The following is a 72,089-nucleotide window of genomic DNA, read 5'->3' as shown; positions in this document are numbered from 1 at the left end:
AGAGGCCATTCACCTGCTCCCTCTGTGGGAATGGATTTACTCGGTTATCCAGTCTGCAGACACACCAGCGAGTTCACACTGGGGAGAGGCCGTTTACCTGCTTTCAGTGTGGGAAGGGATTCATTGATTCATCCGCCCTGCGGAAACATCAACGAATTCACACTGGGGAGATGCCATTCACCTGCTCTCAGTGTGGGAAGGTATTCACTCAGTTGTCCAGCCTGCAGTCACACCAGCGAGTCCACACTGGGGAGAAGCCGTTCACCTGCTCTCAGTGTGGGAAGGGATTCAGCCATTCATTCAACTTGCGGAAACACCAGCGAGTTCACACTGGGGAGAAACCATTCACCTGCTCTCAGTGTTGGCAGAGATTCCGTGCTTTATCCAGTCTGCAGAGACATCAGCGAATTCACACTGGGGAGAGGCCATTCAGCTGCTCTCAGTGTGGGAAGGGATTCACACAGTTATCCAGTCTGCAGAGACATCAGCGAGTTCACACTGGGGAGAGGCCGTTCACCTGCTCTTAGTGTGGGAAGGGATTACATAGAAACATAGAAAATAGGAGCAGGAAGGGACCATTTGGCCCTTTGCGCCTGCTCTGCCATTCATTATGATCATGGCTCATCATCCAACTCAATAGCCTAATCCTGCTTTCCCCTCCATATCCTTTGATCCCCTTCGCCCTCATATGAGATCTACCTTATATCCTCAGACTGCGACTTCTGGTTCTGTACACTCCCACCATTAGGAAAATCTTTCCTGCATCTAATAATAATAATAATCTTTTATTGTCACAAGTATAAAGTTAATGTGTAAAGCCCCTAGTCACCAAATTCTGGCGCGTATTAGGATCAGCTGGTACGGGAATTGAACCCGCGCTGCTGGTTTTCTTCTGTATCACAAACCAACTGTTTAGCCCACTGGGCTAAATCAGCCCGATCTACCCTGTCAAGTCCTATATTCAATATTATAGGGTTCTATGAGATCCCCCATTGTTCTGAACTCCAGCGAATTCAAACCTAACTGATTCATTCTCCCATATGTCAGTTGCACCATCCCAGGAATCAGTCTGGTAAACCTTCGCTGCACTCTCGCTAGAGCAAGAACATCCTTCCTCAGATAAGGAGACCAAAACTGCACACAATATTCCAGGTATGGTCGTGCCAAGATCCTGTATAATTGCAGCAAGATTCCCTGCTCCTGTACTTGAATCCACTCGCAATGAAGGCTGGCATAACATTTACCGCCTGCTGTAGCTGCATGCTTACCTTCAGCTACAAAAGAACAAAGGAAAGTACAGCATGGGATCAGGCCCTTCGGCCCTCCAAGCCTGCGCCGAACATGCTGCCCATCTAAAGTAAAATCTTCCACACTTCCGGGGTCCGCAACCCTCTATTCCCATCCTATTCATGTATTTGTCAAGATGCCCCTTAAACGTCACTATCGTCCCTGCTTCCACCACTTCCTCCGGCAGCGAGTTCCAGGCACCCACTACCCTCTGTATAAAACAGTTGCCTCGTACATCTCTAAACCTTGCCCCTCGCACCTTAAACTTATGCCCCCTAGTAATTGACCCCTCTACTCTGGGAAAAAGCCTCTGACTATCCACTCTCTCCATGCCCCTCATAATTTTGTAGATCTCTATCAGGTCGCCCCTCAACCTCCATGTACAAGGATACCCAGGTCTCGTTCCACATTCCCTTCTCCTAATCTATGGCCGTTCAGCTAATAGTCTGCCTTCTCGTTTTTGCAACCAAAGTGGATAACCTCAAATTTCTCCAAATTATACTGTATCTGCCATTCATTTGCCCACTCACTCAACTTGTCCCAATCATACTGAAGGAGCTCTGCATCCTCCTCACAGCTCACCCACCCACGCAATTTGGTGTCATCTGCAAATTTGGAGATATTGCATTTTGTTCCCTCATCTAAATCATTCATATATAGGGTGATGCAGTGGTTAGCACTGCTGCCTCACGGAGCTGAGGACCAGGGTTCAATCCTGGCCCCGGATCACTGTCTATGTGGAGACAAGTTCTGCCCATGTCTGTGTGGGTCTGACCCCCATAACCCAAAGATGCGCAGGGTAAGTAAACTGGCCAGGCTAAATTGCACCTTAATTGAAAAAAGAATTGGGTACTTTAAATTTGAAAAATAAATTCATTAATATATCTGGAATCCGAGCACCAATCTCTGCGGTACCCCACTAGCCGCTGCCTGCTAATTTGAAAAGGATCCATTAATTCTGACTCTTTGTTTCCTGTCTGCCAACCAGTTTTTCTATCCATCTCAATACACTACCCCTAATCCCATGTGCTTTAATTTTACACGCTAAGTACTGATGCGGGACTTTATCGAAAGCCATCTGAAAGTCCAAATATACCACATACGTTTTGAAAAATATTAAGGTGCATAAGTCCCAAGGGCCTGATGGGATCTACCCAAGAATACGGAAGGAGGCAAGAGAGGAAATTGCTGAGGCCTTGACAGAAATCTTTAAATCCTCACTGTCTTCAGGTGATGTCCCGGAGGATGGCAGAGTAGCCAATGTTGTTCCTTTTTTAAGAAGGGTAGCAAGGGAACTCCAGGCCGGTGAGCCTTACATCAGTGGTAGGGAAATTACTGGAGAGAATTCGAGACAGGATTTACTCCCATTTGGAAGCACATGGACGTATTAGTGAGAGGCAGCATGGTTTTGTGAAGGGGAGGTCGTGTCTGACTAGCTTGATAGAGTTTTTCGAAGAGGTCACAAAGATGGTTGATGCAGGTGGGGCAGTAGATGTTGTCCATATGGACTTCAGTAAGGCCTTTGACAAGGTCGCTCAAGGCAGACTGGTACAAAAGATGAAGTCACACGGGATCAGAGGTGAGCTGGCAAGATAGAGACAGAACTGGCCAAGTCAGAGAAGGCAGAGAGTAACAATGGAAGGGTGGTTTTCTGATTGGAGGGCTGTAACTAGTGGTGTTCTGCAGGGATCAGTGCTGGGACTTTTGCTGTACGTAGTAGAAATAAATGATTTGGAGGAAAATGTAACTGGTCTAATTAGTAAGTTTGCAGACGACACAAAGATTGGTGGAATTGCGTATAGCGATGAGGACTGTCAGAGGATACAGCAGGATTTAGATTGTTTGGAGACTTGGGAGGAGAGATGGCAGATGGAGTTTAATCCGGAAAAATGTGACGTAATGAATTTTGGAAGGTCTATTACAGGGAGGGAATATACAGTGAATGGTAGAACCCTCAAGAGTATTGACAGTCAGAGAGATCTAGGTCCACAGGTCACTGAAAGGGCCAACACAGGTGAAGAAAGTAGTCAAGAAGGCATACGGCATGCTTGCCTTCATTGGCCGGGGCATTGAGTGTAAAAATTGGCAAGTCATGTTGTAGCTCTATAGAACCTTAGTTGGCCACACTTGGAGTATAGTGTTCAATTCTGGTTGTCACACTACCAGAAGGATGTGGAGGCTTTAGAGAGGGTGCAGAAGAGATTTACTAGGATGTTGCCTGGTATGGAGTGCATTAGCTATGAGGAGAGGTTGAATAAACTTGGTTTGTTCTCATTGGAATGAGGTTGAGGGGTGACCTGATAGAGATCTACAAAATTATGAGGGGCATAAACAGAGTGGATAGTCAGAGACTTTTTCCCAGGGTAGAGGTGTCAATTATTAAGGAGCATAGGTCTTAGGTGTGAGGGGCAAGGTTTCGTGGAGATGTATGAAGCAAGTTTTTTACACAGAGGGTAGTGGGTGCCTGGAACTCGCTGCCGGAGGAGGTGGTGGAAGCAGGGATGGTAGTGATGTTTCAGGGGCATCTTGACAAATACATGAACAGGATGGGAATAGAGGGATACAGACCCAGGAAGTGTAGACAATTTTAGTTTTGACGGGCAGCATGGTCAGCGCAGGCTTGGAGGGCCGAAGGGCCTGTTCCTGTGCTGTACTTTTCTTTGTTCTTTGTATCCACTGGCTCTCCCTTGTCAACTCTACCAGTTATACCTGCGAAGAATTCCAGTAGATTTGTCAAGCACGATTTCCCCATCATAAGGAACCTACATTTGTCTTCACCAACCTTTTTCTCTTCACATTCCGATAGAAACTTTTACAATCAGCGTAATTTCCTCTTTTATGCCATTCCCAACATCACCACTGCAGTTTGGGGTCTGTGTACGATGCCCACTAATTTCTTTTGCCCCTTGGTGTTTCTCAGCTCCAACCATACAGATTCCACATTGTCAGAGCTAATATCCTTCCTCACTATTGCATTAATTTCCTCTTTAACCAGCACTGCCACTCCACTGCCTTTTCCTTTTTGTCTGTCCTTCCTAAATACTGAATATATTCAATTCCCATCCCTGGTCATCCTGCAGCCGTGTCTCCATAATCCCCATTATCTCACATCCGTTTACGTCTCTTTGCGTGATTCACTCGGTTATGCCGTCTACAGTCACACCAGGGAGTTCATACTGGGGAGAGGCCGTTCACCTGCTCTCAATGTGTGAAGGGATTTTGTAATTTATCGCACTTTCTGAGACACCAATAGGTTCACAACTTATTACAGGGATTGGATTCTGCTGTTATTGTTTCAGTTCTCAATTACATTCAGGACTGCAGTTTGTTCATTCTGTTGGTCAATGGGGATGGTCAGAGGGTTTCTTTCTGCTGGACTGGCCGGTCTCACGACTTTGCCTCCAGTGGGCTGATTCTCTCAGCCTTCTTGCGAATATCTGGTTTCGCATTTCACAAAGATCAAAGAGTGAAAGGGTGTTTGGAGGTTAGAAGATGTTTCATTACCATATCTGTTTGGAAACTTCAAAAATCATGCCACATTGCCATGAAGTTGGGCTATGGTGGTTACATGGTTGTTTGGTTTATTTTATCTTGGTGCTTCTCACAGAAGGAAACTATCCGGGTGTGAGGGGCAAGTTGTCTGAGGTGCCCTGGGAAACTACATTAAATAGTATGGTGGGAGACAGGCAATCACTAATATTTAAGGAATTATTACAGATTTACACGGGGATCGGTTCGCTCAGTTGGCTGGATGGCTGGTTCGCGCTGAGTGACACCAACAGCACAGGTTAAATTCCCATACTGGCTGAAGTTAGCCATGGTCTGTGTCAGTATTTATGCTCCACATGAGCTGCCACCCACCCCTCTACATCTCCCCCTATTAGCATTTCCTATTCTTTCTCCCTCGTGTGTATCTAGCTTTACGTCAATGGATTCATGCTGTTCATCTCAACCACTCGCTGAGTAAAGAGGTTTCTACTGAAATTCCAATTGGATTATTGAATTCCTTCACCCATCAGTCTTCTCTTTTCCAGAAAAAAGCAGCCCCAGCCTTTCCTGAGTGTTAAATGCTCTCAGATCTGTATATTATGAATCTTTGTTGCACCTTCTCCAGTGCCTCTATTTCCATTTTCTAAATGGAGATCACCAATGTTGACAGAGCTCCCAGTGTCGTCTAACCCTGGTTCTAAACAAGTTGAACATTTCCTCCGTGCTTTTCAATTCTATCCCTCTGGAATGCTAGCCTATATATGGGTCCCACACTTTAGGAAAGATGTGAAGTTCTTTGACAGGGTGTAGAGGGCATTAACAATAATAATCTTTATGGTCACTATAAAGATTACAGTGCAATGAAGTTACTGTGAAAATCCCCTCGTCGCCACACTCCGGCACCTGTTCAGGTACATCGAGGGAGAATTCAAAATGTCCAATTCACCTAACCTGCACATTTTTTGGGACTTGTGTTTTCTTGATAGAAACTGGAGCACCCGGAGGAAACCCACCCAGACACGGGTAGAATGTGCAGACTCTGCACAGTCAGTGACCCAAACCGGGAATCAAACCTGGGACCCTGGTGCTGTGAAGCATTAGTGCTAACCATTGTGATAGAATGACACCAGAGATGAGGGACTCCAGTTAGTTGGAGTGACTGGAGCAGCTGAATTTCTCTCCTGAGATCACAGCATCTGGAGGGTGGGGAATGGGGCCATTCAGCCCTTTGAGACTGTGTCGGCTCCCTGTGGAGGAAGCCAGTCTGTCCATTGCCCTGTTCTAGCCCCAAATCTGTGCAGGTTTATTTCTCTCAGTGCCTATCCAATTTCCGATTGAAATCCATCCGTCATCTCTGCATCTCCTACCCACATAGGCAGTAGGTTCCAGGTCATTACCACTCGCTTTACATGTACATAAGGCTCCTCGAGCACAGAGGAGTCTATTTGACCCATTTTCCCTATGCCAGCTCTCTGTACAGCGACCCATTTAATCCCAGAGTTCAACGATTTTGTTTTCTTATTCAGAATGAATCAAATAATCTTTTGGATGTGACAGTCCAATGAGATTCCAGTACCATTTATAGACAGTGTATGCTAAACCACAACAAATTGCTGTATTTTACTACAAATAATTGTGCATATAGTGCGTCTGGAGTTTCACAGAGTTTTCAAAATGGTGTCAATGTTGTGGTTATTACACAAAATTAAGACTCAATCTTTATTAATGATTCTGGTGAGGACACCAAGTGTAATGTATCCGAGTTTGCGAACAATTAGAACAAGTGTACAATTCTATAAAACCCCTCACTACCACTGGACCTCCTAAAGTGTTTTAAAGCCAATGGAGTACTTTTGAAATATATATTAACTGCTGTAATGTAGGAAACTGTAAGCACCAGGTGTGATCACATTTAGTTATAAAATTGTCTTTTTCATAGTGTATTCACTGTCATTTGTAACAAGGTCAAGGAAGCCCTTTTATACCTTTAACATGTGGCTTCCTGCAACCATTTCACCTTCTGTACCTTTTCCAAATTAACTATGCATTGATTTCATAGCAAAAAACAATAATTATAGTCATGATTATTCAGTAGTGAACATTGATTATCATAAGTGAATTGGTGTGTTTGGTAATTATATTGCAAAGACTAGATATTTATTTTTAAAAATAACACAATCAACCAAAATGTTTCCAGAAACTGCAGAGCTATCAGAATTTGTTTGAAAAAAATAAATTACTCGATAATTTTGAGAAGTTACGAGATGTGGTGATAAGCCTGTATATAATATTACATGTACTCAGCAGTGTGAACTCCCACCAGTAGGAGGCGTCCGGCATCAGTCAGGTGACATCCGGCTACCAGCAGAACTTTGTGAGGCGTGCACGAGGACAGTCGCACGTCAGTGTAGTTCCAAGAGTGTCCAATGTAACTGTGATAACTTGGTCTGTATAGCATTCTGATCATTACCTTACCACGTGTACATTAATAAATCATCATTCTGGCTAAGTCACCAGCAGTTCTGTAGAATCATTGCAAGACAAGATCACAGAATACAACACCAGACAACTTATTCTCGGCAGTGGTGTAATGGTATTGTTTAAAAAATGTTTTTTAAAGAGTACCCAATTAATTTTTTCCAATTAAGGGGCAATTTAGCGTGGCCAATCCACCTACCCTGCACATCTTTGGGTTGTGGGGACGAAACCCACGCAAACATGGGGAGAATGTGCAAACTCCACACAGACAGTGACCCAGAGGTGTGATCGAACCTGGGACCGCGGTGCCGTGAAGCAGCAATGCTAACCACTCAGCCACGGTGCTGCCCTGTATTGTTACTGGGCGAGTAATCCAGAGACCCAGGTTAATGCTCTGGGGATCTGGGATAGAATTTGCCTTTGACAGATGGTGAAATTGAAATTGATAAAAGTCTTGAATTAAAAATCTGATGATAACATTGTCAATTGTTGTAAAAACCCACCTGGTTCACTGATGTCCTTCAGGAAATCCGCTCTCCTTATGTGGCCTGGCCTACACGTGACTCCAGATCCACAGCAATGTTGTGATTGATTTGTAACTGCCCCAGGAAATAACCTCACAAGACACGCAGTTCAAAGGCAATTGGAATGAGCAGTAAATCATAGAATCATAGAATTTACAGTGCAGAAGGAGGCCATTTGTCCCATCGAGTCTGCACCGGCTCTTTGAAAGAGCACCCTACACAAGCCCACACCTCCACCCTATCCCCATAACCCAGTAGCCCCACCCAATGCTAAAGGCAATTTTGGACACTTAAGGGCAATTTAGCATGGCCAATCCACCTAACCTGCACATCTTTGGGCTGTGGGAGGAAACCGGACCACCCGGGGGGAACCCACGCACACACGGGGAGAATGTGCAGACTCCACACAGACAGTGACCCAAGCTGGGAATCAAACCTGGAACCCTGGAGCTGTGAAGCAATCGTGCTATCCACAATGCTACCCGGCCAGTGACGCCCACCTCCCATGAATGAATAATTTTTAAGAAGACTCATTGTTCAATCTGAAGACGAGTAAGAAACTGTCTCTTTGATTGGATTTGATTTATTGTCATGTGTACCGAGGTACAGTGAAAAGTATTGTTCTGTGTACAGTCCAGACAGATCGTTCCATACATGAAAAAACAAAGCGTGGATCTTGGCAGTTTGCTCAGTTCACAAAAGAATTTAATGGCTTTGTAAACGTAGATTAAATTTTAATTACCATCCAAAACATTTCTAACCGTAATGTGCACTCGTATAGACAGACACATACGATACTGTAACTGAATTAGAGGAAATGGCAGAGATTTAACTGAACCACTGTCTTGAATAATTCGGCCTTCATGATGGAGAAACAGGAAAAGCCACTCAGGGAGATGAGGAAATCCAGGCTCAGTGCGGATTTGCTGTCAGCCCTCCTTTCTTATACATGAACGGGATTTAGGCTGCAGAACGTTTCACACCAAAACACATAGGGGTCAAATATACACAACACATAATTCTCAATTCACTTCCATTTAACTATATTTGACTTTGTTCAAAGGCTGATTGTGGTCAATCTCAACAAAAATTCATGGGATTTGTATTACCCAGTGAAACGCTTTCTTTTCTTGGTCAGTCGTGTTTGCAATTCAATGGTGTATATTTCAGAGTTATTCAGAGTGAAGACCCGAGAGCTATTCAATTCAAAATGAAGTCATATATAACAAATAAATATACTGATGTTCAACATTGAATAATGAAACAAATATTGAGTAAAATTGGTGGAAATTTTCTGCAGGAAGATAAGAATGATGCATTAATGATTGAACAGAGAGCATTGTTCCATTAGATATTTGCTGAACAAATGCTAAAGTTCAACACAAGTTCCATAGCTTATGGTCTGACAAGTTGAGACATTTGATTTAAAGGAACAGCTGTCTTCATGTAATCAGTGACCTGGCCTCCCAGCCGAACCATTGAAAACTGCAGCAAGACTGTGCAGTTGAACGTTGCACAGGGCCACTGGGTACTGTGCTGCCAGCTGTTTCTGTAGATATGTTATCCCTTAGATGTTATCACATTCACCTAATGCACGAAAGGTGCCTGGTACGAAACTGGCAGGAGCATTAAATGCTTCTCATTTATGATGTGGAGATGATGGCATTGGACAGGGGTGGGCACAGTAAGAAGTCTTACAACGCCAGGTTAAAGTCCAACAGGTTTGTTTTGAATCACTAGCTTTCGGAGTGCAGCTCTTTCCTCGGGTGAATGAAGGGGTGGGTTCCACAAACACATATATGGGCAATGTCAATGATGCAAGATGATTCTTTGAATGTGAGTAATTAAGGCTTTACAGGTCCAGACGGTGCCTCTGGAGAGAGAGATAATCACAGATTAAAGAGGTGTGAATTGTCTCAAACCAAGACAGTTGGTAGGATTTTGCAAGCCCAGGCCAGATGGTAGGGGGTGAATGTAATGTGACATGAATCCAAGGTCCCGATGGAGGCCATACCCGTGTGCGGAACTTGGCCAGAAGTTACTGCTCGGCGATTCTGCGTTGCCGCGCGTCCTGAAATCTGCCTTGGAGAACGCTTACCTGAAGATCAGAGGCTGAATGCCCTTGACTGCTAAAGTGTTCCCCTCTGGAAGGGAACACTCCTGCCTGACGATTGTTGCGTGATGTCTGTTCATCCATTGTCGCAGCGTCTGCATGGTCTTGCCAATGTACCACACCTCGGGACATCCTTTCCTGCAGCGTATGAGGTAGACAACGTTGGCCGAGTCACACAAGTATGTACCGCGTACTGGTGGATTGTGTTCTTTTTTAAAAAAATGTTTTTATTCTCCATTTTCACATTTTCCTTCAAAATTTACACCCCATCCATAAACAGTAAACGGTAACAAATACAAAATCAATCCCCTTAACAATACCAACGATCCCATCCTCCCACCACCCCAAACGGCCCACCTGTCAATATATGCATCCAATAAAACAAACCCTCCCACGGTGGCAACAAAAAACAAAGGAGAAAAAGGAGTCCGGGACCGCCCATGGTCACCATTGACCTATAGAGTCCACTCCCCCTCCCCCCCCCCTCCCCCCATACACTCAACGCCATCCAACCTCTGAAAGAGGACCGTACATGATACCCAAGAGTTTCTCCTCTTCCCCCCCCCCCCCCCCCCCCCCCAGTCTCCAACTCCTCCCGTCCACTGCCTCTTGTAAAACTCCTCCCCCCAACATCGGTTCCTTCCCCCCAACTTTCCACCCCAGCTAGACCACTCGGACCCTGTTCTGCCAGGCTCCGATGGCCACAGCCCGTCCCCCCACCTCACTCCCGTTCACTGGCCGACTTAAACCAGCCAGCGTGGAGAGCCCCGCCCGGGTCCCTTTCCCCCTTGCCCGGCCCTAGGAAAGCCCAGAAATCCCCTTTAGCACACAAACCCCGCATATCCACCTACACCCCAAAGAGCCCTCATTTCGAGTGAAAGTCCCGTCACTTCCCTTGTCCAAATATATACAACATTGGCTCCTTTAGCCCCTACACCCGCACGCAGTGAAACAGAAAAAGAAGAAAATACAGTCAGTCATGAGGTCACATCGGCACGTGGCCATTTCTCAATTTCTCAGTTCTGCCACAGTCCTTCTGCCTTCGCAAACTCCTCCGCTGCTTCCGCCGTTCCAAAATAAAAGTCCCTGAGCTTGTAAGTCACCCTCAGCTTCGCTGGAAATACAATGCCGCAATACCTTGCTAATGTACAGTGCCCTCTTCACCCGGTTGAAGGCAGCCCGCCTCCTCGCTCCACCGTAAATTCCTGGTATACACGTATACCAGCTCCAGCCCACTGCACCACCAGCTTCTGCTTGGCCCAGCTCAGGACCTTTTCCTTCACACTGTACCTATGGAAGCACAGAGTCACTACCCTTGGCGGCTCACTCGCCATTGGTACAGGCCTCCACGACCGATGAGCCTGATCCAGTTCACATCGGGAGGGATCCTCCCCCTCCCCCGATAGTTTTGCCAGCATCTCGGCAAAATACGCAATCGGCCTCGGTCCTTCAACTCCTTCGGGCAGCCCCACAATCCTCAGATTCTGTCGCCTGGATCGGTTTCCCAGGTCTTCCATTTTTCCTCGCAGATCCTTGTTAATGTCCATCACCTTCCGCATCTCCTTCCCCATCGAGGCAAGTTGATCACCGTGCTGCAATAATGTCTCCTCCACTTCCGTCAGCGCCTCCCCTTGTTCACGCACCTCCGCCACTGCGCTCGCCACCGCTGTCATCACTGGGGAAATCGCCTCCTCCACCAGCACACTCAAAACCTCTCTCATCTCCTTCCTCATTGTCTCCATGTATCTTGTAAACTGCCTTTCGAATTCCGCAGCCATCACCTTAGTTATTTCTTCAGCCGTAAGCAATGCGGCCTCCACTGGTGCTCCAGCCTCCATTTTCCTTGATGACCCCACAGTGGCCTTTCCACTCCCCGACGGACCTTCAGCTGTTTTCTTTACGGACGATTTTTTGCTTACCCTCGACATTTTTCTTCACTGTGCCTTCACTGTTTCTTCCTGCTTTTGCCGCCTGCGTGGACCCTGGGACCGGGCTTAAAGCCCCGAAAATGCCGTTCCTGAACGGGAGCCCTCCATTGTGCGGCCGCCTCCCGCCCGCCGTCACCGGAAGTCGGTGGATTGTGTTCCACCTATGTGGTGGTACCTATGTCGATGATCTGGCACGTCATGCAGATTTTGCCATGGCAGGGTTGTGTGGTGTCGTGGTCGCTGTTCTTCTGAAGGCTGGGTCGTTTGCTGCAATCAATGGTCTGTTTGAGTTTGCGCAGTTATTTGAAGGAAAGTAGTGGGGGTGTGGGGATGGCCTTGGCAAAATGTTCGTCTTCATCGATGACGTGTTGAAGGCTGTGAAGAAAATGTAGTTTTTCTCCTCCGGGGAATTCATCAGGCGAATGAGGCTCCGGGAGTTTTTCCACAGACCCCAAGAGGCCTACACCGAACTCAATGAGACAACCTATGAACTGGAACAGCAGAGCGAGAGATCTGTGGGACTGGAAGATCCAGCCAGCAGGAAGGGCTGGAAAACCCCACCCATTGAAACAATCCGATCAGCTGATTCTGCTGCTCTTCTTCCATGAAACTACTCAGTAAAACTTCCGCGAAAGTCCTTTCTTGTCCAAATTCTGAACTCGCCTCTTTCCCCGTTAAATCCCACCATGCTCTCTCAGAGCTCATCTTGTCTGTGCGACTTACCCGTTGCTCCTTTGACCTGATTCTCACTATACTGTTCCACAATCATAGAATTTACAGTGCAGAAGCAGGCCATTCGGCCCATCGAGTCTGCACTTGCCCTTGGAAAGAGCACCCAACTCAAGTCCACACCTCCATCCTATCCCCGTAACCCAACATAACCCGTTTGGACACTAAGGGCAATTTAGTATGGCCTCTCCACATAACCTGCACATCTTTGGACTGTGGGAGAAAACCGGAGCACCCAGAGGAAACCCACGCAGACACGGGGAGAATGTGCAGACTCCGCACAGACAGTGACCCAAACCGGGAACCGAACCTGGGACCCTGGAGCTGTGAAGCAACTTGCTAACCTTGTGCTACCGTGCTGCCCCTGATTTATTGGATACAAGTTCAAATACAAGCCACAATGAAGCATCTGCCGTGGTTTGAACCTGCATTCTCAGAGAATTGTGCTGGGTCTCAGGATTACTCATCCAGTGACAATACCACTACACCATCACCTCCCCAGTCAAGCGCTTTGCAGAGCTCGTCCGGGATATGAACCCGGGACCTCTCGTATTTTGGAAACCCCGAAGCGAAAATCATACCCCACGGTTTCCATGGTATCTTCATGGAGTCAGTGTCTTTGTGTGTTTCCTCTTTAGATAATCAAGTGAAGCTTGGTCCTCACACAGAACACGTGTATGGTTTCTCCCCAGTGAATGGTGTGGTGTTTTTCCAGGCTGTAACTGGTTAAAGCTCTTTCCACAGTCAGTTCACTGGAACACACTCACTCGGGTGCGTGTGTGTCTCGGTACTTTTCCAGTCACACTGATGTTTGAAATATTTTCCCACAAACAGAACAAACATTTTTCATTCCACATTTATAGTCTGAGGATATTCAGGTCCTGATCAATTGAGTGACACTGTCGGATCTTAATGTGATATTTGGTTTGTGTTTCCTGTCTGAAAATCTTCTCCTAATGCCCTGGAAAAGGAGTTTACAAAGGTCACACTATCAGTACAGGATAGAAATTCAGAACAGTTAATTCCAGTTGGTGGGGAACATATTTTTCTCTCTTCTTTCCCCAAAGCTGTAAATCCCCGTTGCACACAATCTCCCTCCACCCTGGGCAGAAATCCAAATAAAGTATTCAAATCATTATTTCTGTCTCCTGTTACCAAATTTATAGAATTAGAGATAAGAATATGCTTTATAAGTCACTTCATCCATGACTTGTGACAGACATTAATCTGAATCACGCTGACTGAGCAGACATAATAACAGATGTTAAACTTGTGTCCAGAACTGACTGTGTGGAGATTTGATGAGCAATCACAAAGGTCGTTTCTCCAAACCTTCCAGGGTTTCCTTCGTTCTTCCTCTCCCTCTCGAACTAAGTTATACCGGATATCAGACTCAGGGCCCATTCTGGTTCTCTTGCTGCTGACTAAATAACTTCAATCAAATATGGAGAAGACTGAATCCACTGTTCGGTCCCTGCTCCAATCTCCATTCCTGACATACCGACTCTACCCCTCTCCCTCGCAACAGTCTGAGACTTAGCCAGTCTCTTTGTAAACTTGATTTCATACTTGATCCGATATGAGCTTCTGACCTCATAGAATTTACAGTGCAGAGGGAGGCCATTCGGCCTATCGAGTCTGCGCCTGGCTAAGCCCACACCTCCACCTATCCCCGTAACCCCCTAACCATTTTAGATACTAAGGCAATTTACCATTGTCACCTCCCGATTCGGCAATTCCATTACACACCTGGCTGCTCTCCCACATTCTGCCTCGGTAAACAAAGCCATCCAAAAGTCTGCTGCCTGTGCCTTAATTCACAGCAAGTTCCTTTCCCCTATGATCTCTGTGCTCCGAGACTTGCATTCGCTCCCAGTCAATTCTCACCCTTGTTTTCAAATCCCTCCATGGCCTCATCTCTCCCTGTGTCTGTCATCTCCTCCAGCCCCACAACCCCCCGAGATATCTACACTGATCCTGGACTCTTGCATTCCCCGCCCCCCCTCCCCGCCCCCGCCCCCGGATTCTAATTACTCCGCCATGGTTTTAAGTTCCCTCGGCCCCAAGCACTGAATTCCCTCCCGAAACCTCCCCGTCTCCACCTCACTTACCTCCTTGAAGACTCTTCAAAAGTCACCTCTTTAACCAAGTTTTTGGTCACCTGTCCTAATTTCTCCTTTTGTGTCTGGGTGTCTCACTTTGTTTTATAATGTTCCTGTGAGGTTGACTGGGATGATTTATGATGTTAAAGGTGTTATATAAATAGAAGTTGTTGTTGTTGACTGTAACCCTGACCTCCTGTTTTACAATATCCCATTGGTTTCACAACAAACTCTATCTCTGATGTTTTGCCCCCTGCGGGTTTGCAGCCTCAATAAAGACGGTGTGGTGTTGGGCGTTCTGACACACAGATGAGCCAACACGGTTGTATATGGTACAACGCTATTTTATTTAAACTTTCTATGTACAGTTTTGTCTTGATACTCTGCACGTGGGGATTCCCTGTTTGTGATCTTGTAACAGGTCTTGTCCGTGTCTTTGTCCCCAGACCTACTGTCCACTAGGTGTCGTGCTCGTGCTTTTATGTGGTTGCTGTCCTTGTGTGTGATTGGTTGTGGTGTTGTGTGCTCTGATTTGTCTGTTGGTGTGTCCATCATGATGTGTGTGTTTGAATATCATGACATCCCCCCTTTTTACAAAGATATGTGCCTACGTGGTAATAAATATGATCGCGTCGTGAGTGCATCTAAGAGTGTGTGTGTGTTGTGTACAGCATGTGCATATGACGTAACTATTTACATGGGGTGATGTCGGGTGCGTCATATGAACAAGGTTGTACCATAACAGAACATGAATGCGAACGAGAAAAAAAACTTGAACAGTGGTCCAGTCAGACGATATCTGGAACGATAAACAACAACAGGTTATCATATAAAATTGTGTAACTTGTTAGACATATGAAAGGTGTTATAAGTCCAGTCTAATGGGCTTGCGACGAGTTCGGGTTGACCGTCAGGGTGGCATACCACTCATCGGCTGGATTGATGGCATTGACCTTGTTGACATCGATGACGGAAATGCGGAAGGCATCCTGGTCATCTGCATCACTTAACTGGAAGTCTTGATGCGTGGGCTGGACGGTCCTGACTTGTCTGCGAGATTGTCGGGGATGTGCAGGATCCATGGGTTGAGCCGACCGACAGTGGGCAGCATAGTGGCCCATCTTGCCACATCTGAGGCACTGTCGGTTTTTAGCAGGACATTGCCCTTTTAAGTGTACAGCTCCACAATTGCCGCACGTCATGACGTCACGGCGTTCGTTGCGCCACTGCACATGCGCAGTGCGATCTTGCGGTGGGCGCGCCTGCACAGTGCGTCCCTCGATGTGGCCGTTATTTTTGGCGCGCACCAGCGCGGGAGACCGCGAAAAGCGCGGGAAGCGGCCGCTGTCGTCCGGGCCGTGGGTCGGGAAGTAATCGACGGCCTGGATGAGTTCGGCATCGTGGGCGGCCTGGCTTGCCGATTCGACGGCTGGGGACCCCCTCCGTGCCACCTCGGACGCCTGAAATCGGGCAAAACGGCAGGTTGCATTCTCGTGGAGGACACAGGCTTCCACAGCAGACGCTAAGGTGAGGCTTTTTATTTTAAGAAGCTGCTGGCGTAGGCCACTAGAGGCAATGCCAAAAACAATCTGGTCCCTGATCATGGACTCTGTGGTGCTGCCGTAACCGCAGGACTGCGCTAGAATTCGGAGGTGCGTCAAAAACGGTTGAAAAAGCTCCTCCTTACCTTGCAGGCGTTGCTGAAAGAGGTATCTTTCAAAACTTTCATTCACTTCAACCTTAAAGTGCTGGTCCAGTTTGAGGATGACCGTGTCATACTTGGATTGGTTATCGCCTTCTTCGAACACCAGTGAGTTGAAGACGTCGAGGGCGTGCTGACCTGCGTAGAAGAGGAGCATTGCAATCTTCGTTTCATCCGAGGCACTCTGTTTTTCGTTGGCTCGGATGTACAGGTCAAATCGCTGCCTGAAGAGCTTCCAATTGGTACCTAGGTTCCCCGCGACTTGCAACGGCTGCGGTTTGTCGGTGCGGTTCATGTCCAGAATGGCAGGTTAGTTGGCAGGTATCGATCCACTCCTGTACCATGTGGTGTTGGGCGTTCTGACACACAGATGAGCCAACACGGTTGTATATGGTACAACGCTATTTTATTTAAACTTTCTATGTACAGTTTTGTCTTGATACTCTGCACGTGGGGATTCCCTGTTTGTGATCTTGTAACAGGTCTTGTCCGTGTCTTTGTCCCCAGACCTACTGTCCACTAGGTGTCGTGCTCGTGCTTTTATGTGGTTGCTGTCCTTGTGTGTGATTGGTTGTGGTGTTGTGTGCTCTGATTTGTCTGTTGGTGTGTCCATCATGATGTGTGTGTTTGAATATCATGACAGACGGCAGCCGTTAACTCAGGCCTGTCACCGGGAGCAGGCCGCAGCTGTCCCCCCGCTCGATGCAAACCCGGGCCCGGAAACTTCTTATTGGAATTTGGAGTCTGCACCGGATTTCAGTGAAACCTCCCGGCCGAGTCCAGCATCGGCACTGCGCATGCTCCAGTTCACAAGGCTCAGAGAGTGATTGACGGCAGCTGTAAACCAATAGGAAGAGAGGGGTGGGTCTGGAGACCAAGTGGTTGCACCGGGTCCTCCAACCAATCGGAGTGAATGAGGGGCGGAGCTGAGCCCGGTCTACCACGTGATTTGGAGCATGCGCAGTACAAATGACAACTCCGGATTCAGGTGGTCGGGCGGAAATACTCAGCCGGTCAAATTCGGTCTGGTGAGTCATGAGGGAGGGATGGAGCCGCCGGATGGGTCGCGAGGCTTCATAAACACTCCGTGCAGCCCAAGCCCCGAATACGAAGCTACATACAGCAGTTGAACCGGCGAAAGCTGCTCGGGCTTTTCCCCGAGACAGGCCCGAGTGGCCGGGTGCATGCGCAGGGAGCGAGAGCCCCGGCTTTGCTCCGCCTCCCATTCACTCTGATTGGCTGGAGGGCCAGCTGCTCTTGTTCGATTCTCCAGCCCCGTCCCCTCTTCCTATTGGTCCGAAACCGCCGTCAATCAGTCCCCGTGCATTGTGAGCTGGAGCAAACCCTTCCCAATCATTGTCAGCTCCCTGGTTTGCAGCTGCGGAGCTTCTCCCTCCCTCCCGGGAACAGGCCCAGGTTAACGGGCACCATCCTGCTTCAGACACTGGAGGATGGTTCACATCAGAGGATGGCGGAGGGGGACAAGAAATAAGCGCTTCCACTTCGCACTCAAATCAATGAGGAGTCTGATCTCTGGCAAGGAAAGAAACCCTGGCAGGTGGGCGGGGAGGATTCACAAACACCTGTTGGAGGCCCCAAACCCCAATAAGATCCATTGGTTTTATTGTCAGTCTGCAGACAGGAGCTGGAGAACTGAACCCAGGCAGAGGAGACGGAGGGAGAAACAGAGTGGAGGAAAGAAATGGTGCAGATGGTGAGATGGGCAGCATGGTAGCATAGTGGTTCGCACAATTGCTTCACAGCTCCAGGGTCCCAGGTTCGAGTCACTGTGCGGAGTCTGCACGTTTTCGTGTGTGCGTGGGTTTCCTCTGGGTGCTCCGGTTTCCTCCCACAGTCCAAAGATGTGCAGGTTAGGTGGATTGGCCATGCTAAATTGCCCTTAGTGTCCAAAATTGCCCTTAATGTTGGGTGGGGTTATTGGATTATGGAGATCGGGTGGAGGTGTGGGTTTGGGTAGGGCACTCTTTCAAAGAACCGGTGTAGCCTCCATGGGAAAATCGACCGTGGATATCTGAGGAAATAAGGGAGAGTATCACATTGAAGGAAAAACCATACAAAGTGGCAAAGATTAGTGGGAGACTAGAGGACTGGGGAATCTTTAGGAGGCAACAGAAAGCTACTTAAAAAAGCTATAAAGAAGAGTAAGATAGATTATGAGAGTAAACTTGCTCAGAATATAAAAACAGACAGTAAAAGTTTCTACAAATATATAAAACAAAAAAAGAGTGGCTAAGGTAAATATTGGTCCTTTAGAGGATGAGGAGGGAGATTTCATAATGGGAGATGAGGAAATGGCTGAGGAACTGAACAGGTTTTTTGGGTCGGTATTCACAGTGGAAGACACAAATAACATGCCAGTGACTGATAGAAATGAGGCCATGACAGGTGAGGACCTTGAGAGGATTGTTATCACTAAGGAAGTAGTGATGGGCAAGCTAATGGGGCTAAAGGTAGACAAGTCTCCTGGCTCTGATGGAATGCATCCCAGAGTGCGAAAAGAGATGGATAAGGAAATTGCAAATGCACTAATAATTTACCAAAATTCACTAGACTCTGGGGTGGTCCCGGCGGAGTGGAAATTAGCAAACGTGACACCACTGTTTAAAAAAGGAGGTAGGCAGAAAGTGGGTAATTATAGGCCAGTGAGCTTAACTTCAGTAGTAGGGAAGATGCTGGAATCTATCATCAAGAACGAAAAAGGGAGGCATCTGGTTGAAAATTGTCCCATTGGGCATACGCAGCATGGGTTCATAAAGGGCAGGTCGTGCCTAACTAATTTAGTGGAATTTTTTGAGGACATTACCAGTGCAGTAGATAACAGGGAGCCAATCATAGAATCATAGAATTTACAGTGCAGAAGGAGGCCATTCGGCCCATCGAGTCTGCACCGGCTGTTGGAAAGAGCACCCTACCGAAGGCCAACACCTCCACCCTATCCCCACAACCCAGCAACCCCACCCAACACTAAGGGCCATTTATCATGGCCAATCCACCTAACCTGCACATCTTTGGACTGTGGGAGGAAACCGGAGCACCCGGAGGAAACCCACGCACACACGGGGAGGATGTGCAGACTCCGCACAGACAGTGACCCAAGCCGGAATCGAACCTGGGACCCTGGAGCTGTGAAGCAATTATGCTATCCACAATGCTACCGTGCTGCCCTGGATGTGGTATATCTGGATTTCCAGAAAGTCTTTGACAAGGTGCCACACAAAAGGATGCTGTATAAGATAAAGATGCATGGCATTAAGGGGAAAGTAGTAGCATGGATAAAGGATTAGTTAATTAATAGAAAGCACAGGAAAATGGGAATAGATAGATAGGTGTTTGATGGCCAGCACAGACACAATGGGCTGAAGAGCCTCTTCCTATGCTTTAAAACTCTATGACACTATGACAGAAAGCAGAGATTAGGCACAATGCGTCTTTTTGAGGTTGGCAAGATATATTGAGTGATGTGCCATAAGGATCAGTGCTGGGACCGCAACAGCCCAGGCAACATCATAGAGTTTTACAGCACAGAAAGAGGCCCCTTGGCCCATCATGTCTGAGAACAAATAGCGATTCACCAGGCCCAAGTGAACGGCCGCCATCTTTATGGGAGGCAACGATAATAATGTGCATGCAGAGCCGCCATCTTTATAGGGGGCAATGTGCAGCAGGGTGCACGTGTGGTGCTCCCTGTCAGCAGGAGAGAATATTGTGAATTTCTAACCCAGACGAACAGTGATGGATTCTGCATACTCCTTTTGCAGGGGGTTAGAAGGGGAGGATTTAAACACAGCAAACTCAAACCAAGAGAAATGTTTGTCTCTTCTGAGATAGGTCTTTTACTGGGTTGCAGCTTGGAGCTGAAGATTGAGATGGGGAGGCTCCAATTTCATTCTATCATGTGGCTGACCAGGAATCTCTCCCACTCCTGGCGTCTGCTGTTGGTGTCTGTTGGAAGGATTTACAGGCTGATGCTGTGAAGAAGAGTCATACAGACTCAAAATGTTAACTCTATTTTCACTCTCCACAGACGCTGCCAGACCTGCTGCGTTTTCCAGCATTCTCTATCTCTGTTTCAGATTCCAGCATCCACAGGACTTTACTTTTCTTGATACTCAATCCGTTTGGCCAAGTTTTAAATGCACTTTCCTTGGTCATCAACTCCTAGAGTGGGACTGGAATCCAGAGCTGGTTCAGAGTCAGGGTAATCTACCGCTGCACCATAACATCTCTGAAACACAATCGAGACTAATAAATCCTAAAGAAAAATAGGAAATAATCCTTTCTTCAGACAGTTGCTAAAATGTGGAGTTCACTAAGACTGGAAGTGGTTGACATAAATAACTGAGTTGCGTACACCAGGAAACTAAATGAGGAGCTGAGAGAAATGGGATCAGAATGCGAAGCTCTCGAGCTGAGATGAGGTCAGCAGAATGAGGAGAGTCTTGTGTGAAGCAGAAACTCTAGTACGGACCAGATGGGTCGAATGGCCAATTATGTATCATATATTCTTTGTAATTAATTGTAAATTATTTTACAGGGTAATAGAAGAGGAGGATTTGCAGTCCGGAGAATCAAACCAGTTCTCAGGTCTGACGGAGTCAATCGAATCATCGGGATCTGAAGGAATTTAATTGATGACTCAGCTGGAAATTGGTGAGAGTCCGTTCGCCTGCTCCGTGTGTGGGAAGGGACTGATACAGCTGTAAACATGCAGACACGACAGCAAGCTCGCAATAGTGAGAGTCCATTAACCTGCTCCTTGTGTGGGAGGTGATTGATACAGCTGTAAACATGCTGACACGACAGCGAGGTCGCAATAGTGAGAGTTGACCTGCTCCGTGTGTGAGAGGGGATTGATACAGCTGTAAACATGCAGACACGACAGCGAGCTTGCAATAGTGAGAGTCCGTTCACCTTGTGTGGGAGGGGATTGATACAGCTGTAAACATGTTGACACGACAGCGAGCTCGCAATAGCGAGAGTCCGTTCCCCTGCTCCGTGTGTGGGAAGAAATTCATGTGTTCATCCAACCTGCTGGCTCACCAACTCGATCATATTGATGAGGAGCCTCTTCAAAGCTCTGATTCTGAGGATGGCTCTGATACCTCCGAGGAACTGGTCCAATACCAGCGAGTTCACACTGATGCCAGACCATTCAGCTGCTCCCACTGTGGGGAGTTGTTCACTGATTCTGTGCATCTCATTGAGCACCAGCAAGTTCACAACAAGGACAGGCCATTCAGCAGCTCTCAGCATGGAAAGAGATTCACTCAGTCCTCCCACTACACTGAGCACCAGCTCATTTCCTCCGTTGGTGAGAGGAAGGGACCTTTTAAATGCTCAGTGTGTGAGAAGACCTTTAAAAGAAACTTTAATCTGCTGAGACACCAGCGCACTCACACTGGGGAGAGGCCGTTCCCCTGCTCTAGATGTGGGAAGAGATTTGCTCATTCATTCCACCTTCGGAGACACAAGCAAGTTCACACTGGGGAGAGACCATTCACCTGTTCCATGTGTGGGAAAGCCTACAGTCGCTCATCTGACCTCGTGATACACAAAAGGATTCACACTGGAGAGAGGCCATATGCCTGCTCCGAGTGTGGGAAGGGATTCACTCGTTTAGTCCACCTTTTGATGCACAAAACGGTTCACACTGGGGAGAGGCCATTCTCTTGCTCTGTGTGTGCGAAGAGATTTACTCAGTCAGCTGCCCTGCGCGCACACAAGCGAGTTCACACCGGGGAGAGGCCGTTCACCTGCTTTGTGTGTGGGAAGAGTTTCTCTTGTTTGTCCCAGGTTTTGATACATGAGTGAGTTCACACCGGGGAGAGGCGGTATCTTTGTCACGTATGTGGGAAGGGATTTACTAGTTTACACCACCTGCAGAGACACCAGCTTGTTCACACCGGGGAGAAGCCGTTTATCTGCTCCGTGTGTGGGAAGGCTTTCCCTGAGTTGTCCAGCCTCCGGAGACACAACCACATCCACACTGGGAAGAGGCCGTTCACCTGCTCTGTTTGTGGGAAGAGATTTATTCAGTCATTCGATCTGCTGAAACACCGGAGAGTTCACACCAGGAAGAAGCTGCTCACCTGCTCTGTGTGTGAGAAGAGATTTACTCAGTCATCCAACCTGCTGAGACACCAGAAACTTCACACGTTACCAGAAAAGTTGAATTCTGTTGTTCCTGTTGAGAATCACACCCAGGATTGAACCTTTTCTACTTTCTAACTCTAGATTATTTCAGTCTCAAACTTCCAGTTACTCTCATGGATAAGTCCCAGCTCCCCATACCTTCCAGAGTGCCTCTCCTGGCCTTGGAATCCAGGGAAGTATCACTAACATTCCCAGTGATCAATAAAACAAAACCCTGTCTGTTAATCACTTTCAGATACTGGACACATTGCCTGGACTGGAGATTTTCAGCTGTGACGAGAGGCTGGTTAGGTTGGGGTTGTTTTCCTTACAGCAGAGAAGGCTGTGCGACTGGGGGGGAAACTTTATTGAAGTGTCCAAAATTATGAGGGCCATAGGGTGGATAGAAAGAAACCTTTTCCCTTAATAGAGGAGTCAGTAACCACGAAGCAGATTTTTATGGTAAGGAGCAGGAGATTGAGGGGATTTGAGGCGAAATGTTTTCACACAGAGTGTGGTGGGAATCTGGAACTCACTGCCTGAAAGGCTGCTCGAGGCGGGAACCCTCACAACATTTAAGAAGCATTTACGTCAGCACTTAAAACGTCAGAACGTACAATACTATGGATCAAGTGCTGGAAAATGGGATTAGAATAATCGGTGCTTGATGGCCGGCACAGGCACGATGGGCCGAAGGGGCCTCTTTTAATAATCGTTTATTGTCACAAGTAGGCTTCAATTTGGTGTTGTAAGACTGACTGATGTCTCAGAGCATCTCCCAGAGAAATGGCAAATGGAGTTTAATCTGGACAAATGTCAGGTAATGCATTTTGGTAAGTCTAACATTGAGGGGACCGTAAATGGCAAAACTCTTAGGAATACAGAAAGTCAGAGAGATCTGGGCGTGCAGGTCCACAGATAGACCATAGAACAGTACAGCACAATACAGGCCCTTCAGCTCACGATGTTGTGCCGACCATTTATCCTAACCTTCACCCCTTCAATTTACTGCTGTCCATGTGCCTGTCTAAGAGTCGCTTAAATGTCCCTAATGGCTCTGACTCTACCACCTCTGCTGGCAGTGCATTCCACACACCCACCACTCTCTGTGCAAAGAACCTACTTCTGACATCTCCCCTATACCTTCCTCCAATCACCTTAAAATCTTTGAAGGTGGCAACACAAGTGGACAAGGTAGTCAAGAAAACATACATAACGCTTACCTTCATTGGATGGGGCATCGAGTTCACAGCCCAAAGGCAGAATTGCAGTGTAAAGTACATAAAATTCAGATTTGGATGAAGGAATCCAGCTAAAACAATGGAAATCTGAGACAATCCTGTGATAACAACAGTTAATAAATTAATCAGGTGACAGGGAAATGGTGGATGGGATATTAAAAGAAGGAATATTAAATTAAAATTATATTACAATTGGAGTTTGTACATTCTCCCTGTGTTTGCATGGGTCTCACCCCCACAACCCAAAGATGCTCAAGGTAGGTGGATTGGCAATGCAAAATTGCCCCTTAATTGGAAAAAATGAATTGGGTACTCTAAATTTTAAAAAAGAAAATTATATTACAGTTACAGACCTATACATCATTCCTATATTACAGGCTCAGAAATAGATTTACATTTATTGTCACATGTACCGAGGTACAGTGAAAATTATTGTTCTGCATACAGTCCAGTCAGATCGTCCATACATGAAAAACGTAGGGCATACAATAGATACAATGTAAATACACAGACATCGGGTGAACCGTATGGAGTATGGTGCTACACCAGAGAAGATGTGTGAAGAGATGAGTTCAGTCTGTAAGAGGGTCGCTTAGGAGTCTGGCAGCAGCGGGTAAGAAGCTGTTTATGAATCTGTTGGTGCGTGATCTCAAACTTTTGTATCTTCTGCCTGATGGAAGAGAGAATATCCCGGATGGGAGGGGTCTTTGATTATGATAATCTTTTATTGTCACAAGTATGAACTTACTGTGAAAAGCCCCTATGCTGCCCACTTTCCCAAGGCAGCGGGAGGTGTAGACAGAGTCAGTGGGTGGGAGGCAGGTTCACGTGACGTCCTGGACTGTGTTCACGTCTCTCTCTAGTTAAAATCACTCCAGTGCAGATGGAGGCCATTCAGCCCATCGAGTTTGCACCGACACTCTGGAATAACACTCAACCCAAGCCCACTCCCCTTCTCTATCTTAATAACTCCTAACCTAAGCATCTTTTCTGGAAACTGAGGGACAATTGAGCATGGTTAATCCACCTATGAAGCAACGGTCTTGGGCCGATCAGTTACCATACCAAGCTGTGATGCAGCAGAAAGCTTTCTATGGTGCATCTGTAAAAATTGGCAAGAGTCAATGTGGACATACCAAATGTCCTTAGTTTCCTGTGGAACATACGAAGTACATTTAAAACTAATTATTTAAGTATTTCACTGAGGACCAGGAACTATGTAAGGATTTGACTCTGTTTTATTGCAGAGCTATTAATAAAATCAGTAAAAGACAATCTGTTGTTGGGAGTTTGATTCTCTGGTGTCTGAAACCACAAGATTCAATGTTTAGAGGCAACAAGATGAACAAGGAAACACATCAAGGCGCAAAACTCCAGCTGGATATTCACAGGAGAAAGTCTGTTATCAAACACCTCGAATGAATGAAATGAAAATCACTTATTGTCACAAGTAGGCTTCAAATGAAGTTACTGTGAAAAGCCCCTAGTCGCCACATTCTGGCACCTGTTCGGGGAGGCTGTTGCGGGAATCGAACCGTGTTGCTGGCCTGCCTTGGTCTGCTTTCAAAGCCAGCAATTTAGCCCTGTGCTAAGATCCCAGTTGTAAGAAACTCAAATCATTTGTAAATATCTTTCAAATGCTGACAGGTTGCAGCTGTCAGTTTCCATCACATTGATGCCAATGAAAGGTGAGAAAATGGTTATTCTGGAACTAAAAAACACGAGTTATATCACAGCTAGACCACTGAGTACAGTTCTGGTCACTACATTACAGGAAGAATGTGATTGTACTGGAGTGAGTAAGAACAAAGAACAAAGAAATGTACAGCACAGGAACAGGCCCTTCGGCCCTCCAAGCCCGCGCCGACCATGCTGCCCGACTAAACTACAATCTTCTACACTTCCTGGGTCCGTATCCTTCTATTCCCATCCTATTCATGTATTTGTCAAGATTCCCCTTAAATGTCCCTATCGTCCCTGATTCCACCACCTCCTCCGGTAGCGAGTTTGAGGCACCCACTACCCTCTGCGTGAAAAACTTGCCTCGTACATCTACTCTAAACCTTGCCCCTCTCACCTTAAACCTATGCCCCCTAGTAATTGACCCCTCTACCCTGGGGAAAAGCCTCTGACTATCCACTCTGTCTATGCCCCTCATAATTTTGTATACCTCTATCAGGTCTCCCCTCAACCTCCTTCATTCCAGTGAGAACAAACCAAGTTTATTCAACCGCTCCTCATAGCTAATGCCCTCCATACCAGGCAACATTCTGGTAAATCTCTTCTGCACCCTCTCTAAAGCCTCCACATCCTTCTGGTAGTGTGGCGACCAGAATTGAACACTATACTCCAAGTGTGGCCTAACTAAGGTTCTATATAGCTGCAACATGACTTGCCAATTCTTATACTCAATGCCCCGGCCAATGAAGGCAAGCATGCCGTATGCCTTCTTGACTACCTTCTTCACCTGTGTTGCCCCTTTCAATGACCTGTGGACCTGTACTCCTAGATCTCTTTGACTTTCAATACTCTTGAGGGTTCTACCATTCACTGTATATTCCCTACCTGCGTTAGTCCTTCCAAAATGCATTACCTCACATTTGTCCGGATTAAACTCCATCTGCCATCTCCCCGCCCAAGTCTCCAGACTATCTAAATCCTGCTGTATCCTCCGACAGTCCTCATCGCTATCCGCAATTCCACCAACCTTTGTGTCGTCTGCAAACTTACGAATCAGACCAGTTACATTTTCCTCCAAATCATTTATATATACTACAAAGAGCAAAGGTCCCAGCACTGATCCCTGTGGAACACCACTGGTCACAGCCCTCCAATGAGAAAAGCATCCTTCCATTGCTACTCTCTGCCTTCTATGGCCGAGCCAGTTCTGTATCCACCTTACCAGCTCACCCCTGATCCCGTGTGACTTCACCTTTTGTACTAGTCTACCATGAGGGACCTTGTCAAAGGCCTTACTGAAGTCCATATAGACAACATCCACTGCCCTGCCTGCATCAATCATCTTAGTGACCTCCTCGAAAAACTCTTATCAAGTTAGTGAGACATGACCTCCCCTTCACAAAACCGTGCTGCTTCTCACTAATACGTCCATTGCTTCCAAATGGGAGTAGATCCTGTCTCGAAGAATTCTCCCCAGCAATTTCCCTACCACTGAAGTAAGGCTCACCGGCCTGTAGTTCCCGGGATTATCCTTGCTACCCTTCTTAAACAGTGGAACAACATTGGCTATTCTCCAGTCCTCCGGGACATCCCCTGAAGACAGCGAGGATCCAAAGATTTCTGTCAAGGCCTCAGCAATTTCCTCTCCAGCCTCCTTCAGTATTCTGGGGTAGATCCCATCAGGCCCTGGGGACTTATCTACCTTAATATTTTTTAAGACACCCAACACCTCGTCTTTTTGGATCACAATGTGACCCAGGCTATCTACACCCCCTTCTCCAGACTCAACATCTACCAATTCCTTCTCTTTGGTGAATACCGATGCAAAGTATTCATTTAGTACCTCGCCCATTTCCTCTGGCTCCACACATAGATTCCCTTGCCTATCCTTCAGTGGGCCAACCCTATCCCTGGCTACCCTCTTGCTTTTTACGTATGTGTAAAAAGCCTTGGGATTTTCCTTAACCCTATTTGCCAATGACTTTTCGTGACCCCTTCTAGCCCTCCTGACTCCTTGCTTAAGTTCCTTCCTACTTTCCTTATATTCCACGCAGGCTTCGTCTGTTCTCAGCCTTTTAGCCCTGACAAATGGCTCCTTTTTCTTTTTGACGTGGCCTACAATATCACTCGTCATCCAAGGTTCCCGAAAATTGCCGTATTTATCCTTCTTCCTCACAGGAACATGCCGGTCCTGTATTCCTTTCAACTGCCACTTGAAAGCCTCCCACATGTCAGATGTTGATTTGCCCTCAAACATCCGCCCCCAATCTATGTTCTTCAGTTCCCGCCTAATATTGTTATAATTAGCCTTCCCCCAATTTAGCACATTCATCCTAGGACCACTCCTATCCTTGTCCACCAGTACTTTAAAACTTACTGAATTGTGGTCACTGTTACCGAAATGCTCCCCTACTGAAACATCTACCATCTGGCCGGGCTCATTCCCCAATACCAGGTCCAGTACCGCCCCTTCCCTAGTTGGACTGTCTACATATTGTTTTAAGAAGCCCTCCTGGATGCTCCTTACAAACTCCGCCCCGTCTAAGCCCCTGGCACTAAGTGAGTCCCAGTCAATATTGGGGAAGTTGAAGTCTCCCATCACCACAACCCTGTTGTTTTTACTCTTTTCCAAAATCTGTCTACCTATCTGCTCCTCTATCTCCCGCTGGCTATTGGGAGGCCTGTAGTATAACCCCAACATTGTGACTGCACCCTTCTTATTCCTGATCTCTACCCATATAGCCTCACTGCCCTCTGAGGTGTCCTCTCGCAGTACAGCTGTGATATATGCTCCCGAACCAGTAGCGCAACTCCGCCTCCCCTTTTACATCCCCCTCTCTCCCGCCTGAAACATCTAAATCCTGGAAATTTTAGCTGCCAATCCTGCCCTTCCCTCAACCAGGTCTCTGTAATGGCAACAACATCATAGTTCCAAGTACTAATCCAAGCTCTAAGTTCATCTGCCTTATCCGTAATACTTCTTGCATTAAAACATATGCACTTCAGGCCACCAGACCCGCTGTGTTCAGCAACTTCTCCCTGTCTGCTCTGCCTCAGAGCCACACTGTCCCTATTCCCTAGTTCTCCCTCAATGCTCTCACCTTCTGACCTATTGCTCCCTTGCCCACCCCCCTGCCATATCTGGTGGTACGGAAGAGATTTATCTGGATGTTTCCAGGATTGGGGAATGTTAACTGAGGAAAGATTGGATTGACTGGGATTGTTTTCTGTGGAACAGAGGAGGCTGAGTGGGCATTTAATTGAGGTGCATAAAATTATGAGGGTCCCAGATATAATGGATCAGCTGGCAGAAGGACCTATTTCATTAACAGACAGCTCAGTAACCTGGGGGCAGAGATTTAAGTTATCTATTGGAAGGATTAGAGGGGAATTGAGGATTTTCTTCACCCAGGGGTGTGGTGGGGATCTGGAACTCTGAATGAAAGGGAGGTAGAGACAGAAACCCTCATCACATTTAAAGACACCCTGATGTGGAGTTTCTGTGACCTGCAGGCTACAGACCAAGAAGTGGAAAGTGGGATTAGACTGGATAAGGAATTTTCAGCCAACACAGACACAATGGGCTGAATGACCTCTGTGCTGTAAATGTCTAGGATTCTGTGATGACAAGTGATCCTCGGGTTTTTATCCAAGACAGACCTCGGCGCAATCAGTTCCGCCAAGTGTTGATGTGATGGATTAAGCGGTCAGGTACCAGGAGCAGTGATTAAAATGGAAATATCAGTAAATCCTGATATAGTTTATCTGTATATGGTTCCATTTTAATAACTTCTCCTGAATGTGACCGTCACCCAGGATTTGATTTATTTATAATAATAATCTTTATTGTCACAAGTCGGCTTCCATGAGGTTACTGTGAAAAGCCCCTAATCCGCCACATTCCGGGCCTGTTCGGGTACACTGAGGGAGAATGCAGAATGTCCGCATTACCTAACAGCACGTCTTTCGGGGCTTGTGGAGGAAACCGGAGCACCCGGAGGAAACCCACACAGACACAGGGAGAATATGAAGACACTGCACAGACAGTGACCCAAGCCAGGCGCTGTGAAGCAACAATGCTTGCTACCGCGCTGCCCACACTGCTGGCCTTGCACTGCATCATATGAAAATTGTCAATACATCTGGTTCAAAACAGAAGTTCAGGTCTTAATGTCTTATTTGATTTCACTTTGCTGTGTTTAAATCCTCTCCTTGTAACCCCCTGTAAAAGGAGTTTCCAGAATCCATCACTGTCAGTCCTGCTGAGTGGACAGGGCTCACCGCGCATGCGCCCTGCTGCACACTGTCCCCTATGAGGATGCTGGTGGTTAACTGGGGAAAGGCTCTGCAGGAAAACCTTCCCGCTCGGTGCAAACCCGGGAGCGGTAATTTCTTGTTTTAGCTTTGAGGCCTCCACTGGGTCTTTGTGAAGCCTCCCCTCCCACCCACTGCATCTAACGCTGCCTCTGCTTATCCGCCTCCTTCACGCCTGAATGAATGAAATGAAAATCGCTTATTGTCACAAGTAGACTTCAATGAAGTTACTGTGAAAAGCCCCTAGTTGCCACATTCCGGCGCCTGTTCGGGGAGGCTGTTACGGGAAGATGAGACAAACAAGTGTCTGTCCCTGGACATGAGCCGCACTGCGCATGCGCCACATCACAATGCTCGGGGAGTGATTGACAGCAGCTCCGGACCAATAGAAAGAGGGGGAGGACTGAGCGGGAGAGGCCGGTTCGCCAACCATTCGGAGTGAATGAGGGGCGGCCCTGATTGTGGATCTCCCTCATTGGCTGAGATTCTGGATCATTTTTTCTTCCCATTGGCCACGTGGGTGTGGTTTCCAGATTCTCATTTCCTACCTGAGAATTGTTGACCAACTGGAAGACGTGGGAGGACCGGGCGGACTCTGGTCCTCCCGCCAATCAGACTGCAGGTTTTGTGTGATTGAAGATTGAGCTTCACACAGACTGAAACTGCTTCCTGAGTCAAACTTGAATAATTTCTTTCCACTTCAGTGGACGCTTTTAGAGTCCATTGAGCCTTCTACAGAACTGTCACAACAAGGAACAACAAACGTTAACTCTGTTTCACTTGCCACAGATGTGGCATGGTGGCGCAGTGGTTAGCACTGCTGCATCGCACAGTGGTTAGCACTGCCGCACTAGCGACCTGGGTTCAATTCCAGCCTGGTGTAACTGTGGAGTTTGCACATTCTCCCCATGTCTGCGTGGGTTCCCTCCGGATGCTCCAGTTTTCTCCCACCATCCAAAGATATACAGGTTTGGTGGATTGGCCAAGCTAAATTGCCCCTTAGTGACCAACGGTGAAGTTGGATTAGGGGGAGAGGGCGGGGGAGGTGCGCCTGGGTGGGGTGCTCTTTTGTCGGGTTGGTGCAAACTCGATGGGACGATTCCTCCTTCTGCACTGTAGGGATTCTGTGATGCTGCCAGATCTGTTAAGTTAATCTCCCATTTTCTGTTTAGTTAATCTCCCATTTTCTGTTTTTACTCTCCATAACACACCATTTTAATCCACTAATTATATTTATTGAACCACTGTACCATCGCTACCAGGAGCAGCGTGTTGATGTTTCAGCTATTCTGACCTTGGGTGACTGTGTGGAGTTTGCACATTCTCCCCGTGCCTGTGTGGGTTCCTTCTGGGTGCTCTAGTTTTCTCCCACCGTCCAAAGATGTGCAGGTTAGGTGGATTGACCATGCTAAGTTGCCCTTAGTGTCCAAAAAAAGGATCGGTGGGGTTACTGGATTATGGGGATAGGGTGGAGGCATGGGTTTGAGTGGGGTGCTCTTTCCAAGGGCTAGTGCAGGCTTGATGGGCCGAATAATCTCCTTTTGCACTGTTAGTTGTATCATTCAGTCGAATTTTCTATCTCACATTCTCTTCCGATTGCTCTGTCTGGTGGTAATGCCGTGACGGTAGCACAGTGGTTAGCACTGTTGCTTCACAGTACCTGGGTCCCCAGTTCAATTCCGATTTGGGTTACTGTCTATGCAGAGTCTGCACATTCTCCCCATGTCTGCGCGGGTTACCTCCCAGAACTCCTGAAAGACGAGCTTGTCAGGTGAATTGGACATTCTGAATTCTCCCTCTTGTGGACCCACTCAGGCGCCAGAATATGGCGACTAGGAGATTTTCACAGGAACTTCATTGTAGTGCTAATGTAAGCCTACTTGTGACAATAATAAAGATTATTATGTGTGTGGGTATTTTAAGGAGCAGGTAGAATTTCCTTGGTTCTAACTGTTGTCCCCTCATATATTCCATCTGTTTTTGGTTAACGTGTCTGGAGTCTGAGTTCTTCCAGCCCATCTCCAAATCTCCTTCCTGTCTCGGGTAGATGGGTCGAGGTAGCTTGGTGTTGTGATTAGTGTTGTTCTATTGTCTGTCTGTCTCCAGCAGGTATAGTTGTCTATCGATAACGACTGTGCTGCTACCCTTGTCTTCTGGTCTTATGAACATATCCGTGTTGCATCCAAGCTCCCAGATTGTCTGTCTTTCTCTCCGGGTAAGATTCTGTTTGTCTCTTGTATTTCACTGTGACAGGGCAGATGATTGAAGGGATTCATAGAATCATAGAATTTACAGTGCAGAAGGAGGCCATTCAGCCCATCAAGTCTGCAACACCCCGAGAAAGAGCAGCATACCCAAGCCCAAACTTCCACCCTATTTCCGTAACCCAGTTAACCCTACCCCACCTTTTTGGACACTAAGGGAAATTTAACATGGCCAATCCACCTGACCTGCACATTTTTGGACTGTGGGAGGAAACTCAAGCAGACACTGGGAGAACGTGCTGACTCCACACGGTGACCCAAGTCAGGAATCTAACCTGAGCCCCTGGAGCGGTGAAGCAACTGTGCTAACCACTGTGCTGTCCTTGGGAGGTCTGGAATAGATGGGCAATGATTTGGGAGGTGACAACACGTTCAAAAAGTTGAGGAGAGGGAGGTTGAAGATGGGGCAAAAATTTGTAAGGATGGCAGGATCAAGGGTTTGTTTTATTGAGGAGGGGGTGATGATGGCAGATTTGAAGGACAGAGGGACAGTACTTGAAGAGAGAGAAATGTTGACAATATCCATGGACACAGGGTAGTTTGCTGATCAGTAGCTCAGTGGGAATAGGGTCGATGGAGCAGGAGCTGGGTCTCATGGACAAGATGAGCTCTGAGGGGGCACGAGGGGAGAGGGGAGAGAAACTAGAGAAAGATGTGGGTTCAGGGCTCGGGAAAGGATGACATTTAGAGACAGTTTGGTCCGGTGGGCTCGTGGAAGGGAGGGAAGCAGCAGAGGCAGCTGATCGGATTTACTCAATCTCAGTCACAAAGAAACTCCACAAGCTCCTCACACTTCTTGTTGGAGGTGAGGATGGAAGAGACAGGGGAGAGCGAGAGTACTTCAAAAGGATCTAACCTGTGTCAGAGATATTAAAAAGTTTCAACACACTGCGTATTTCACACAAATCTGATTTATTAGACTTTTAGCAGAATTTTGGCCCCTGTAAATGGGCTGGAGTTTGTTATCAGCAGAAAGAGACCCAAATGAACATGGTTCAGTCCTGAATGTGAGTAACAGCAAAATCCAATCACTATGGTTACTTGTGGCCTCGTTGGTGTCTCAGCAGGTGGGATGAAGTGGTGAATCCCTTCCCACACTTGGAGCATGCGAATGGCTTCTCCCCAGTGTGAATTCGCTGGTGCTTCCGCAGGTCGGATGACTGAGTGAATCCCTTCCCACACTGGGCGCAGGTGAATGGTCTCTCCCCAGTGTGAATTCGCTGATGTACAGTGAGGTAAGATGAGTGTCTGAACCCAGTCCCGCAGTGAGAGCACCTGAACGGTCTCTCCTCAGTGTGAACACGTTGATGGCTCATCAGATCCCCAGAACGTTTATAGCACTTCCCGCAGTCTGGACATTGAAACAGTCTCTCATCAGTGTGAACTTGCTGGTGTCTCAGCAGGTCGGATAACTGAGTGAATCCCTTGCCACACTCGGAGCACGTGAATGGTCTCTCCCCAGTGTGAACGCGTCGATGAGTTTCCAGCTGGGATGGGGAAGTGAATCCTTTGCCACAGTCTGCACATTTCCACGGTTTCCCTTCAGTGTGACTGCATTTGTGGCTTCGGAGGCCTGATGATCGACTGAATCCTCGTCCACACACACAACACGTGTCCGGTTTCTCCCCACTTTGAACGATGCTTTTTCCTTCCATGTTCAAAATCTGCTGATATTCAGGATATGATATATTGAGGGCTCTGTCAGATCCTGATGTGATGCTTGGTGTGAGTTTCCCGATTTTGAAGCTTCCCCTTCGAACACCCTGTGAAACTGATTGAAAACAGAAAATAGGGAGTGAGAGAGAAGCCACAAAAATACAAAGGCAGGTTGTGAAATTGAGCTGAATTATTCTGGTCATTTGTGGGGCCGGCACTGGGAAGAAGTGACCATGAAAACTGCCGGATTGTCACAAAAACCCAACTGGCGTCTTTGGGAGGAGAGAGAAAGAGGTGAAGAGGGATTTTGTATATCTACAAGACATATTAAGAGAGTAGTTGGCAAAGCAAATTCGATCTTGAGCTTCATAAACAGTAATATTGATACTGAAACTATGCTTCTGGTGGCACAGTGATTAGCACTGCTGCCTCACAGCGCCAGGGACCCGGGTTCAATTCCGGCCTTGGTGACTGTCTGTGTGGAGTTTGCACTTTCTTCCCGTGTCTGTGTGTGTTTCCACCCGGTTTCCTCCAACAGTCCAAAGAAGAGCAGGTTAGGTGGATTGGCCTTGATAAATTGCCCCTTAGTGTCCAGGGATGTGCAGGTTCGGTGGGGCTATGGGGTTACAGGGACAGGGTTGGGGTGTGGGCCTAGGCAGGGTGCCCTTTCAGAGAATCAGTGCAGATGTGATGGGCCGAATGGCCTCCTTCTGCTCTGTAGGATCAGCCCCACATTGGGTGGATCTACGGGTTAGTATGGAGAGAGGGCAGCGTCCATTATGGAGGTTGGATGTGGGACTATTCGCAGATGAGGAAGTCTGTGGGCGGGTGAGCAAGTCCATCCAGAACGATCTGGAAATAAATGATACAGGGGAAGTCTCGGCAGCAGCGGTGTGGGAAGCTCTGAAGGCAGTGGTTAGAGGGAATTCATTTTGATACAGGCCCATAGAGAAAAGGTGGAACGAGCAGAGAGGGATAAGTTGGTTAGGGAGATACTCCAGGTGGATAAGATTTATGCGGAAGCCCCGGATGGGGGGTTATTGAAGGAGCGGCGGAGGTTACAGATGGAGTTTGGGCTGTTATCTACAGGGAAACCGGTGGAACAACTGAGAAAGGCAAGGGGAGCGGTGTATGAGTTTGGGGAAAAGGCCAACAGAATGTTAGCGCACCAGCTGAGGAAAAGGGAGGCGGCCAGGGAGATAGGGAGAGTAAAGAACAGAGGTGGGAATGTGGCCCTGGACCCAGTGGCGGTGAATGAGGTGTTTAAGGACTTTTATAGCAAGTTTATACGAGTCAGAACCCCGGCTGGGGTGGAGGGGATGAGGCAGTTCTTGGGTCAGTTGAGGTTCCCGAGGGTTGATGAGGATCTGGTGGAAGGGCTGGGAGCCCCAATTGAAATTGAGGACATAATGGAGGGGCTGGAGGTCATGCAGTCGGGCAAGGCCTGAGGGCCTGACGGCTACCCGGTGGAATTCTACATGAAGTTCTCGGAGATATTGGGCCCACTGCTGGTGAGGGCATTTAATGAGGCAAGGGAGAGGGGAGTCCTTCCCCCAACAATGTCGCAGGCCTCGATCACATTGATTCTGAAACGGGAGAAGGACCCTGAGCTATGCGGGTCATACAGACCAATCTCTCTATTGAATGTGGACGCCAACCTGCTGGCTAAGATATTGGCCACAAGGATAGAAGACTGTGTCCCGGGGGTGGTAGGGGAAGACCAGACGGGATTTGTAACGGGCTAGGTACTCACGGCTAATGTTAGAAGGCTCTTAAACGTTATCATGATGCCCTCAGAGGGAGAAGGCCTTTGATCGGGTGGAGTGGAATTGTGGGAGGAACCTGGAGCACCCGGAGGAAACCGCGCAGACACGGAGAAGGTGCAGACTCCGCACAGACAGTGACCCAAGCTGGGAATCGAACTTGGGTCCCTGGCGCTGTGAGCAATAGTCCTAACCACTGCGCTACCGAGCTATCATGGACTCAATGAGCCGAATGCCCTTTTTTGTGTCAGCTGACTCTAACTTTTTTGTGTAATCTCACCTTGCAATTTAACCCTAGAGGTTCAGATATCACTCAGGTAAATCTGTGCTACACTCCCTCCGAGGCCATTCTATCCTTTCTCGGGTTTGTTGCCCAGAACTGAACACAGTTCTCCAGGTTTGGTCTAACCAGGGTTTGTGAATCTTGGGGCTTTTCCAGTCACATTGAGACCTGAAATCTTCCCTCACAGACAGAACAGACAAACCTTTTACCTTCCACACCCAGATGCTGCTGATATTCAGGTTCTGGTGAATCGAGTGACTCTGTCAGATGTGACGTTTGGTTTGCGTTTCCCGTCTGTTAAACCTCCACTTCCAGTATCCTGTAAATTTACAGAAACCTCACTGTCAGTTTAGGATAGAAATTCACAACATTCTCTCCTCGCCAACTTTGATTAAATGTATTTCTGGAGGTTTGATCACATGACCTGCCCCCATCTTCCAGCCATTAATCGGTCAACACATCTATCCTTGTGACACACTGCCGTCCTCGGCCATTTGGAAGCAAAAGGACTCAAGAAATCTTTTTTACTGTCCTAATGATTTCCCAGACATGAATCTCATCAAGGTAGAAGGTAAAATTTGAATTCATTGAAAGTATACTGATGACCATGAAACCATTGCTGATTGTTGTAAAGACCCATCTGGTTCACTCATGTCCTTCAGTGAAGGAAATCTTCTATCCTTACCTGGTCTGGCCTACATGTGATTCCAGATCCAGTCAGCTGGTTGACTCTTAAAATTCTCTCTGAGATATACTCAGTTCAAGGGCAATTAGGGATGGGTCAAATTGGGTCAAATAGTTTGAGCTTTTAAAGTTGGAGTGTTCACCGGTGGGAAAACTGAGGAAATCCCTTTGCACACGTGAAGTGTGAGAGTGATCTCCCTCTGAACTGCACATTAGATTAACTAATGACTAACTCATATTTATTCTCTTCCAATGGAAACATCTTCCACTTGTCGATCATGTCAAACCTTTTTATAATCTTAAAGGATCAGGCCATCCTTCATTCCTTTTTCCAGAGAAAAGGTTTACACCCTGTCCAATCCCTCTTGCCGGGTATAACCTGCCAGTTCAGGCATAATTTAAATATCTTTTCCTGCATCTTCTCCAGTTCTCGATCCATTTTACAATATAGAGACTTTAACTAATCTGAGCAGCAAACTCACAATTGCCCCCAAATGCCTGTATGTTGCAGTATTTTAATAATTTTACTATTAGCTGAATATAAGATGGGACAGAAGAAGCAGATCCAACGAGTCTGTAACACTGTAGAGCATCTGCAAACTTGCCTCTTCCCCTTACTGCTAAACAGTTGACTTTTTCCACTCTTAACCTGTCAGTTATGGCATTAAGAATAATGTGTCAGAGAAAGACTGGATTTCAGCTCGGTGACACTAGGCCAGACTAAATTAGTACACAGGATTGTTGAGCTAATGTATCCATATCATAAAATGGTTCTGGAAGGACTGGGGAAGATACAGGGAAAGTGTACCAGAATGATGCCTGAACGAGGTTACAGCCAGCAAGAAATGCAGAGGCTCGATGAGCCATATGGTTTCCACCCCCTTCCATTTCTTGTGTTATGAACATCACTGTAAATCATTTCCATGCAGACACAACAGATGCAACAACCACCAGTTAATCGCCATCCTTCCCATAATCCAGGATTCCAAACACACTTTCCAGGTGACAGTGATTTACTTGTATTTCTTGCTATCCAGTATTGTGTATTCACTGCTCACGATTTGGTCTCCCCTACACTGAGGAGATTAAATCTGGATTGGTGACTGTGGAACATCACCATTCAGTCAGCAAGCATAATCCTGAGCTTCTGACCATTTAATATTTTAATTCCCTGCCCCATTCGCACTCTGTCCTCGGCCTCCTGCACTGCTCCAATAAAGCTCAAAGGAAACTCGAGGAACAGAACCTCATCCTTGATCAGGCAATTTCTGACCTTCCAGACACAACATTCATTTCAGTAATTTCAGATTATAATCATCACACCTATATTTTTAGACAGTTGGTGCTGGTAACGGTTCTGCTGTTGCCATTTATACCTCACCTGGACCTGTCTTTTATTTCTTCTCTTGTCCTAATAGTTTATTTACTTATCTCATTGTCTCCCAGTTTTGTCTTGCACCATTATCCCCCTTGTCAGTTAATCACTTCAGCCTCACATCCTCCCAAACTGCCCCCTCTGAAATGGCCCAGCAAGCCACTCAGTTCAAGGGCAATTAGGGGTGGGCAGCAAATGACGGCTCAGCCAGCGACACCCACATCCGAAGAACAAATAAAGGAAAGTCGGCAGTTACAAAGGCAAATGCAATGTTCGCATTCATTTCAAGAGAGCTACAATACAAGATGAAGTGGGATGAGAAACATATCAGCCATGATCGAACGGCAGAGCAAACTCGAAAACTCGATGGGCTGATAGGCCTAATTCTGCTTCTCTATCTATTTTTTTAATGAGGGGATTCTCATAGAAACATTTGTTAAAAAATTGTTGGAAGCCATCCCAGACCTGGATACAGATCAATTGATTCTTGGAGGAGACTTCAATTGTGTTCTGGATCCTAAATGGACTGATCCAAGCTGATTCAACCACAACAAAAACATGAAAAAGGAATGAAACCTGACGGACCACCTGGCATCGACCCAGGCACCAGAAACGACAACAGCAAACCCAGCAAAAGTTTTTTAAAAACTGTTCCCATCAGTAGATTGTAAAAGGATTACGGGACACAGATTTAAGATTGTGAACAAGATCTACAGGGGAGATAGGAGGTAGACATTTTATACAGTGAGCGATAATGATATGGAACTCAATGCTTACACACAATGGTCGATAATCTCTGGGTCCTGATAACTCGAATGGTGCTGTCAGAATTTGATGTGAGGGTTAGTTGTGAGTTTCCTGCCTGCGTATCCCTTTCTAAGCCCCTGTGAAAGAAGTTTACAAAGGCATCACTGTCAGTCCAGAAATGAAATTCAGGAAAGATAAACATTTCTCCTGGTTTGAGTTTGCTGTGTGTAAATCCTCCCCTACTAATCCCTTGTAAAAGGAGTTTCCAAAATTAATCACTATCAGTCCAGGATATACATTCACTACATTCTCCCCTCCTGCTCCCTGGTCCAGGATGACCGCTTATGCCCCCCGTTGCACACTGACCCTCTTGTCATCAGCAGTCCCTCAATTTGAGGGTAACTTCTACTCAGGGTTGTGAATTTCTACTAGGGGTCTTCATGTGGCTGAACAGAGCCGCAGAGCTTTGGACACATAGGACAGGATGTCTAATAAGACAGTGAAATCCGGAGAGCAGGATTTGCTTCCTTTTCCTTCCATTTCTGCCGCCACTTTGCATCATCAATAAGACATTGGGACTCAAAGACTAATCCAGTTTGATGGACAGGTTGTCTCCATTCTGAACAATGGGAACAAGCTCCTCCCACTCATTGAAACATCGCCCCCGACAAAGATGACAAACGCGCATGCGCCCTGATGCACATCCAATAAAAATGGCGGCCGTTAAACCGAGCATAACATGAGAAGCTGCAGCCCCGTTCGTTTCGAACTGGATCCCGGAAGCTCTTTTCCGAGGATTGCAGTTTGCAACAGCTTTACACAATGTTTCCGCCCACTCCCGCGATCTCTCGCTCCCTCCATATTGTTCAACGCCCCTTACCAATTTTGGATCTGAAGACGCAGCACTTCTCCGTCGCCATTACCCACACTGCGCATGCTTCAATAACAGCGGGCCCCGCCCCTCATTCACTCCTATTGGTTGGAGGACCAGCTGCTCCCGTCGTCCTGCAATCCCGCCCCCCTCTTCCTATTGGTTCGGAGCTGCCGTCAATTACCCGGGCATTGTGACGGCTCCAGAAGGTGAGTGTGGCCACAAGCTCAGGCTGTCTTGCTGATTGTCCAATAATAACAGTGAGAGTCTCAGTGGGACAATCAGACAATAATAGTGGAGATGGGGCCCAGAGGAGAAACAGCAAAGGATTCACTCACTTTGAGACTGACAAACACAGTGTCTGTTCCCATAATAAGAGTCAGGCTGCAGTGTGTGAGTGAATATATCATTGGATCCAATGTAGAATCATGAATCCCTACAGTGCAGAAGGAGGCCATTCGGTCCATCGAATCTGCACCGACCCTATGAAATATCACCCGACCTGGGCCAATCTAGGGCGGCATGGTAGCACAGTGGGTAGCACTGTTGCTTCCCAGATCCAGGGTCCTAGATAATAACTCTGTCACTGTTATTATTAGACAATAACCTGCCTGAAATGAAAATTGCTTATTGTCACAAGCAGGCTTCAAATGAAGTTACTGTGAAAAGCCCCTAGTCGCCACATTCCGGCGCCTGTTCGGGGAGGCTGGTACGGGAATGCCTGTTAACAGTAACAGGCCTGTTACTGTTATTATTACACAATAACCTGCCTGTCATTCCAATTCTGGTGTGTGTTACTCTGTCACTGTTATCATTATACAATAATAGGAGGGCAAGATGCAAGGTAGCAATGATAATTTGATGTTTCTGTGTTATAGTCAGTGTCACTCGGAGGTGTGTGATAAAATAGGAATGGAAACATCATGACGTGCACGTGTGGCTGACTCCACTTGATTCAGAGCTGTTCTACCCAAGGTGAGAGCAATGAGGACATGGGGAACTCCAGAGATTTCTGGTATCTGAGGTGCATCAGTCGAGGAACTGAAATCATTCTAGTGGTTCTCGATTTACACAGTCACATAGGAAATATATATGACAGCTAAAACCAAAGTTTCAATCTTCTCTTTGAGACACATTGTGATTGAAAAGATCAAATGTTAAAACATCAGGAAAGGAAAATTCGGACTGTCGCAAAGGGCATCATTGCTACCTTAGAGCACCATGGACCCTGGTTCAATTCTGGCCTTGGGTGACTGTGTGTGTGGAGTTTGCACTTTCTCCCAGTGTCTGCATGGGTTTCCGACCACCATTCAAAGATTTGCAGCTTAGCTGGATTGGCCATGAGCAATTTCCCCTTAGTGTCCAAAAATGTGTTGGTTAGGTGGGGTTACAGGGATAGGGTGGGGGATTGGGCCTCGGTATAGTGCAAACTCAATGGGCCGAATGGCCTCCTTTTGCACTGTAGAGATTCTATGAGTGAACTGTTGAATTCATCTGATTCACCAGAACACTGCCAATTCACCCTCTACAAGTGTAACTGCCTTTGAAAGTTACTGTAAATCTGCTTCCAGCAGCCTGTCAGTGTGAATTCCAGATCATATAACATCACTGTGTAAAAACAATTTTCCTCATCACCCCCTTGGGTTCTGTTGTCAAATATCTTAAATTTCTGTGTCATCTGGTTACAAACCCTCCTGCTCTTGGGAAACAGTTTCTTCCCATCGACACTATCACAAATCCTTCCTCATTTTAAACACCTCTATTAAATCTCCCCTTCACTTTCCCTGATCTCAGAGGGCCAATCCCGGTTTCTCCTGACGGAGTCACAGGGACTTGAAACGTTAACTCTGTTTCTCTCAGTACCGATGCTGCCATAACTGCTGAGTTTTTCCACCATTTACTGGTTTTCTCCTTCTTTCTTTCTTTAATCAATGACAATCCCTTCATGAAATTCAACACCTCTATTAAATTGGAACATACACACACGAAGAGAGACATACAGAGGAAAGGAGAGGCAGAAGAACTGTGAGAAAAACTGAGATTTTAAACAACAGAAAGATGAGGTGGCGAGAAATAAAAGTTGAGAAATAGAGGAAACAAGTAACACCGAAAGAATTATATAAAATATAAGGGAGAAAGTGATCAGTTTCCAGCTACAGAGAGCAGAGGGAACTCAGTGACTGATTCACAGACGCAGCCGCTGCTGTCTGGGAATGGAGACTCTGAACAGAAATAACCGGCTCATTTGTAAATGTCACCACAATGTGATCTGTGTGACTCTGCCCTGACTCGGTGGACAGATAAAGGCCGCACTGACAGATGTTCTCACCAGATTGTGGTCCTTGTATTTATTTTCTGCTCAGAAGTGAGATGTGCGGTTTGGAACCAGCAGCAGAGAAACAGGAAGTTGTGTTACCTGAGAATGAAACAGCAGGCATCAGTTTCATGTTGTCACCATGAACAGTCTTCCTGCCTGTGAGGGTGACCTCACTCTAACAGCATCAAGAACACCCACACAGATTGCTGCCGGTCTCAGCATTACATTCACCTCCATTCCCATTTTAAACATCAAAATATGAGGTTATTTAGATTTTTTACATATTCACTGAGATGGACTGAGGATTATAACTGGGAGAATTAAGGGCACATTATACAAAATTAAATTTTCCCCGAAGTGGGTTATTAGAAAATAGGAGTTTTAAAGTTAGTCAGGGCCAATCAGTGAGAGAAAGAAAGTGGGAAATAGAGAGAGAAAGGATTGAGTCTCCATAAATGAGATGTTGGAGGAGAGGTTCAGTGTGTTTGGCGCTTCTTCAGAGAGAGAAATTAAGTTTAGGCGCTCTGTGAAATAGAAAGGTTAAAGGAGTGAGTGTCTGAGAGAAAGATAGAGAGAGGTGGGAGGTATGTGAAATGAGTGTGTGAGAGAGCGGAGAGAGGTTAGGTGAGAATCTGAGAGAGAAGAGAATGAGAGACAGGAAAGCAGGTTCACATACCCGAGGATCACTGAGAATGATCAGAATAAGGAGACTACCCAGAAAACGGCCAATAGGAATCTTCAGCTGAACACATCACTTATTCTTAAAGGGACAGTCGGGGCTCTGACACTGTTCAGCTCCCAGTTAAAGGGGCAGACACAGCTTCGCCCTTTTCTCTTTTGTGTTTCTGATTGTTAAAGGCTGGTAGGGGTGAGGTTTATTTAAAAGGACAGAATGTGGGAAGCACACATCAATAAAATTGGGAATTCTTGGACACACACTGGAGCTCCTTCTTTATCCAGGAATGAAACTATTGTCTAATTGTCCCAGCAGTTAACAGCTGCTATTTTAACGCAGACTTCAACCAATCTATGTTAAGTAGGTTTCTATTCAATTAATTCATTGTGACTGTCACACAAACACATTTTCAGTCTGGAACCAGCTGCTTTACATTCAATCAGGAACATTAGTTTTACACCAATCTCAGATTTGACAGCACGTTTCCAGCATTCACCATTGTTCTTCCTGACTCTAAACACAGTTGTAAAGGAGCTTCTGTTCCGTGTCTAGGAGCTCTGAGATATGGAAGAGAGCGGCTGGGACACATTTCTTCGACGCCTCAGGATTAACCCACACGGGTACTTTGCTGTCAGTGAAGAGACCAAAGTGTTGTTTGTCCCTCTCAGTGTGACCCTGAAAGACTGCGTCCAGGCTGAAGTTCTGTTCCTGACGTATGATCCTCCCCCAGATTGTCCTTTCTGAGCTGCAGGCAGGTGATGTTCAACATTCAGGTGGGAAAGACAAAAATCTGCAACAACGTTTCAAACACATTTATTCAGAATAATAAACCTCATCAGCAGATTAAGACTGTCAGAGTGAACATTATTCAGTCCTGTACATGATTAACAGCATCAATAAGGGGATAATCTAAACCTTGTGGTTGCTTGTGAACTCGCTGGTGTGTTAACAGGTGGGATGAGTGAGTGAACCCCTTTCCACAGACATTATAGTTGAATGGCCGCTCTCCAGTGTGAACTCTCTGGTGTGTCAGCAGGTTGGATGACTGACTGAATCCCTTCCCACACATGGAGCAGGTGAATGGCCTCTCCCCAGTGTGAACTCGCTGGTGATTCAATAGGTTGGATGAACGAGTGAATCCCTTCCCACACACTGAGCAAGTGAACGGCCTCTCCTCACTGTGAACCTGCTAATGTGTCAGAAGGTTGTATGAACGTGAATCCCTTCCCACATTCAGAGCAGGTGAACGGTCTATCCCCTGTATAAAGTTGCTGGTGTATCAGAAGGTTGGATGAATTAATGAATCCTTTCCCACAGTCAGAGCAGGTGAATGGTCTCTCCCCAGTGTGAGCATATTGGTGTGTTAGTAAATCCTTTTTGTTTTTAAAGCTCTTCTCATAGTCAGGACAGTTAAAATGTTTGTTATCAGAGTGAACAAGTTGATGTGTCTGCAGGTGGGATGACTGAATGAATCCTTTCCCACACAAGGAGCAGGAGAACGGTCTCTCCCCAGTGTGAATACGTTAATGTGTCAGCAGATCCTTATTACATTTAAAACTCTTCTCACAGTCAGGACATGTAAACGGTCTCTTATCAGTGTGAACAAGCTGATGAGTAACAATGTGGGATGACCGAGTGAATCCCTTCCCACACACAGGGCAGGTGAATGGCCTCTCCTCAGTGTGAAGTCGCTGGGGTGTCATAAGGTTGTATGAATGGGTGAATCCCTTCCCACAAATGGAGCAGATGAACGGTCTCTCCCCGGTGTGACTGCGATGATGAACTTCCAGTTGTGATGGTAACTGAATCCCTTCCCACAGTCCGCACATTTCCACAGTTTCTCCATGGTGAGGGGTCTTTATGTCTCTCCCGGTTGAAGCTTTGTCCACACACAAATAAGCGTTTAATTTCTCCCAGCAGTGAATGATGTGATACTTTTTTTGAGGCTGTGTAACTGGTTAAAACTGTCTCCATAGTCAGTGGACTGGAAAACTCTCATTGGGGGTGGGTCTCGGGTGCTTTTGCAGTCACACAGCTGAAACAGAACAAACACATCTCCTTCCAAATTCAAAGACTGAAGATATTGAGCTCTGAATGAATTGAGTGATTTCGATATGATATTTGGTTTGAGTTTTCTGTTGGCCAATTCTCCACTTCCAATATCCTGTAAAAGGAGTTTAGAAAAGACATCACTGTCAGTCCAGGATAGAAATTCTGAACAGACAATTCTAGTTTCTCTGGAACATTTTTCCCTCTCTTGTTCCCCCAAAGCTGTCAATCCCCGTCCCACACACTCTCTCTCCTCCCTGGGCTGAAATCCAAACCCATCTCACCATTTCTTTCCTCCACTCCCAGTTTTCTCGCTCCCTCCCCTCTGCCTGGGTTCAGTTCTCCAGCTCCTGTCTGCAGACTGACAATAAAACCAATGGGTCTTATTGGGGGGTTTGGGTTCTCCCCATTGTCCCCGCTCGCGGCGGCTCTCATTCAACCTCTAGGAGCCGCACTCACTCTCACTGCGGCTGCGCTCAGCCCGGAGCAGCACCGCGCATGCTTCGCACAGAGGCGACTTCCGGGGGCGGGACATTCTGACGCCTGCGCGTTCTGGCTCCTGTTCCGCGCCCGACATTCCGGGTAGCTTTATCCACCATTATTCCATTCCGTTCCTCAGGGTGATAATTTGGTTCCAGCACTTTTGATACAGGTCGGTGTTTGTACGGAATGGGGCGGCCGCATCGGTGTTTTTCTCTCTGACCGGCCCCTGTTAACGGCTGTCATCTGTTTCGGGGGGCGATATGCAGCAGGGCGCCTGCGCGGCCGCCATTTTTCTCAGGTCCATCAGGGCGCATGTGCGGCCGTCCTGGACCCGGAAGCCGGAAGAGAGAATGTTGTGAATTTCTCTCCTGGACTGAGAGTAAAATTCCTTTGGAAAGAGGAGGATTTGCCACCGGGAATCTGAAACCAAACATCACATCATCCTCTGACTGAGTTACTCGAATCATCTGGACCTGAATATCATTGGGAGGTAAAATGGTTTGTCTGTTCTGTCTGAGGACAAAGATTTCAGATATCAGAGTGACTGGGAAACTTTTAATGACCATTCCAGGTTAGATTTGAGACTAAATACACCGATCACATTGGGGAAGTTAAATAATTTGCTGTTGTACTCTTTTGTATGCAGGTAAATTTTAAAATGACCGCATTAGCATACTTGGCAGCTAAACTGGGGCAAACTGCTGACCTTGTTAGTAGTGAGAGATGCTATCCCGGATTTTATTAAAGTTTGTTGTTCCTGTTGCATTTCATTCAGTTCATCGTGGCTACAGAGTAGGTATTCAGCCTAATATCAGTTTCCAGATTGTGGCCTGTAGCTTTTTAAGTTACATAAATTCAAATGTCTATCTGAATACTTTTAAATGTTTTGATGGTTTCTGCCATCATTTCAGGCAGCATGTCACAGATCCTCACCACCCTCTAAACCTCCTAGTCCTTCCCTAAATCTCTGCCCCCTTTTATCTATCCCTCAACCAAAGGCAATAGGACATTCCTATCCAATCTATTTCGATCCCTCAGAATTTAAAAAATATATAAATTTGAGTTTTAAAAAAATATAAATGTATATATTTTTCCAATTAAGGGGCAATTTAATTTGGCCAAGCCACCTATCCTGCACATATTTGGACTGTGGGGGTGAAACCCATACAGACGATGGGAGAATCTGCAAACTCCTTACAGACTGACCCGGGGCCAGGATCGAACCCGGGTCCCCAGCATGCAGGCACACAGCCACTGTGCCACCATGATCCCCCAGAATTTTATACATTTAGAATAATCTTTATTATTGTCACACGCATGCTTACATTCACACTGCAATGAAGTGACTGTGAAAATCACCTAGTAACTCTCTGGCACTTATTCGGGTACACAGAGGGAGAATTCAGAATGTCCAATTCACCTGACAAGCACGTCTTTCGGGATTTGTGGGAGGAAACCCATACAGACACTGGAGAATGCAAACTCCACACAGACAGTGTCCCAAGTGGGAATTGAATCCTGGGACCCTGGTGCTGTGAAGCAACAGTGCTAACCACTGTGCTACTGTGCCACCCATAAAACAGTTCAGCTCAATGTTCTCAGATTAAAGAAGCTGAAGCGCCCAGAGTGGGTCTTGAACCCACTGCCCTGGGATTAAGACTCCCATGCTCTACCGACTGAGCTAGCCAGGCTGCTTTTCAAAATTTCATTTTGGTCTCCCTTCAGCCTTTTTTGTTCCAAAGAAAACCGCCCCAGTTTATCCAAACTTTCCTCTGAGCAAACATTTTCAATTTCTGGCTGATGTTCGTAAATCCCCTCTGTACTGCCTTCAGTCCAAAGATGTGCAGGCTAAGTGGATTGGCCATGATATATTGCCCTTAGTGTCCAAAATTGCCTTAGTGTTGGGTGGGGTTACTGGGTTGTGGGGATAGGGTGGAGGTGTTGACCTTGGGTGGGGTGTTCTTTCCAAGAGCCGGTGCAGACTCGATGGGCCGAATGGCCTCCTTCTGCACTGTAAGTTCTATGATCTGTGATCATTGGCCGCGGCATTGAGTATAAGAATTGGCAAGTCATGTTTCAGCTGTATAGAACATTAGTTAGGCCACACTTGGAGAAAAGTGTTCAATTCTGGCCGCCACACTACCAGAAGGATGTGGAGGCTTTAGAGAGGGTGCAGAAGAGATTTACCAGGATGTTGTTTGGTGTGGAGTGCATTAGCTATGAGGAGCGGTTGAATAAACTAGATTTGTTCTCGTTGGAACGACGGAGGTTGAGGGGCGACCTGATAGAGTTCTACAAAATTATGAAGGGCATAGACAGAGTAGATAGTCAGAGGCTTTTCCCCAGGGTAGAGAGGTCAATTACTAGGGGACATAGGTTTAAGGTGCGAGGGGCAAGGTTTAGAGGAGATGTACTGTACAGGCAAGTTTTTTACACAGAGTGTAGTGGGTGCCTGGAACTCACTGCCGGAGGAGGTGGTGGAAGCAGGGACGATAGTGATATTTAAGGGGCATCTTGACAAATACATGAATAGGATGGGAAGAGAGGGATACGGACCCAGGAAGTGTAGAAGGTTTTAGTTTAGACGGGCAGCATGGTCGGCACAGGCTTGGAGGGCCGAAGGGCCTGTTCCTGTGCCATAGTTTTCTTTGTTCTACTCTCTAGAGTGCAATCTTCCTGTACACACGAATCTAGCTCTGGCCTAACTAGTCCTGTCCTGCCATTTATCATGTAATCCTTTGCCTTGTTTTCCCTCCAGCTTTCTTCCTCACTATCAAGTGTTTAATCATTTTTGTGTCACAGGTAATCTTCTTATTCATGTTCCTGCATTTATTTTCAAATCCGTGATGTAACCAGGAGTGAAGGGCCCAGTACTGATTCCTTTGAAACCGGCACTGGAAACAGCACTTTGATATTTTCCATTCTTTATGGGATGTGAGTGTCACGGGCAAACCAGCTTGGTTTCTCATTCCTAAATGTACTTAAACTGAGTGGCTTGCTAGGCAATTCGGAATTAACCACATTTCAGTGAGTTGGCCAGATCAGGTAATTCCGGTGCAGACTCATTGGGCCGAATGATCTCCTTCTGCACTGTAGATTCTATGATTAATTCCGACCTTGGGTCACTGTCTGTGTTGAGTTTGTACGTTCTTCCTGTGTCTGCGTAGATTTCCTCCAGGTGCTCTGGTTTCCTCCCACAGTCCACAGATATGCAGGTTAGATGGATTGGCTGTGTTAAATTGTCGCTGGGAGGGGTTGTGGGGATAGGGTGGGGAATTCGCCATAGTAGGATACTCTTTCATAGAATTTACAGTGCAGAAGGAGGCCATTCGGCCCATCGGGTCTGCACCGGCTCTTGGAAAGAGCACCCTACCCAAGGTCAACACCTCCACCCTATCCCCATAACCCAGTAACCCCACCCAACACTAAGGCCAATTTATCATGGCCAATCCACCTAACCTGCACATCTTTGGACTGGGAGGAAACCGGAGCACCCGGAGGAAACCCACGCACACATGGGGAGGATGTGCAGACTCCGCACAGACAGTGACCCAAGCCGGGAATCGAACCTGGGACCCTGGAGCTGTGAAGCAATTGTGCTATCTACAAGGCTACCGTGCTGCCCTTTCAGAGGATTGCTGCAGATCCGATGGGCCGAATGACCTCCTGCACTGAGGGGACCTCCTGCACTGAGGGGATTCTATGATCCTACATTGGATCCAATGATGTGTTCACTCACACAATGGAGCCTGACTCTTATTATGGGAACAGACACTGTGTTTGTTGCTCTCAAAGTGAGTGAATCCTTTGCTGTTTCTCCTCTGGGCCCCATCTCCACTATTATTGTCTGATTGTCCCACTGACACTCTCACTGTTATTATTGGACAATCAGCGAGTCAGCCTGAGCCTGTGGCCGCTCTCACCATCTGGAACCGTCACAATGCCCGGGTGATCGACGGTAGCTCCAGACCAATAGAACATAGAATATTACAGTGCAGTACAGGCCCTTCGGCCCTTGGTGTTGCGCCAACCTGTGAAACCACTCTAAAGCTCTACACTATTCCCTTATCGTCCAAATGTCTATCCAATGACCATTTGAATGCCCTTAATGTTGGCGAGTCCACTACTGTTGCAGGCAGGGCATTCCACGCCCTTACTACTCTCTGAGTAAAGAACCTACCTCTGACATCTGTCCTATATCTCCCCTCAATTTAAAGCTATGTCCCCTCATGCGAGACATCACCATCCGAGGAAAATAGGAAGAGGAGGGGCGGGTCTGGAGGACCGACCGGGAGCGGCTGGTCCTCCAACTAATCGGAATGAATGAGGGGGGGTGGGGGCAGACTTTGATTGAAGCATGCGCAGTGTGGGTGATGGCGGAGCAGAAGGGCGTCTTTTTCAAATGCGAAATTGGTAAGAAGCGTTTAACAATATGGAGGGAGCGAGAGATCGCGGGAGTGGGCGGAAACGTTGTGTAAAGCTGTTGTAAGCCGCAAACCTCGGAAATGTTGACGGGACCCCGTTTGTACCGAGCGGGGCTGCAGCTCCTCATGCTCGGGTTAACGGCCGCCATCTTTATTGGATGTGCGTCAGGGCGCATGCGCGTTTGTGATCTTTGTCGGGGCGATGATTCAATGAGTGGGAGGAGCTTGTTCCCCATTGTTCAGAATGGAGACAACTTGTCCATCAAACTGGATTAGTCTTTGAGTCCCAATGTCTTATTGACGATGCAAAGCGGTGGCAGAGATGGAAAGAAAAGGAAGAAAACCTGCTCTCCAGATTTCACTGTCTCATTTCACTGTCTGCGTGGGTTTCCGCCGGGTGCTCTGGTTTCCTCCCACAGTCCAAAGATGTGCAGGTTCGGTGGACTGGCCATGCTAAATTGCCCTTCGTGTCGAAAGGGCAATGGGGTGACTGGGTTGGTGGGATAGGTTGGAAGTGTGGCTTGAAATGGGGTGCTCTTTCCAAGGGCCGTGCAGACTCGATGGGCTGAATGGCCTCCTTCTGCACTGTAAATACAAGATTCATTGGACATCCTGTCCCATGTGTCCAAAGCTCTGCGGCTCTGTTCAGTCACATGAAGACCCAGGGCAGAAACATCCAACCCTGAGTAGACGTCGCCCTCAAATCAGGGGACTGCTGATGACAAGAGGGTCAGTGTGCAACCGGCGGGGGGGGGGGGGGGGGTGGCCATGAGCGGTCATCCTGGACCAGGGAGCAGGAGGGGAGAAGAGAATGTTCTGAATTTCTATCCTGGACTGACTGTGATTAATTTTGGGAACTCATTTAAAGGGGATTAGTCGGGGAGGATTTACACACAGCAAACTCAATTTTATCTTTCCTGAATTTTATTTCCAGACTGACAAAGAGAACAAAGAAAAATTATAGCACAGGAACAGGCCCTTCGGCCCTCCAAGCCTGTGCCGATCCAGATCCTCTATCTAAAATTGTGGCCTATTTTCTCAGGATCTGTATCCCTCTGCTCCCTGCCCTTGTATGTATCTGTCTAGATACATCTTAAATGACGCTATCGTGCCCGCCTCTTCCACCTCTGCGGGCAATGCGTTCCAGGCACCCACCACCCTCTGCGTAAAGAACTTTCCACGCATATCTCCCTTAAACTTTTCCCCTCTCACCTTGAACTCGAAAGAACAAAGCAAGTGAACGCAGTGATGCCTTTGTAAACTTCTTTCACGGGGGCTGAGAAAGGGATTCGCAGACAGGAAACTCACAACCGATCCTCACATCAAATTCTGACAGCACCATTCGAGTTATCAGGACCTAGAGATTATCGACCTTTGTGTGTAAGCATTGAGTTCAGATCATTACCACTCACTGTGTAAAATTTCTTCCTCATATCTCCCCTGTCGGTCTTGCTCACAATCCTAAATATGTGTCCCATAATCCTTTCACAATCTGCTAATGAACAGCTTTTCTTTATCTTTTGCTGGATTTGCCATTGTCATTTCCGGTGCCTGGGTCGCTGCCGGGTGATCCGTCCGGTTTCATTCCTTTTTCCTGTTTTTGTAGCGGTTGAATGGGCTTGGACCAGTCCATTTTAGGATCCAGTACGCAATTGATGTTTGCTCCAAGAATCAATTGTTGTGTATCCAGATCTGGGATGGATCCCAACAATTGTTTTACAAATGACACATCGTCCCAGTTAGGGGCTTAGCCATTCACCAGCACCACCAATATACCCGCCAATGACCCACTGACCACCACGTATCTCCCATTAGTGTCCGCAAAGATCTTAAGTGACCAAAAGAGGGACCTGTTTATCGTTTAGAATTGCACCACCTCAGGGGCAGCACGGTGGTGCAGTGGTTAGCACTGCTGCGTCACAGCGCCGAGGTCCCAGGTTTGATCCTGGCCCTGGGTCACTGCCTGTGTGGAGTTTGCACATTCTGCTCGTGTTTGCGTGGGTTCTGCCCCACAACCCAAAGATGTGCAGGGTAGGTGAATTGGCCACGCTAAATTGCCCCTTAATTTGTAAAAATGAATTGGGTATTCTAAATTTTTTTTTTTTTTAATTGCAGCACCTCGAAACCTTTGTCAAAGCCCGAGTGAAACACTTGGCTCACCCCTCCGCAGTCTGGTCTGATCTCTAACCCGCAAGTGAGTCTCCTGCAAGAACACCACACCAGCATTTAGATTCTTTAGGTGAGTGAAAACCCGCCACCTCTTCACTGGTCCACCCAATCCCCTTACGTTCCAGGTGACCAGCTGAATCAGAGGTCTGCCCCCACCCCCTCCATCACGGAATCTGCCATGAGGGACTATCCAGTAAATCTTCAAAATGTACAGGCCAAGAGTCCACCCAAGATGGCCGCCATATATGCACCCATACACTCAGAGTAAAACAAAAACAGTTCTTTAGTCATCAGTTAGCTCACCCGTCTCCCTCCCCACCCCCTATATATCCACATTGTGCTTCATAAAGAAAATCTCCCTTCACTCCGAACAGAAAAACGATTTTATCAGAAAATATGAAATCTATGCAGAGGATATCACAACACCCATCCCACCCCACAGGAAATGTAGATATTGTCCAATACAGATAACTGGACCCCAGTCCTTGCTTTACAATGTTCGCCTCCTCCATAGTCTCGAAATGGAAGTCTTTGGACTCATTTGTCACCCGCAGCTTTGCCGGGTATACCACCCCGAATCAAACTCCTTTCTTACACAGAGCAGCCTGAACCTTATTAAAGGCCGCTCACCAGCTCGGCTCCCACATCTTGGTACATCCTCACTGGGATAACTGAGTGAATCCCTTCCTACACTCAGAACAGGTGAATGGTTTGTCGCCGGTGTGACTACGGTGATGAGTCCCCAGCTCACATGGGGATCTGAATCCCTTCCCACAGTCCCCACATTTCCATGATTTCCGGATGCTGCTGGTCTCCTTGTCGCTTTCCACGTTTGTGTTTTGTCCCCATAGAGAGCATGTGTACGGTCTCTCCCCGCTCTGAATGGTGTGATGTTTTTTCAGACTGTGTAACTGGTTAAAGCTCTTTCCACAGTCAGTTCACTGGAACACTCTCACACGAGTCGTCTGTGTATTGGTATTTTTTCAGTCACACTGATCTTGAAAATCTTTCCTACAGACAAACATTTCTTCTTCCACGTTCACAGGCCAATGATATGCTGGTCCTGATGAATGGAGTGACTGTTAAATCCTGATGTGAAGTTTGATTTGAGTTTCCATCTGTAAATCCTCCCCTTGTAATATTCTGTAAAAGGAGTTTACAAAAGTCATCACCATGGGCAGGCACGGTGGCTCAGTGGTTAGCCGAGGACCCGGTCCTGGGTCACTGTCCATATGGAGTTTGCACATTCTCCCCGTGTCTGCGTGGATCTGGCCCTCACAATCCAAAAAGATGTGCAGGGTAGGTGAATTGGCCACGCTAAAATTACTCCTTGATTGGGAAAAAAAGAATTGGTACTCGAAATTTATTTATTTTTGTAATTAAAACAAACAAAAGCCATCACTGTCAGTCCAGGATAGAAATTCTGAAGAAACAATTCTAGTTTCTCTGGAACATTTTTTCCTCTCTTGTTCCCCCAAAGCTGTAAATCCCCGTCCCACACACTCTCCCTCCTCCCTGGGCTGAAATCCAATCCCATCTCAGCATCAGCACCATTTCTTTCCTCCACTCCCAGTTTTCTCCCTCCCTCTCCTCTGCCTGGGTTCAGTTCTCCAGCTCCTGTCTGCAGACTGACAATAAAATCAATGGGTCTTATTGGGGGTTTGGGGCCTCCAGCGGGTGTTTGTGAATCCTCATTTGAGCCCATCCTGGAACCATGCTAAATTGCACCTTTAATTGGGGAAAAAAAATACATGAAGGTTCAAGGCTCCACAAATGTTTCCAACTCCTCCCACCCATCTCCTCAACAGGTTGGCGCATTTATTTGTCTGACTAAAAGAATGGTTTCTGGTGGCACAGCGATTAGCACTGCTGGCTTACGGCGCCGAGGACCTGGGTTTGATCTCGGCCTCGGGTCACTGTCCGTGTGGAGTTCGCACATTCTCCCTGTGTCTACATGGGTATCACCTCCACAACCCAAAGATGTGCAGGATCGGTGGAGTGGCCACGCTAAATTGCACCTGAATTGGAAAAACAATAATTGGTTACTCTAAATTTCAAAAAATGATTGTCTCTTTCCTCAGGTTCACAATTAAAGGGGTGGGTTCCCCAGGAGATGGCTGACATTTCAGGGCAATTAAATTAATAATGTAATGTAAACATTCACCTGACGAAGGAGCAGTGCTCCGAAAGCTAGTGATTCAAAACAAACCTGTTGGACTTTAACCTGGTGTTGTAAGACTTCTTACTGTGCTCACCCCAGTCCAACGCCGGCATCTCCACATTATGGCTACCATTGACACCGCAGACTGCCGGCTCAAAGTGGAGAGGATCTCCAGGAAGATCGCGCAAAAAGAAGATTCACCTGAGGAAGGAGCAGCGCTCCGAAAGCTAGTGATTCGAAAAAAACCTGTTGGACTTTAACCTGGTGTTGTAAGACTTCTTACTGTGCTCACCCCAGTCCAACGCCGGCATCTCCACATCAAATTAATAATGGACAGAGATATGTCTCGTGTTGTTACATGGAACAAATTAAATATATTATTTACCGTTCTGGAATAAGGTGAATGTATTATTATTTCTCGTGTTGTAATATAAGACTGTAGCTACGTTATAGATTTCCAGTCATCTCTTCCCTCAGAGGGTTGTTAGTCTTTGGATTTCTCTTCCACAGGGACCAGTTGTATCTGGGGGTCATTGAATATACTGAAGCACAAGTTGGACAAATATTTTATTGACAATGGAGTTAAGGGTTATGGGGAACAGGTAGGAAAGTAGAGTGAAAGCTGAGATGAGGGGGGATCTCTTAACTCGAGGATGTGGTGAAGCTTTGGAATTCTCTACCCCAGAGGAATGTGGAGCCTCAGTCATCAGGTATGTTCAAGACAAATATTGATAGGTTTCTAGATATTGAAGATATTAAGAGATATGGGGACCATGTGGGAAAATGGTGCTGAGGTAGATCGGCCAAGGATCTCATTGAATAGTTGAGCTGACTCAGTGGGCTGAATGGCCTACTCTTGCTCCTATTATAATCTCTGCATCCTGGTCAGGAAGCAGTGAGCTGAGCTTGGATCTGTCAATCAACATGAATCAGTACCTTCAGGAGAATTGGGAGGGTGAATATTAGATACAGCAGAGTGAGAATGGAGGGAGATTGTGTGGGATGGAGATTTACAGCTTTTGGAGAACGAGAGAGGAAATAATGTTCCATAGGAACTAGAATTGTCTGTTCTGAATTTCTATCCTGTACTAACTGATGGCTTTTGTAAATTGTTTTTAAAGGATATTGGAAGAGGAGAAATTATAGACAGAAATCTCAAATGTCACACCTTGATATGACAAACTCACTCGATTCCTTCTGATCTGAATATCATCGGGCTCTGAATATCATCGGGCTCTGAATATCATCGGGCTCTGAATATCATCGGGCTCTGAATATCTTCAGGCTCTGAATATCATCGGCAAGAAGGAGAAATGTTTGTCCAATCGGTTGGCTTCAGATGAATTTAAACAGGAGTGTGACTGGAAAAGCACCGAGACCCACACAACACACACCCGGGTGAGAGTGTTCCAGTGAACTGACTGTGAAAAGAGCTTCAACTATTACACAGCCTGAAAAAACATCACACCATTCACAGTGAGGAGAGACAGTGCACATGTTCTGTGTGTAGACACGGCTTCCACTGATTTTCCAATCTGGAGAGACAAGAGGAGACTCAAAACATGGAGAAACTGTGGAAATGTGGGGACTGTGGAAAGGGATACAGAGTCCCATCTGAGCTGGAGATTCATCGACGCAGTCACACTGGGGAGAGGCCGTTCACCTGCTCCCAGTGTGGGAAGGGATTCACTCAGTTATCCAGCCTGCAGACACACCAGCGAGTTCACACTGGGGAGAAGCCATTCACCTGCTCTCGGTGTGGGAAGAGATTCATTGATTCATCCACCCTGCGGAGACACCAGCGGGTTCACACTGGGGAGAGGCCATTCACCTGCTCTCAGTGTGGGAAGGGATTCTGTGATTTGTCCAGTCTGCCGAGACATCAGCGAGTTCACACTGGGGAGAAGCCATTCACCTGCTCCCTCTGTGGAAAGGGATCCACACAGTCCAATCTGGAGAGACAAGAGGAGACCCAAAACATGGAGAAACCGTGGAAATGTGGGGAATGTGGGAAGGGATACAGATTCCCATCGGAGCTGGAGATTCATCGACAAAGTCACACTGGGGAGAGGCCGTTCACCTGCTCTCAGTGTGGGAAGGGATTTACTCAGTTATCCACCCTGCAGAATCACCAGCGAGTTCACACTGGGGAGAGGCCATTCACCTGCTCTCAGTGTGGGAACGGATTCACTCAGTTATCCAGCCTGCAGGCTCACCAGCGAGTTCACACTGGGGAGAAGCCATTCACCTGCTCTCAGTGTGGGAAGAGATTCATTGATTCATCCAACCTGCAGAGACACCAGCGAATTCACACTGGGGAGAGACCGTTCACCTGCTCTCAGTGTGGGAAGGGATTCCGTGATTTATCCAACCTGCGGATCCATCAGCGAGTTCACACTGGTGAGCGCCCGTTCATCTGCTCTCAGTGTGGGGAGGGATTCACTCAGTCATCCAGCCTGCAGACACACCAGCGAGTTCACACTGGGGAGAAGCCATTCACCTGCTCTCAGTGTGGGCAGAGATTCCGAGCTTCATCCAGCCTGCGGAGCCATCTGCGAGTTCACACTGGGGTCAAGCTGTTCACCTGCTTTCAGTGTGGGAACGGATTCAGTGATTTATCCAGTCTCCAGACACACCAGCGAGTTCACACTGGGGAGAGGCCATTCTCCTGCTCTTAGTGTGGGAAGGGATTACAGAGAAACGTAGAAAATAGGAGCAGGATGAGAGCATTTGGCCCTTCGCGCCTGCTCTGCCATTCATTATGATCATGGCTTATCATCCAACTCCATAGCCTAATCCCGCTTTCCCCTCCGTATCCTTTGATCCCCTTCGCCCTGAGTGCTATATCTAACTGCTTCTTGAAAACATACAATGTATTGGCCTCAACTATATCCTGTGGTAACAAATTCCACAGGCTCCCCACTCTCTGGTCAAATAGATTTCTCCTCATCTCCGCCTAAATGGTCTACCCGTTATCCACAGACTCCGACCTCTGGTTCTGTACAATCCCACAATCAGGAAAATCTTTCCTGCATCTACCCTGTCAAGTCCTGTTAGAATATTATAGGTTTCTCTGAGATCCCCACCATTCTTCTGAACTCCAGCGAATACAATCCTAACTGATTCGATCTCTCATACGTCAGTCCCACCATCCCAGGAATCAGTCTGGTAAACCATCGCTGAGCTCCCTCTAGAGCAAGAACATCCTTCCTCAGATAAGGAGACCAAAACTGCACACAATGTTCCAAGTACAGCCTCACCAGGGCCCTGTATAGAACAAAGAACAATACAGCCGAGGAACAGGCCCTTCGGCCCTCCAAACCTGCGGTGGTCACGTGTCCTATCTAGACCAACCACATGTATCATATACCCTGTCTGCTCATGTACCTATCCAGATCAGTCTTAAAGGTCTCTAACATATCTGCCTCAACCACCTCACTTGGCAGTGCATTCCAGGCCACCACCCTTTGTGTAACAAAACTTCCCCCGCACAGTACCTATCAGAGGGAGTAAAATTAAAGTGAAGCGGGATCTGGAATTTGTATTCAGAAAATATTCACAAGGTGGATGCAGGTGAACAGAGAGCTGGAGAATCTTTAAAGTCAGTGCATGAACTTCTGTTTGAAGCAGATGTATTTATGACATGCCAATAATTTAGAATTGTGAAAGATGGTCTGCATGTGGGGAGGATGAATCTATGTTGATCGTTACAACATTTTAGTCGAAAGGTTTTACATTTATACTTAGTGGCAGCTCAAGTATTTGTGCTGCTGATTCAGATCATTCTCGTAGCTTCAGTATGTTGTCAGCGGTATGTAATCAAGAAATTAGCAGCTTATAGTTATGAAATAACTAAGTTAACTAGAAATCAGTTCTCAGAAGTCAATCACCTTCTCACGTTGGGAGATTTGTAATAAATAATCGATAACATATTAAGAAATCGACCAAATATTCTAGGAATAGCTCATTTCCTCTCTCATTTCCATAGCAGCTGCTGGGTGTTCTGATCTGTTCTCTCTGCCCAGGCTGTGTCTTGAGCACAAATCCTGAAACTAGATGTTTTGAACTCTGATACAATTACATCTCTATTGCATCTCTATACTCCTACATAAACCATTTGTCTGTGTAAAGGTGAAAACAGGCTCTCAAGAGGAAAATAAAGTCACTTTGGGCAAATAAGAAATTTTGCAATGATCCATACTGGCTTCAGCTCAGCACCCACCCCCGTTGAAGTAGTAAATAACTTATTCACACCAAAGAATTGAGACAAGTCAATTTATTGGCAAATGCTTTTGGGAGACAGCCAGGCACTCCGCAGTGCTCGTGGTCACCTTCTCAATTATACAACGGCAATTAGCCTCTTTTATACATGTACACTTGGTTAGTTCCTAATTAGCTTGGGGGGGGGGTTACATACACTACCAATTAGGCCCCGCTAGCAACAATTAGTTTCCAATCACATTCCTCTGAGACGATCCGTTAACTATCGTGCACATCTCCTGGTCCACAATTACAAGGATAATAGGTGTCTCAATAGTTACCGGTCAGTTTGTCAGTTACAGAATGACTCAGCAATTAATCGGAACGTGGCAGATGTCAGTAGGTGACTGAGAGAATGACTCACCAGTAACCGTATACTTAACAGGTCAGTGCAGAATTAGATTGCCGTGGTAAGTAAGCTAGTATAGAATGACTCAGCAGTCCACACTATTGCAGGCATAAGCTAATAATTAAACATAATAAAATAGAGAGATTCCTAATGAATAAATGAATAACCTCTAATATAAATTTCCCTTAACAATCCCTCCTTTTGGTCAAGAATTGTGTTAACAATTCCTCAGACCAACACTATTCCGGTTGCTGTCTTGTTTGCATTTCTTATATAAACACATCATCATATTTGTCACCCCCTTTTTCCGCGTCGTCTTCGCCGTCTTGGTCGGTGGTGTACATGAACGGGATGTCTTCTTGGTGATGTCTACTGGCATCATCCGAACCATAGCCATCTTACAACATAGATTAAGGCATCCAATGATTATACAGCATACAATTATAATAACGACAAGTATTATCAATCCATGCATCAGGTAGGACCCCCATGGCCGAGCTATGAGAGCTGGCTCTGAGCTGACCCTGTATTTTTGGGGTTTATATCCCCCTTCTAATTGTACTGACTAACATATATCCCTGATCTTTGTCATTTGTGTGTTCATGTCGCGATTTTAAATTATGCTCCGAAATCAATTATAAATTTATCCATATCTTAGACCAGTGCCGATAGACCCTTTTTCGTTCTTCCCTCCAGTCCAATCACCGTGAACCATAGCTGTTGCTGTACAGGAAGGTAACACAATGGCTATATCCATATGTCCCACTACCTCTAAAGCATTTTACTTCCTTGGGGTAGCAGCACCGTAGAAGCTTCCTCATGTCCCTTAGAAACAGCACACAACTCAGTCCATCGGTAACCGAAAGGATCTTTGTCCATCACTGGCTGTCTAGTGTCCCATTTTCCATCATCCAAATTGCTTTCCGTTTCTCATTCGAATGGTAAATTATGATATCATGTACTATCCACTGATTCCCTTGCATACACATAGGACAAGGTACGTATTCACATGCAATTCTCGTTTGCTTTTATGGAGACAACTGTCTGTTCCCAGCAATCCTAAACACAGTATCAATTTTATCAGATCCATCCTTATTACTTTAAATAAAAAATGTCCCAAAGTCTATACCGGCCGCGCGCTACTGTCCGCGTTCCCGTTCAGCTTGCTTGGAGGTCAGAGAGGAGAGGGTCTGTAAGCCAAGCAAATCACATATATTCAAATATTGGTTTCAATTGTCGCCTGCGTGCGTCTTGAGTTAAGTCCAATGTTTCCAGACCCCTTTCCCTCTCATGTCTGTACATGCACAAGTATCGCCACTAATTATAACTTGGTATGGCCCGTTCCATTTAGGGGCAAAATCGGGTTTTGCAGATAACGTTTTCACCATTAGACTCCCAGCAACACGGATGTCAGGAAGTGTCTCAAGTTCTCTCTGTGTGTCTCATTGTTCCTGACTGTCCTTTACTGATTTACGCATCTCTTTATGTTGGGCGCACAGCTCCAGTACATAACATCTGATTCTATCTTTCAGCGGACCTACATCGGCCCCACCAGTGATAATGTTCTCTGGTAGTTGCATCGCCCACCCAGTCATTAATTCATACGGGGTCAAACCAGTTGTCCGGGTTGTTGTAGCCCTTAATTTCATCAGGATTATGGGTAACACCTCAGTCCATGTTAGTCCCGACACCTGAATAGCTTTTGCCAAAGCATTTTTAAGGGTTCAGTTCATTCGTTCTACCATTCCAGAGCTTTGTGGATGGTAGGGGATGTGGAATTTTTGTTTTATACCCATGAGTTGGCACACTGTTTTTATTACTTTCCCAGTAAAGTGTGTTCCGTGGTCAGAATCAATTTGTAGCAGTACTCCCCATCTCGGGATGATCTCTTCTGCCAATATTCTGGCCACCGTGGTGGCAGTGCAATTCCAAGTAAGGAACGTTTCCACCCACTGGGTAAATTGATCAATAATCACCAAACAGTACGTCTTCCCATGGGATGGTGGTAGGGGCCCTGTGAAGTCCAGCTGTAGATGTTCCCACGGCCCTTTGGGCCGGGGCTGGTGTCCCATTTTTATGGATCGACCGGGATTATATTGCGCACAGGTCACACATCGGTGGCAATACCGGGCTATGTCTCTCCCCATTCATTTCCACCACCATTCCTTTTTCATACTAGCTGTCATGGCTTCCCTTCCTGCGTGCGAGAGTCCATGATGTAATTTCAGGAGGGTATTTAGTATACATTCTGGCGCTACCACTTTATCATTATATCTCCACACACCACCATTCCCTCTCTGGACTCCGTATGCTGTCCATCTCTCGCTCAGATGTCCGCGTGCAGCTTTTGGATATCTATTTTGTTTTCTATCGGGTCTGCTGCAGCTACTGGGAGTTCATCAACTACCTCTTGTTCTAATGCGAATTGTGCTGCTCTATCTGCGGCTTGATTACCTTTAAATTGTGTCCACTCAGGGTCCTCCTTTCCTGGTTCCCATTGGTGGGCCTTGATCTTGATTACTGAACCTGCTCTAGGGATCTCACTAGCCTTTAATAGGGCTTCTGTCCTCTGTCTGTGTTTGATTGGGGTTCCGTCTGTAGTTATGAATCCTCGTCGTCCCCATGATGTCATATAGTCGTGTACTACCCCGAATGCATACCGGCTGTCAGTGTAAATATTCACAGCCTTTCCTTCAGATAATTTTAGGGCTTGTGTGAGTGCCACTATTTCTGCTACCTGTGCTGAAATCCTCCATCGGTCCTTCCTGACTTTATTGTTTTTAACCTGTCATTGACCACTGCCCAGCCTGTCCGGGGTAACCCCTCCATGTATTTACGGGAGCCATCAACAAAAAGGGTTACCCCCCAATGCTGTCTAAAATATTTTTTTCTGGAGTGTAGTTCTCTTTTCTTCGCCCGAACAAGTATGTCTTTTATTTTTTCCATCTGAAAAATGAAATGCACAGATGTACTTTCTATTTGTGTTTGGATACTCCAGAAGTGCCCTCTCCACGACTTCCAGATTTCCTTTGCCATCATTTCTTCCCTTTTTCTTTTTGAATAGTTTGTTGTCTTTATCATTAATGTACATCATACAATTAAGGCCTGTTAAGCCTCCTCCTTCTGTCATGCACCCCCGAGTGAGATTCGAAAAAACACAAACTCCTCCTCTTTTGCTCGCTCAGTGATCCAAACCGGTCGAAACCTTACCCTGATACATTTCGGGTATTGCTGCTGCTTTTACTTCAATTTCTTTATTTTTGATTATGACCGGATCGTTATGAAGGTAAGTTCCGAACATGACATTTAACTTTATCATCTGTCCTATCAATGCTGCTAACGGGTTTTAATTCACAGTCTTCCCACCAATTGGGTCATGTGTTTTAATTGTGATACAATTTCTTTTGCTCCAGACACCATGCTTCTCTAATTCAACTGTATGTTTACCCAAATTCTGAACAATTGTGTCTTTACTTTTTCCAGCGTCACTGATTACTTTGCCTGTGGTTTTAGTTGGTAGCTTCACCCAAACTTCCTCTGTGTTATCAATTGGTTTTAATATCTTAATTTTTCCTGCATCTATTTTCATTAAATCTTTCCTGCCATCAGATTCTCATTTCCTGATACTGCAAGTAATTCTCCTAATCTAATTTCTGGTCCACTATCTTTATTCCCTAAAGCTCCTTCGACCATGTATTTAACATTCCAAACATCATTTTTTTTTCTTCCCTTCTGTATTTCATGTCATCATTGGGCACTAGGACCCTGGTGGACCTATGCCGTGTCAATTTCAAAGTAACTTCCTGCAAGCAGCTGCCGAATTAACTTCTAATTGATGTGAAACTCGGTTGTGAATTACAACATTTTTAAAACTACAAACACCAAAGGAAATTCACAAATCCTTATTGAACACACACACATTTACCCACTTTAGTTTTGCAAATTCGAAAAAGCTTTCTAACTCCTCTCACAGTTGCTGGGCGTAGCATCTGTTGGACCCTATTATTTCTCTAGGTCTACTGGCATTTCTTTGAGTCCTTGTGAGATTAGATGTCCTAAATATAGCACTCGTTCTTTTCCAATTTTGCGCCTCTTTGGGACTCACTTTAAATCCCGCAGTGTTCAATTCGCTAAACACCACATATAATGCTGCCTGGATTCCGAGGCTATCAGTATATCATCTACATACTGTAATATTGTACATATCCTTTCATTAATGTTCCCTCATTATTTTAACATTCATAAAATCGCATTGGTATATACTAGTTATTTATTTCCACCAGCGTGGTTTCGCTTAAATAGGCGGGTGTTTTACTTCCTCCTACCCTGATTATATGAATCATTTTATTTCAGTTAGGCAGGGGCAAGTCAGTAATTGATATAGATGCTCCTGTGTCCATTTCACATTGTCAGCCCCCCACCAGTGCAGACACATAAATCCTCCCCTCTTTTTTGCTCTTAATTATGGGGGCCGCAGACGGTCAGTCTATCTTTTCCTCGGTCCCCTATTTGTGACTGCAACGGGGTCCTCCATTCCCAGATCTGTTTCCTTTCTTTGGTTTTCGACCGTTCTTTGCGAAATGTCCCTGTCTGCCACAGTTGTAACATTTTAAATTTGGCTGTGTCGCACCTCCGCTACCATAAGCGCTAATGTTTTCTTGTTTTATTTGCCATTTCTCTTCTCCGTATTCCTCAACATTCATCGCAGGCCCTGAACAATCGTTCCCCATGTTCAGAGGCTCCCTCTCCCTTTTGTTGAATCTTAATCCAATTAGTTGTGGCAGTCTGTACTGCTGTTTTGAATGGGGTGAAGTCCGCCTGTTGGGCGTCCACTTCGACAAGGAGGCCAAATGCCTGCGTCCAGACACCAGTCTGGTGGTGATTGGTCTGTCCAGGCCTCTGTACCAGCCTCCATTTATCCTGAGGGCACGCGGCTCTGACCAGCTGGTGAATATCCCACAAATGCAGTTGGTGTCCTACCCACACGGTATCTAAGTCTGTCCAAAATTTAGCATTTGCACTTTGGGGTTGTAATTTGCCCAAGAAATCCCATACTTGCTGTCTTTCCCCAGGGATGAAGGGTTTATAAGTTGCCCTTGGTTGTGCCTCAGTTCTTGTCCTGGTCACCGGGGCCATATTACATCTTCCGTATTCCTTGAGGTAGGAGGGGGGCTGTTGCCCCCTGTTGTGTTGTCTCATAAGGTGGAAGGAGACCCCAATGATTCTTCTCCAACAGCTGATCCCTTTTTTCTAATTCCCTTACCCTAGATTCTAATTTCCTTATCTTGTCTTTGTCCTCAGTCCATTTTTTGGTAGAGGTTGATACTTGTTCAATTAGTCCAGCCAATTGGTGTACTAACAATACTCCTGCTTTTGTAGTTTTATCTTTCTTTTCAATATCTATCCATTTCCTTTGTTGTTCCAATGTCTGAGAGACATTCCAACCATCTCATTCTCTCAGTCACTGAACCTTTTATGAATTGACTCAAGTCTTTACCACCATTTGGTTATTCTGTCCCGGCTCTCTCAAAGGGGTGGCCAGCTGCTTGAGTCCGGAGACAGAATCCCATCCTCGGTAAATAACTTATTCACACCAAAGAATGGAGTCAAGTCAATTTATTGGCAAAAGCTTTTGGGAGAAAGCCAGGCACTCCGCAGTGCTCGTGGTCACCTTCTCAATTGTACAATGGCAGTTCGCCTCTTTTATACGTGTACGTGGGTTAGTTCCTAACTAGCTTGTGGGGGTTACATACACGGCCAATTAGGCACCCCCCAGCAACAATTAGCTTCCAATCACATTCCTCTGAAACCATTTGTTATCTAATGCTCACAACTCTGTTTTCAATTATAAGGATAACAGATGTCTAAAAAGTTAACGGTCAGTTTGTCAGCTACAGAATGACTCAGCAATTAATCGGAACATTGAAGATGTGTTCGTAGATCAGTTAAAGAATGACTCGCCACTAACCCTACTTATCAGGTCCTTGCAGAATTAGATTGCCGTGGTTGTCAGTCCACACTATTGCAGGCATAAGCTAATGATTGAACATAATAAAATAAAGAGATTAAATGAATAACCTCTAATGTAAATTTCCCTTAACAGCAGTAAATGCTGGCCCAGCCAGTGACCCCCACCTCCCATGAATGAATAATTTTTAAGGCGGCTCATTGTTCAATCTGAAGACGAGTAAGAAACTGTCTCTTTGATTGGATTTGGTTTATTGTCACGTGTACCGAGCACAGTGAAAAGTATTGTTCTGCGTACAGTCCAGACAGATTGTTCCATACATTAAAAAACAAACTGCGGATCTTGGCAGTTTGCTCAGTTCACAAAATAATTTAATGGCTTTCCAGATGCAGATTAATATTTGAATCACAATCCGAAACATAGCTAGACAGTTCATATAGACAGACACAAACAATACTGTAACTGGATTCGAGGAAATGGCAGAGATTTAACTGAACCACATTTTTGAAAAATTCGGCCTTAATGCCAGAGGATCAGAATAAGCCACTCAGGGAGATGAGGAAATCCAGGCTCAGTGCGGATTTGCTGTCACCCCTCCTTTCTTATACTTGAACGGGATTTAGGCTGCAGAATGTTTCACACCAAAACACGGGGGTCAAATATAAGCAACACATAATTCTCAATTCACTTCCATTTAACGATATTTGACTTTATTTAAAAGCTCAACAAAGCACCATGGGATCTGTATTATCCAGTGAAACGCTTTCTTTTCTTGGTCAGTCATGTTTGCAATTCAATGGTGTATATTTCAGAGTTATCCAGTTTGAAATGACGACACATGATAAATATACTGATGTTAAGCAATGAATAACGAAACCAATATTGAGTAAAGATTCATGGGACTTCTGTTACCCAGTGAGACACTTTTTTTTCTTGGTCAGTCATGTTTGCAATTCAATGGTGTATATTTCAGTTATTCAGAGTGAAAACTCGAGAGCTATTCAATTCAAAATGAAGTCATATATAACAAATAAATATTCTGATGTTCAACATTGAATAATGAAACAAATATTGAGTAAAACTGGTGGAAATTTTCTGCAGGAAGATGAGAATGAAGTATTAATGATTGAACAGAGAGCATTATTCCATTACATATTTACTGAACAAATGCAAAAGTACAATATAAGTTCTACATCTTATGTTCTTACAAATTGAGACATCTGTTTTAAAGGCACAACTGTCTTCATGTAATAAGTGACCTGGCCTCCCAGCCGAACCATTGAAAGCCGCAGCAAGACTGTGCAGCTGAATCTTGCACAGATCCATTGTTACTGGTCTTCCAGCTGTTTCTGTAGCATTCACCTCACGAGCGAAAGGTGTCGGATTCAAAATTGGCAGAAGCATTAAATGCTTCTAATTTATGATGTGGAGATGCCGGTGTTGGACTGGGGTGAGCACAGTAAAGAGGTCTTACAACACCAGGTTAAAGTCCAACAGGTTTGTTTAGAATCACTGGCTTTCAGAGCGCAGCTCCTTTCCTCAGGTGAATGAAGATGTGGGTTCCACAAACACATATGTGCAGCAGGGTAGCACAAGTGGATAGCACTGTGGCTTCACAGTGCCAGGTCCCAGGTTCAATTTCCCGCTGGGTCACTGTTTGTGCATAGACTGCACATTCTCCCTGTATCTGCATGGGTTTCCTCCGGGTGCTCCGGTTTCCTCCCACAGTCCAAAGACGTGCAGGTTAGGTGGATAGGCCATACTATCCAAAAAGGTTAGGAGGGGTTATTGGGTTACGGGGATAGGGTGGAAGTGAGAGTTTAAGTGGGTCGGTGCAGACTCGATGGGCCGAATGGCCTCCTTCTGCACTGTATGTTCTATATGTAGAAAAATTCAATGATGCGAGATGGTACTTTGGATGCGAGTCTTTGCAAGGAATTACGTCTTTACAGGTCAAAACGGTGCGACTGGAGAGAGGGATAATCACAGCTTAAAGAGGTGTGAATTGTCTCAAGCCAGGACAGTTGGTAGGATTTCACAAGTGCATGTAATGTGACATGAATCCAGGGTCCCGTTTGAGGCCATACTCATGTGTGCGAAACTTGGCTATCAGTTTCTGCTCGGCGATTCTGCGTTATCTCGAGTCCTGAAGGTCGCCTTTTCATAGAATTTACAATGCAGAAGGGGGCCATTCGGCCCATCGAGTCTGCACCGGCTCTTGGAAAGAGCACCCTACCCAAGCCCACACTTCCATCCGATCCCCATTACCCAGTAATCCCACCCGACACTAAGGACAATTTAGCATGGCCAATCCACCTAACCTGCACATCATTGGGCTGTGGGAGAAAACTGGCGCACCCGGAGGAAACCCCCACACACACGGCGAGAACGTGCAGACTCCGCACAGACAGTGACCCAAGCCGGGAATCGAACCTGGGACCCTGGAGCTGTGAAGCAATTGTGCCAACCACAATGCTACCGTGCGTGCCTTGGAGAACGCTTACCCGAAGATCAGAGGCTAAAAGCCCTTTACTGCTAAAGGAAACATTCCTGCCTGGCAATTGTTGCGTGATGTCCATTCGTCTGTTGTCACAGCGTCTGCTTGGCCTCACCGATGCACCATGCCTCGGGACATCCTTTGCTGCAGCGTATGAGGTAGACAACGTTGGCCGAGTCACACAAGAATATACCGCATACTTGGTTGGGGGGTATTCTTACGTGTAATGGTGGTACCGTGTTGATGATCTGGCACGTCTTGCAAAGGTTGCCATGGCAGGGTTGTGTGGTGCCATGGTCGCTGTTCTCCTGAACGCTGGGTAGTTTGCTGCAATCAATGGTCTGTTTGAGGTTGCGCGGTTGTTTGAAGGAATGTAGTGGGGATGGCCTTGGCAAGATGTTTGTATCTATCGATGACATGTTGAAGGCTGCAAAGAAGATGTCGTAGTTTCTCCGCTCCAGGGAATTCATCAGGCGAATGAGGCACCGGGAGTTCTTCCACAGACCCCAAGAGGCCTAAAGTGAACCCAATGAGACAAACAGTGAATCGGAACAGCAGACTGAGAGATCTGTGGGACTGGAAGATCCAGCCAGCAGGCAGGGCTGTAAAACCCCTCCCATTGAAACAATCCGATCAGCTGATTCTACAGCTCCTCTTCCACTAAACCACTCGGTAAAACTGCCTCGAAGACCTTTCTTGTCCACATTCTGAACTCACATCTTGCCCCTCTTTTCCTGCTATTTCCCATCATGCTCATCTTGTCTGTGAGACTTACCCATTGCTCCTTTGACCTGATTCTCACAATCATAAAATTTACAGTGCAGAAGGAGGCCATTCGGCACATCGAGTCTGCACTGGCCTTTGGAAAGAGCACACTTCTCAAGCACACACCTCTACCCTATCCCCGTAATCCAGTAACCCCCACTTAACCCTTTTGGACACTAAGGGCAATTTAGCATGGCCACTCCACCAAACCTGCACATCTTTGGATTGTGGGAGAAAACCGGAGCACCCGGAGTAAACCCACGCAGACATGGGGAGAACGTACAGACTCTGCACAGACAGTGACCCAATCGGGAATCGAACCTGGGACAGTGGAGCTGTGAAGCAACGGTGCTAACCACTGTGCCCCTGATTTATTGGATTCAAGTTCAAATACAAGCCACGATGAAGCGTCTGCTATGGTGGGGTTTGAAGCTGCATTCTCAGAGAATTGTGCTGGGTCTCAGGATTACTCATCCAGTGACAATACCACTACACCATCACCTCCCCATTCAAGCACTTTTCAGAGCTCGTCCAGGATATGAACCCTGGAACTCTCGCATTTTGGAAACCCCCTAAGCGAAAATCATACCCCACAGTTTCGACGGTATCTCCATGGAGTTAGTGTCGTTGTCCGTTTCCTCTTTAGACAATCAAGTGAAGCTTGGTCCTCACACAGAACACGTGTATGGTTTCTCCCCTTAGTGAATGGTGTGGTGTTTTATCAGGCTGTAACTGGTTAAAGCTCTTTCCACAGTCAGTTCACTGGAACACTCTCACTCAGGTGCGTGTGTGTCTCGGTGCTTTTCCAGTCACACTGATGTTTGAAATATTTTCCCACAAACAGAACAAACATTTTTCATTCCACATTCATAGTCTGAGGATATTCAGGTCCTGATCAATTAAGTGACACTGTCGGATCTTAATGTGATATTTGGTTTGTTTCCTGTTTAAAAATCCTCTCCTAATGCCCTGGAATAGGAGTTTACAAAGGTCACACTATCAGTACAAGATAGAAATTCAGAACAGACAATTCCAGTTTCTGTGGAACATTTTTTTTCTCTCTTCTGTCCCCAAAGGTGTAAATCCCCGTCCCACACACTCTCCCTCCTCCCTGGGCTGAAATCCAAATAAAGTATTAGATCATTATTTCTGTATCCTTTTACCAAAGTTATATAATTAGAGGTAAGAATATGCTTCATAAGTCACTTCCTTCATGACTTGTGACAGACATTAATCTGAATTATCCTGACTGACCAATTAGAAAAACAGATGTGACTGGAAAAGATATAGTTCGAGTACAATAGATGGGTCGTTTTTTGTACAGTGTGTGCAGGAGGGTTTCCTGAAACAATATGTTGACAGGCCAACAAGAGGCGAGGCCACGTTGGATTTGGTTTTGGGTAATGAACCAGGCCAGGTGTTGGATTTGGAGGTAGGAGAGCACTTTGGGGACAGTGACCACAATTCGGTGACGTTCATGTTAATGATGGAAAGGGATAAGTATACACCGCAGCGCAAGAGTTATAGCTGGGGGAAGGGCAATTATGATGCCATTAGACGTGACTTGGGGGGGATAAGGTGGAGAAGTAGGCTGCAAGTGTTGGGCACACTGGATAGGTGGGGCTTGTTCAAGGATCAGCTACTGCGTGTTCTTGATAAGTATGTACCGGTCAGACAGGGAGGAAGGCGTCGAGCGAGGGAACTGAGGTTTACCAAGGAAGTGGAATCTCTTGTTAAGAGGAAGAAGGAGGCCTATGTGAAGATGAAGTGAGAAGTTTCGGTTGGGGCGATGGATAGTTACAAGGTAGCGAGGAAGGATCTAAAGAGAGAGCTAAGACGAGCAAGGAGGGGACATGAGAAGTATTTGGCAGGAAGGATCAAGGAAAACCCAAAAGCTTTCTATAGGTATGTCAGGAATAAGCGAATGACTAGGGAAAGAGTAGGACCAGTCAAGGATAGGGATGGGAAATTGTGTGTGGAGTCTGAAGAGATAGGCGAGATACTAAATGAATATTTTTCGTCAGTATTCACTCAGGAAAAAGATAATGTTGTGGAGGAGAATGCTGAGCCCCAGGCTAATAGAATAGATGGCATTGAGGTACGTAGGGAAGAGGTGTTGGCAATTCTGGACAGGCTGAAAATAGATAAGTCCCCGGGACCTGATGGGATTTATCCTAGGATTCTCTGGGAGGCCAGGGAAGAGATTGCTGGACCTTTGGCTTTGATTTTTATGTCATCATTGGCTACAGGAATAGTGCCAGAGGACTGGAGGACAGCAAATGTGGTCCCTTTGTTCAAAAAGGGGAGCAGAGACAACCCCGGCAACTATAGACCGGTGAGCCTCACGTCTGTAGTGGGTAAAGTCCTGGAGGGGATTATAAGAGACAAGATTTATAATCATCTAGATAGGAATAATATGATCAGGGATAGTCAGCATGGCTTTGTGAAGGGTAGGTCATGCCTCACAAACATTATTGAGTTCTTTGAGAAGGTGACTGAACAGGTAGACGAGGGTAGAGCAGTTGATGTGGTGTATATGGATTTCAGCAAAGCGTTTGGTAAGGTTCCCCACGGTAGGCTATTGCAAAAAATACGGAGGCTGGGGATTGAGGGTGATTTAGAGATGTGGATCAGAAATTGGCTAGCTGAAAGAAGACAGAGGGTGGTGGTTGATGGGAAATGTTCAGAATGGAGTACAGTCACAAGTGGAGTACCACAAGGATCTGTTCTGGGGCCGTTGCTGTTTGTCATTTTTATCAATGACCTAGAGGAAGGCGCAGAAGGGTGGGTGAGTAAATTTGCAGACGATACTAAAGTCGATGGTGTTGTCGATAGTGTGGAAGGATGTAGCAGGTTACAGAGGGATATAGATAAGCTGCAGAGCTGGGCTGAGAGGTGGCAAATGGAGTTTAATGTAGAGAAGTGTGAGGTGATTCAATTTGGAAGGAATAACATGAATGCGGAATATTTGGCTAATGGTAAAGTTCTTGAACGTGTGGATGAGCAGAGGGATCTAGGTGTCCATGTACATAGATCCCTGAAAGTTGCCACCCAGGTTGATAGGGTTGTGAAGAAGGCCTATGGAGTGTTGGCCTTTATTGGTAGAGGGATTGAGTTCCGGAGTCGGGAGGTCATGTTGCAGCTGTACAGAACTCTGGTACGGCCGCATTTGGAGTATTGCGTACAGTTCTGGTCACCGCATTATAGGAAGGACGTGGAGGCTTTGGAGCGGGTGCAGGAGATTTACCAGGATGTTGCCTGGTATGGAGGGAAAATCTTATGAGGAAAGGCTGATGGATTTGAGGTTGTTTTCGTTGGAGAGAAGAAGGTTAAGAGGAGACTTAATAGAGGCATACAAAATGATCAGGTGGTTGGATAGGGTGGACAGTGAGAGCCTTCTCCCGCGGATGGATATGGCTGGCACGAGGGGACATAACTTTAAACTGAGGGGTAATAGATATAGGACAGAGGTCGGTTCTTTACGCAAAGAGTAGTGAGGCCGTGGAATGCCCGACCTGCTACAGTAGTGAACTCGCCAACATTGAGGGCATTTAAAAGTTTATTGGATAAACATATGGATGATAATGGCATAGTGTAGGTTAGATGGCTTTTGTTTCGGTGCAACATCGTGGGCCGAAGGGCCTGTACTGCGCTGTATTGTTCTATGTTCTTGTGTCGAGAACTGACTGTGTGGAGATCTGATGAGCAATCGCAAATGTCGTTTCTCCAAACCTTCCTGGGTTTCCTTTGTTCTTCCTCTCGAACTAAGTTATACCGGATATCAGACTCAGGGCTCATTCTGGTTCTCTTCCTGCTGACTAAATAACTTCAATCTCGTATGGAGAAGACTGTACCCACTGTTCGGTCCCTGCTCCAATCTCCATTCCTGACATACCAACTCTATCCCTCTCCCTCACAACAGTCTGAGACTTAGCCAGTCTCTTTGTAAACTTGGTTTCACACTTGATCCAATATGAGCTTCTGACCTCATAGAATTTACAGTGCAGAAGCTGGCCATTCGGCCCATCGAATCTGCACTGGCCCTGGAAAGAGCACCCTAGCTAAGCCCACACCACCACCTAGCCCCGTAACCCCCTAACCTTTTTAGATACGAAGGCAATTTACTGTCGTCACCTCCCGATTCGACAATTCCATTACACACCTGGCTGCTCTCCCACATTCTACCTCTGCAAACTTAAAGCCATCCAAAAGTCTGCTACCCATGTCTTAATTCACAGCCAGTTCCTTTCCCCTATGATCCCTGTGCTCCGAGACTTGCATTCGTCCCAGTCAATTCTCACCCTTGTTTTCAAATCCCTCCATGGCCTCGTCTCTCCCTGTGTCTGTCATCTCCTCCAGCTCCACAACCCCCTGAGATATCTGCACAGCTCTGAACCTGGACTCTTGCACACCCCCGATTCTAATTAAAACCATGGCGGAGTAAGTTCCCTCGGCTCCAAGCACTGAATTCCCTCCCTAAACCTCCCCGTCTCCACCTCACTCACCTCCTTTAAGATTCTCTTTAAAACTCGCCTCTTTGTCCAAGTTTCTGGTCACCTGTCCTAATATCTCCTTTTGTGTCTGGGTG

The 72,089-nt window shown here is 46.4% G+C and overlaps 1 protein-coding gene, 4 long non-coding RNA genes and 1 other non-coding gene across 7 annotated transcripts in view; 3 read left to right on the top strand and 3 right to left on the bottom strand.

The window, feature by feature from the left end:
- Positions 1–7,289, top strand: part of LOC140418849 (uncharacterized) — a 14,544-nt gene extending 7,255 nt beyond the window's left edge. Inside the window, exon 2 of the long non-coding RNA XR_011945369.1 lies at positions 1–7,289. This exon is cut by the window's left edge and continues 827 nt beyond it. This is a non-coding gene — a long non-coding RNA (uncharacterized lncRNA).
- Positions 7,290–17,294: 10,005 nt separating this feature from the next.
- On the top strand, positions 17,295–65,308 carry LOC140417781 (uncharacterized). The gene is given in 4 exon segments (XM_072501243.1): positions 17,295–17,380; positions 20,908–22,580; positions 22,762–22,812; positions 55,192–65,308. Coding segments are annotated over 3 exon segments (2,463 nt in total). The 5' UTR covers positions 17,295–17,380; positions 20,908–21,317; the 3' UTR covers positions 56,341–65,308.
- LOC140418859 (uncharacterized) lies at positions 32,900–39,479 on the bottom strand. Of its 2 annotated transcripts, none has more exons than XR_011945376.1 (4): positions 39,393–39,479; positions 38,543–38,649; positions 35,909–36,025; positions 32,900–33,775 (listed from the first exon to the last, which is right to left on the bottom strand). It is a non-coding gene; the product is annotated as an uncharacterized lncRNA (long non-coding RNA). The 2 variants fall into 2 exon arrangements; XR_011945374.1 differs by having other exon boundaries at positions 35,916–36,025; positions 39,393–39,478.
- On the bottom strand, positions 42,733–44,888 carry LOC140418862 (uncharacterized). Its single transcript, XR_011945379.1, has 2 exons — positions 44,710–44,888; positions 42,733–44,540 (listed from the first exon to the last, which is right to left on the bottom strand). It is a non-coding gene; the product is annotated as an uncharacterized lncRNA (long non-coding RNA).
- Positions 45,228–54,030, top strand: LOC140418861 (uncharacterized). Its single transcript, XR_011945378.1, has 3 exons — positions 45,228–45,398; positions 51,448–51,571; positions 53,762–54,030. It is a non-coding gene; the product is annotated as an uncharacterized lncRNA (long non-coding RNA).
- On the bottom strand, positions 46,527–46,599 carry trnak-cuu (transfer RNA lysine (anticodon CUU)). Its single transcript has one exon. It is a non-coding gene; the product is annotated as a tRNA-Lys (tRNA).
- Positions 65,309–72,089: the final 6,781 nt, after the last annotated feature.

This window comes from Scyliorhinus torazame, chromosome 5 (assembly GCF_047496885.1).
Source record: "Scyliorhinus torazame isolate Kashiwa2021f chromosome 5, sScyTor2.1, whole genome shotgun sequence".
In the NCBI taxonomy this organism is placed as follows: domain Eukaryota; kingdom Metazoa; phylum Chordata; class Chondrichthyes; order Carcharhiniformes; family Scyliorhinidae; genus Scyliorhinus; species Scyliorhinus torazame.
The sequence above is the reverse complement of the archived record's forward strand: the minus strand, read 5'-3'. Positions and strand labels throughout refer to the sequence as shown.